The sequence below is a fragment of the Olea europaea genome, chromosome 9 (assembly GCF_002742605.1).
Source record: "Olea europaea var. sylvestris chromosome 9, O_europaea_v1, whole genome shotgun sequence".
Classification (NCBI taxonomy): Eukaryota; Viridiplantae; Streptophyta; class Magnoliopsida; order Lamiales; family Oleaceae; genus Olea; species Olea europaea.
The window spans coordinates 11297938-11370026 of record NC_036245.1 but is presented as its reverse complement, the minus strand read 5'-3'; the positions used below and the strand labels follow the sequence as shown (position 1 = coordinate 11370026).

Genomic DNA, 72089 nt, shown 5'->3' with positions numbered 1-72089 from the left:
ACTAAAGTATACTTCAGATTTTTAGTCTCATTTGAGACCCATTTTCGACATAGGAAACATTCGATTTGGAAAATTATATCTAAATAAAATTGTAGATCTTTGAGTTAGCTTTCCAACGTACTTTGAATTACCTCAATCGGATATCGGGAGAAAAAGTTATGATAGAAATACTGAAAACTATGCAGTGTCAATCGGATTACAACCGGTCGACCGAAACTACCTTAAATCAAAATTCTCGTTTTTCTCTAGAATTTAAATATTTATTTTCATCAATTATTTTCTCAAAGGGCCACCCACGTTTTTGGCAATAAAAAAACCCCACTAAATTGAAGCATTTAACCTCAAACTTAAATGGCACCCATGTTTTCTATCTTAAATGAAATTTGACTCTTTATTTGCTTTAAGTTATGGAATATTTACCTATAAATAGAGACCTCATTTCACTCTTTTTTCTCACACCAAAAGCGAGAGCTTTTACATACTAAAGAAAGAGTTTCCAAGAGAGAAAAAGAGAGGGAGGAAAACTATTTTTCCTAGAAGTTTAAGAAGTATTTCCAAGCATCAATTCTCAACGGTTTTCAAACATCCAAGGAGTGCATTTCTTTCAACGTCCAAGCTTCATCGAAGTTTTCAATTCAAGTTTTCAAAGTTTCAAAAGCATCAATCAAGGTAGGTAGAGATGCAATGTGTTTAATCGTATTAAGTTATAAGTTTCGATTCATGTTAATGTTTGTATGTCAAATGGTACTCCGGTACGGCATATCCCTCTATGTTAATGGTTGTATGTCAAATGGTACTCCGGTACGGCATACCCCTCTATGTTGAAGAAATGTTCGTATGTCAAATGGTGCCCTCGGGTATGATATACCCCTTTATGTCAAATGGCGCCTCCGGATACGGCATGTATGAAAAGTTATAAAGTTAATATTTTGAAATGTATAGCTTGATCACGAATGCACCTATAGCACCTATTGAGTTTTTCAACTCATAGGTTTAATCCCATCTTTATAGATTGAAGGAATTCTACCTCGGGCATGGATGGAGGAGAAGATGGAGAGTGAAGCAACGAGCCCATGAAAATCCGGTGAATAAGTGATTTGGATTTATTTTTATGAAATGTTTTCCAATGTTATTTCTTTAAAGTTTTGAATAACGCAAAATGCGAGAACAAGTTATGTTTTCTTCAAATAAATTACAGTTTGTTGTTTTGAAAAATGATTCAGTGTTTTCGTTTAAAGTATTTGAAGTATTGTTATTTAAATTATTATCCGAAGATGTAAGCTTCCGCTAAAATGTATACACTTGTTACTAAACCACCGGTTAAGCTAAGTAAAGTAAGTAGTGTTCCGGTCCACTAGGGGTCGGGGCGTTTCAGCGTGGTATCAGAGCAAGGTTGAGCCGGTTCTGTAGACCAAGTATTTTTTTTAAAAAAATAAAAAGGAAAATAAAAAGTTTAAGGTATTCCATGGCATTGTGCATCCATCCATCAACCTCATCCTATGGCCCAGGTATATTTATGTTTAAAGTTAATGATTATGTTTATGTTATGATACTTTGATATAATTTAGAGATGTGTTATTTAAAGATATGTAATGGACTTGGGCAAAAGCTAAGGGCTTAAAGGGAATTGCATGATATGAAAGTTTAAATATTTGCATGTTTTCTTTAAGTAAAGAAAAAGTATGATGTATGTGAAAATGCAACAGATATGGCTCGTAGAACGGCTAGGGCATATAGAGAAGCATTGAACCGTAGAATTGCAATTCATTCCTATGAAAACTATGTAACTGATCCGCCCCGACCGCTTAGCGAACATGTGTATGACATCTATGAGAGATGCATGACGGCGGTTAATGCTGGTATGGAGATCACGCATATTGAGGCCATAAATAACCTCATACACTCCCTCCCACCTCAATGGGGAGATATGGGAGTCACGGTTAGGGATGAAATGTTAGAAGGCAACCCAAACTTGTTCGAGTTTGAGAGGTATTGCCATGCCCTGATTGATTTGTGGGATGATGTAGTCCATGAGGAGCCTGAGGAGGAACCTTTGGCTGAGGAAGAAGATCGCGAAGAAGAACCCAAGGATGATTTAGAGAATGATCCTGAGCCTAAGCCACAGGTTGAGATGGACATAGAATCCAGACTTGAGACGGAAGACTCCTCCGAAGATGAAGCTCCACCAAAGAGGATCCGTAGAACTTATAGGGATTAGATTTAAATTCTTTTAATAGCTTCCCTTATGTCAAGAAATAAAATACTATCTTTTTTGTTTTAGTATTCGAAGAATGAAACTAATAAGAACCATATGTTTTGTCTAAAGGAAATGGCTCGCGCAAACCAAAACTTGATAAGAGATCTCCTTTGAGCGGTTCAAGACCTAGGCAGGCAAAACCCGAACCAAGCTCAACCGTACCACTAGCTCCTAATGTTCTAAACCATGCTTCAGTGATCGAGCAATTTCGAAGGCACAAGCCCCCTACCTTCAACGGAGCAGCTGATCCACTTGCAGCCGAGGAGTGGCTTCGCAAGTTGAAGCATATATTTCGATTGATAGGGTGCACGGACGCTCAGAAAGTCCAGTATGCTGAGTTCATGTTCTACGGTGATGCAAGTCACTGGTGGGACTCAATGTCAAGGACAAGGACCCCTGAGCAACAAGCAGAATTGACTTGGGAGCAATTCAAAGGGGAAGTAATGGACAAGTACTTTCCCCAGTCCTTGAGGGATCACAAAGAAAGTGAATTCTTCCAACTCAAGCAAAAGACTATGTCCCTGACTGAGTATGAGAGGAAGTTTGATCAACTTTCAAGGTATGCTCCACATCTGGTAGATACAGAAGATAAGAAGGTACAAAGGTTTGAACAATGGCTGAACTTGGATATAAGCATGATACTTATGTCCAATTGTTCACCACATACCGTGAAATGCTGGAAAGAGCTCATGCTATTTGGTACCAGAACACTAGCGCCGAACAACATGGTCAACTGTTCAATTAACCGGACAATGGTAACATGGGAAAGAGGAAATGAAATGGTCAGGACAAGGGAAAAGGCAAGTGGCAGAACAAGAAAGCTAATGGCAGAGCCAATGCCAGTAAAAGCATTGTTCCTGTTATTGCGCCCTGTTCTAAGTGTGGAAGGACACGTCATGGCGAGTGCTTACAAGGGAAAAATGTCTATTTCCGATGTGGTAAGCCAGGACATATCATTAGGGATTGTCCCACACATACCCAGAAGAAGGATGATAACAGCGACCATAACCAGAAAAGGAAAGCACGAGTTTTTGCATTGACTCAACAGGATGCAGAGGAAAACTCTAATGTCATAGCAGGTACTCTACTGATAGCCAATACACCTGCTTATGTATTGTTTGATTCAGGAGCTACACACTCCTTTGCTTCAACAACTTTTATGGCTAAATCTAGTATTACCTGTGATAAGTGGGAAGGTATAATAGAAGTTAGTATTCCTTCGGGCAACCCTTTGAATGCTGATAGAATAGCCAAGTCAGTAAGTATCGAAGTTGAGGAAAAACCAATGGAAGCGAAACTATACATGATAGAAATGAAAGATTTTGATGTAATACTAGGCATGGATTGGTTAGGTTGTAATTACGCCACCATCCGATGTAAGGAAATGGAAGTAGCATTTCAAAAACTAGGAGAGGAACCACTTTTCGTTCCTTGGAATGAAGACGAAACCCCTTATTCGACTAGTATCGGCTTTACAAGTTGAGAAGATGTTGAGAAAAGAAATATGTACAGGATATCTAGTAGGTATCTCATGAGGGAAACAAGAGACGATAAGGGTTGAAGATGTACTAGTAGTACGGGAATTCGTAGATATGTTTTCAGAAGATCTATCTGGTATTCCACCTGATAGACAAGTAGAATTCACCATAGACCTAATTCTCGGGGCAGGACCAGTATCTAAGGCCCCATACCGAATGGCTCCAAAGGAACTACAAGAATTAAAGAAACAGTTGCAAGAATTCCTTGATATGGGCTTTGTACGACCAAGCGTATCTCCATGGGGTGCGCCGGTGTTGTTTGTAAAGAAGAAAGATGGAAGCATGAGGATGTGCGTCGATTATAGGGAGATAAATCGATTAACCATCAAGAATAAGTACCCACTCCCGAGGATCGAGGATCTGTTAGATCAACTGAAAGGAGCTAAGGTATTTTCCAAGATCGACTTACGATCGGGACACTATCAACTGAAAGTAGAGACACAGGATATACCTAAGACAACTTTTAGAACTCGATATGGACACTACGAGTTTACGGTGATGCCGTTTGGGCTAACCAATGCACTTGCAGTGTTCATGGACCTGATGAATCGAGTGTTTCATCAATACTTGGATAAGTTTGTCATAGTTTTCATCGATGACATTCTGATATATTTCAAGAGTAAGGAGCAACATGAAGAGCACTTGAGAATAGCCTTAGAGGTATTACGCAAGGAGAAGCTATATGCCAAATTCAAGAAGTGCGAGTTTTAGCTTGAACGAGTTGGATTTCTTGGACATGTAGTTACTGCCCAAGGGATTGAAGTGGATCTAGCAAAAGTAGAAGCAGTAACCAACTGGAAAGCACCAACAAATGCTGGCGAAATACGGAATTTTCTAGGATTGACTGGATATTATAGGAGATTCATAGAAGGATTCTCGAAAATAGCTGGACCAATGACGCAGCTTACAAGGAAGGGAGTAAAATTCCAATGGACGGAAAAATGCGAACAAAGTTTCCAGAAACTTAAGCAGAAGTTGATATCAGCACCTGTATTAACAATACGTGAAGGTACGGAAGGGTTTGTTAGATACAGCGATGCATCCAAGCGAGGATTGGGATGTATACTAATGCAGAATGCTTCAAGACAATTGAAGAAACATGAGCAGAATTACCTGATGCATGATTTAGAACTTGCAGTGGTAGTACACGCTTTGAAAATATGGCGACATTACTTATATGGACGGAAGTGTGATATCTACACAGATCACAAAAGTCTCAAGTATTTCTTCATACAGAAGGAATTGAATATACGACAAAGACGATGGTTGGAATTGGTGAACGATTACGACTGCACTATTCACTACCATCTGGGTAAGGCTAATGTTGTGGCCGACGCTCTAAGTAGAAAATCAATGGGACAATTGACGTCACTACCCACCTCTCAAGTGAAGTTAGTCAAGGACTTGGAAAAGTTGCAAATCAAAGTGGTTACCACACCAAGACAAGTCACTACTCGTCCAACAGCTTTAATAATTCGACCTACTCTTAGAGATCGAATTATAAAAGCACAAAATAAAGACTTATTTTCACAGAAGATTAAGAATGAAGTTGGTACTGATAAGAAAAATGACTTTGAAATAGCTGAGGATTAGACACTGATATTTAGAGGAAGAATTTACGTGCCTAAGGATGAAGTCTTGAGAAACGAGATATTGAAAGAAGCTCATTCCACCACATACACCGCACATCCCGGTGGTAGAAAATGTATCAAGATCTTCGAGATACATTTTGGTGGAGAAATATGAAAAGAAGTATAGGGCTGTACGTGCAGAAGTGCATGGTATGTCAACAGGTTAAGGCAGAACACCAAAAACCAGCTGGATTGTTAAATCCACTAGATATAGCTGAATGGAAATGAGAAAATATCACGATGGACTTTGTGGTTGGATTCCCGAAGTCAACAAGAGGAAATAATGCTATATGGGTAATAGTGGATCGACTAACGAAGTCAGCTCATTTTCTTCCAGTGAAAATGACATTCAGTTTAGACCAATTGGCACAGTTGTACATTAAAGAGATTGTGAGATTACACGGTGTACCTGTATCCATTGTGTCTGACAGAGACCCAAGGTTTACATCTAAATTTTGGAAAAGTCTACAAGGAGCTATGGGAACGAAGCTGAACTTTAGTACAATATATCACCCTCAGTCAGATGGTCAGTCTGAAAGGACCATCCAAACTTTGGAAGACATGCTGAGAACATGTGATTTGGATCTAAGAGGTAATTGGGAGTCATACTTACCTCTAGTAGAGTTCGCTTATAATAACAGTTTCCAAGCAACTGTTGGAATGGCACCATACGAAACTCTCTATGGTAGAAGATGTAGATCCCCTGTTCATTGGGATGAAGTCGGAAAGAAGAGAGATTTAGGACCAGAAATAGTTGAAAGGACGGTCGAGGTAATCGATAAGATCCGTGCAAGAATAAAGGCAGCACAGGATGGACAAAAGAGCTATGCAGATACAAGGAGGAAGGATTTAGAATTCCAAGTTGGGGATAAAGTGTTTCTGAAAGTAGCACCGATGAAAGGTGTACTTAGATTTGGAAAGAAAGGCAAGCTATGACCCCGGTATATCGGACCTTTCGAGATACTTGATAGAGTCGAAAATGTGGCTTACCGACTAGCTTTGCCACCTGAATTATCGGCAGTGCACAATGTGTTCCATATATCGATGATAAAGAAGTATGTACATGATTCTAATCATGTAATGAGTTATCAAACCTTGGAAGTACAGAAAGATTTGTCGTACGAGGAACTACCAATCAAGATATTGGATCGAAAAGTGCATAAACTAAGGAATAAAGAGATTCAGCTGGTTAAGATACAGTGGAATCATCACGGCGTAGAAGAAGCCACTTGGGAAAAAGAAGAAGAAGCTAAAGATAAGTATCCAACACTATTCGCCCAATTAGAAGGTAAATTTCTAGGACGAAATTTTAATTAAAGTGTGGGGGATGTAGAACCCCAAATAATTCTAGACACCTTAGTGGCACTAAGACATGAATATTGGATGACTAAAGTATACTTCAAATTTTTAGTCTCATTTGAGACCCATTTTTGACATAAGAAACATTCGATTTGAAAAATGATATCTAAATAAAAGTTGTAGCTCTTTGAGTTAGCTTTCCAACGCACTTTGAATTATCTCAATCGGATATCGGGAAAAGAAGTTATGATAGAAACATTAAAAGATGTATAGTGTCTACCGGACTACAACCGATCGACCGAAACTGCCTTAAATGAAAATTCTCGTTTTTTTCTAAAATTTAAATATTTATTTTCATCAATTATTTTCTCAAAGGGCCACCCACGTTTTTGGCAATAAAAAACCCCACTAAATTGAAGTATTTAACCTCAAACTTAAATGACACCAATGTTTTCTTTCTTAAATGAAATTTGACCCTTCGTTTGCTTTAAGTTATAGATTATTTACCTATAAATAGAGACCTCATTTCACTCATTTTTTCTCACACCAAAAGCAAGAGCTTTTACATACTAAAGAAAGAGTTTCCAAGAGAGAAAAAGAGAGGGAGAAAAACTATTTTTCCTAGAAATTTAAGAAGTGTTTACAAGCATCAATTCTCAACGGTTTTCAAACATCCAAGGAGTGCATTTCTTTCAACATCCAAGTTTCATCAAAGTTCTCAATCCAAGTTTTCAAAGTTTCAAAAGCATCAATCAAGGTAGGTAGAGGTGCAATGTGTTTAATCGTGTTAAGTTATAAGTTTCGATTCATGTTAATGTTTGTATATCAAATGGTACTCCGTTACGACATACCCCTCTATGTTGAAAAAATGTTCGTATATCAAATGGTGCTCTCGGGTACGGCATACCCGTTCATGTCAAATGGTACCTCCGGGTATGACATGTATGAAAAGTTATAAAGTTAATGTTTTGAAATGTATAGCTTGATCATGAATGCACCTATGACACCTATTGAATATTTCAACTCATGGGTCTAATCCTATCTCTACAGATTGAAGGAATTCTATCTCGGGCATGGATGGAAGAGAAGATGGAGAGTGATGCAACGAGCCTATGGAAATCCGGTGAATAAGTGATTTGGATTTATTTTTATGAAATGTTTTCTAATTTTATTTCTTTAAAGTTTTGAATAACGCAGAATGCGAGAACAAGTTATGTTTTCTTCAAATAAATTACATTTTGTTGTTTTGAAAAATGATTCAGTGTTTTGGTTTAAAGTATTTGAAGTATTGTTATTTAAATTATTATGCGAAGATGTAAGCTTCCGCTAAAACGTATACACTTGTTACTAAACCATCGGTTAAGCTAAGTAATGAAAATAGCGTTTCGGTCCATTAGGGGTCGGGGCATTACACGTCGACTTCTCCCTCTCATTTCCTTTTCTGTATTTGCATTAGATCCCTTTGTGAATCTGTGATGGCGATTTTGTGTTAGCGGCTGTAGTGATGGATCTAACAGTTTAGGTGGGTGTGAATTTGCGATGGTGACGGTGCTATGGTGGCAGAGATGTTTCACGTAGTGAATGGGGGTGCCGGTTGTTAACAATGGTGGTGGATCTAATGGTGATGGTGGATCTGGCAGTGGAAGTGAGTTTTGTGATGGTGGTCGCTGGCGATGGTCACTGTAGCTATATGTGATGGTTGCATTGCTATGGTCACAAATATTATATGTGTGATCTTTTAAATTTTAAACTTGTTTTATTTATTTTGAAATATGTCATACTTAATCTCTTACTTATGAATTTTTTTCTATTTTTAAATGGCCGATATCAGGCCTCTTTAAGGGCAACCAAATTTATTTTCACAACCTTGGGTCTGTATTGACGAGAAAAACTTGTTCGATTACATTTGCATGTCCTTGTAAGGAGGCAAAAACTACATATCCACTAGAAAGTTAAAAAATATATCATGATGAACCTTTTAAAGAAAATAATTCAATCAAAATTACACCGAATAATTCAAATCATTGAAGGAGAATACATAAACCCTATAGTTGAAATTAAAAATTACCAATAGCTCATATAAAGCGAAAAAGTTTAGAGAAAAGATCATAATCATTAAACTTCAACCATTCTGATAGGATTTGAGAGATACTAATCTCAAATTCATATCTCCTCATTTCTAGGGGAGTTGTGAGGTCGCAAGAAATCATCCAACCAATCAGAATAAACTCCCTTAACCAGTCTGTCAGGCTTCCATTTCTTTCTTTCTGCATGTTCTTTTGTAGGAGCAACAATAACTACATTTGTAAGAGATGAACCAATTACTGGCACCAGGAGAGACTCTTCTGGAATTTTGTCGCCTAAATTCATTACCAGCTCTCCCTCAACACGAGCACCAAATAACTGCAAATCGATAGAAACAAAAGTATATATATTGGAAAATGACACGTTTCTCAGAAAGGGCATTGGTCGATCTCTCGTTTGCAACCTAGTTTCTTTTTCAAAAATGTTGCCTTTACTTGGAAAGTATCGGAACTACTGCTGACGTTCTTACCATAATCAGGCTGAGCCGCCTGAGCATAATCACTTTTATGTATCAAATCAGGCCATGGAGTTCCAATACTTTTTAAAAATATTCTCTCTCTTTTGCCTTGAAATGTCAGTCATAAATTTCATTGAACATTCATGAAGAAAGTTGCATCTCGCTCCATATCGACACTCATGTCCGTTGTAAAACAAATTGCAGATTTTCATCTTATGTATCATTCTTTGGTCATCACTAAAATTCCCGATACTTTTCTTCTTTCCTCGAACAAGTTCTTTCTAATTTGGAGTGTGTTTCCATACATTTTCAACACCATGAGCATATATGCAAAACCTATCAACATCTCCACCGGCAAAAGGTAGAGGAAGAAATGGAGGAAGATGTTAGGTTTGGTGACTCAAATGATTATTGTTGATTTAGAATTTAATCAAGTGGAATCCTAGAAGTTTGTTTGGAGTCTTTTGAAAATGTGTGTTATACTTTTATTTGGAAAGGGAATCTAATTGCATCCAACAAAAAAGAAACAAAATCCTATTGAAATTGGGTTTCCTAATTGTAATATATTTTCTTATCTTTTAGGACTCTTCTAGGGTTGGCCTATAAATACAATGCTCCTCTATCAGTTTTATTAGGTATAACAGATAGAAGTCAATTGCTAGATTGCTTTGTATTCTTCATATTGTTGATACAATGAACATCGTTTTCATGCGTTAATCTTTTTGTTTCTCTTTATAATTTAAACCTTGTTTCGTGGTGTGATCTTGTTTACTTCAATATTGTCATTACAATTTCGTTTTCTACAATCTGGTTTGGAATCAATGTATGTTATTGGAGCTTCCATTCTCAACAAGTATCAGAGCTAGGTTGTTGATTTTCTATGGATTGTTTGAGATTCTTTTGGGATGGATGGGTTGAAGTATGATATCCTGCAATTAGATCACAATACAAAGTTCTCATTGTGGCAAGTAAAGATGAGGGTTGTTTTGGCGTAGTTGGATTTGGAAAATACGTTGCTGGGTTTTGAGAGGATGCCAGTTGAATAGACAATGGAAGAGAATGAACGGAAGTATTTAAAGTCTACGTCATTGATTCATCTTCATCTGTCCAACAACATTCTACAGGATGTCTTGAAGGAGAAAACGACGACTGCTTTATGGTTGAGGTTACAGCAGTTATGTATGACTAAGAGTCTTACAAGTAACTGGCTTTTAAGTAGAAGCTGTATTCACATTGCATGACGGAAGGAGAGTCATTGGAAGATCATGTTACCATGTTCAAGGAAATAGTCACAGATCTAAAAACGTTAGAGAGTAAGTACGATGAAGAGGATCTTGCCTTGATCCTGTTATGTTCCCTGCCTGGGTCTTATGCGTCGTTTCGAGATACTATCTTGTATAGTCAAAATACTTTGACTATAGAAGATGTCTATGATGCTTTGCAGACAAAAAAGAGAAAATGAAACATTTGGTTAGAGCTACATCAAGGGATGGGGAAGCTCTTGTGTCTCAAGGTGGTTGACGAAGAGGCAGATTGAGAGTCAAATTTATCAATGTAATTTGTTACTACTGTAAAACGAAATGACATATTTGGAAGGATTGCGATATGTTAGAGGCTAAAGGTGATTTAGCTACAATCGTGGGATGCAACCTTCGAATTAAGACGAAACCAACGTAGTTTAGAATTATTCATATGGTAAAGAGGTGATGTTGACCATGGTATCTAATGTATAATCTAGGCTTGATGAGGAGTGGATTCTTGATTTGACATGTTCGAATCATATGTGTTCCGATAGAAATTTATTTCAAACATATAAGGCTGTTCAGGAAGGTGGAGTTTTAATGAGAAACAAACAATCTTACCATATTACTAGGATCGGTCGAGTCTGATTGAGGCTGCGGGATGGAACATTTAGAACAATTGATTAGGTTCGACATGTTCTTGACCTGAAAGGGAATCTCATTTCGCTAAGTACCCTAGAAGCAAAAATGGTATCAATTCTCTGGAAGAGATGGAGTTTTGAAGGTTCGAAAGGGAGTCCGGGTTGTACTGGAGGGATGAAGAAGATCCTAGTTGTACATTTTGTGGGGAAATGCAGAACCAGTTAAGAGGAGACATTTGGACAAGTTTAGTACCGTGGTGAAAGTTTAGTTTAGTACAACACCTCTTGTTTTAGGCTCTAAGTCAGTTCTAAACACTATTAGGAAGAGTATTGGTGATCCCACTTTGCCACCAATTTCAGCGGGTACACTGCTCATCAAGTGTAGGTACCGTGGTGTCAGAAATGTCTGGGATGCTTCTAGGGATGTTGACGGCAATAGTTCCAACAAAGGGGCCTTCTGATCAAGCATCTGGTTTGGTTCTTGCTATAGGGTGTGATTAGGCCCTGTGTGATCAACATTAATCCCTTGGTGGAATTGAGAGCCCTAGGTTTAGGTTTGGGTGTCTGTTGTGGATGTTTGGTAGATGACGAGTGTTTAGTTTATATGGAGTGATCACTGTGTTAGGGAGATTCAGTCAATTAATTTCGATGTAGATGTATTTGATATTTAGGAGTTTTGTTCATAGCACCGGAATTTGAGTCAAGGTGGATATTGTTAGATTTGGTGACTCAAATGTGTCAAGATTATTGTTGATTTAGAATTTGATAAAGTGCTAGAAATTGGTTAGGAGTCTTTGGAAGATGCGTGTTAGATTTTTACTTGAAAAATGAATCTAACTGCATCCAACCAAAAGGAAACAAAATCTTGTTAAAATTTGGTCTCTTAATTGTAATATATTTTCTTGCCTTTTAGGACTCTTCTAGGGTTGGCCTATAAATAAAATGCTCCTCTGTCAATTTTATTAGATGTAACAGATAGAAATCAATTGTTAGATTGCTTTATATTCTTCATATTGTTGATTCAATAGACATCGTTTCTCTGCGTTAATCCTTATGTTTCTCTTTACAATTTAAACCTTGTTTTGTGGTGTGATCTTATTAACTTCAATATTGTCATTACAATTTCATTCTCTACAATCTGGTTTCGAATCAATGTGTGTTATTAGAGCTTCCGCGCCCAACAGAAGAGGTGGTTGTTGTGCAGGAAAATTCATCCTTTTTTGGTATTGAAAGGAATTTCCTGATTCTTCTCACCTAAAAGCATACTATGATTAAATTCTTGGCCCAAAAAAAAAAAGGGCAGATTCCTTTTGAAATTAAGAATTAAAAAACCAAAATGACTGGGATTGAAATTGTTGATCATAAATTGTTCAGAATAATCAACAACATCCACATAAAAAATTAATCAAAAACAACACAGAGAAATAAAGCACTGAAAAATCAGCAATCCGAAAATTTGAATAAAAAGATAAGCCACTTCTAAACTACAAAATCAATAATAATGTACTGATGTCATGAGCTTGGGGTTTCAAGTTCCCTCTAAATATAAATCTAAAATATTGAAAATAAAAGATGAGAAATTTATTTTTTATTTTTATTACAATCAAACCGTTTAGTCTCTTGATCTAACATTAATCGTAAATTGTAACAGGATCATTCTATCACAATCAACCAAGCTCAGAAAGGAAAGATACCTAAGGACTCCCCAGGATTTATGCTTTCGGTTCTTTTTGCAGCACGATGGTGGTTGAAGTTTATGGGACCAGTATATTTGAATTCAGATTTTACAAAAACAAGAGAACGTTCCAAATTGTACTCCTACATATTGACATTGGGCAGTCACTATTGTGGTCTCTTCATTACCTTTGACAATGAACTGATCAAGGGGCCATTTTAAAGAAAGATCTCATGGTTAAGGATCGGATTCAGTACACGATGCAACGGAGTTTTCACAGTCCTATTGCTTAAAATTATACCTGATTTCATATAAGTGAACGGTCTATGAATTCTTTTTTTTTTTTTTTTTCCTTTTTAAAACCGTTCACACTACAAGAAAAAAAAAAGATATTTTATGACTAATGTTTCAACTACCAAATCAATTTGGTTGTTAAAAGTTATTTTCAACGACTAAATATTAAATTTGATCGTACAAAATGGATGATGAAGAATCAAATTTCAAATTAGTTGGAAATATTTCATAACAGCCCAAAATAGTTGTTAATTCTATGTCTTTTACGACCAAATCAAATTGGTTGCTCTGAGTGAACGTCAAATCAAAAATTCCCGCTAAATGTTTATTTATATTCAATGACAACGTAATTGGTTGTTCAAAATACAAGAAATATATTAAACATTCAACGACCATAATATGTGGCCGTTAATAGACTAAAACAACATCTGATTCTATCTTGTTATTGAAACTAAAGAACAATTCGACATTCAACGACTACTTTAGTAGTTGTTGACGGTGATTTAAATTTCCCCTCTTAAAATTTCTTTCTGCCTAAAAATTCTCCTAGCTCTTCGATTCAAGGAGACCAGTGATTTTGGGCATTTTCTTCAAAGAATAATGCTATGATTTAGGGATTTTGGCAATAAAATCGGGAGTGATGTGCCATGTTTGAAGGAGAGATTATAGCCATTGAATAAATTAATGATGAGAGGTGTAATTTTTTAGTTACCATTTTTACTATATAAAATGCATTAGTTTTGTTATAAAAAATATTTTATAGTAAAATATGAATATGTATTAAAAAGAATGTATTGGGTGTAAATTCCACTAACTAATTACTTAATTAATTAATCGACAAATTTATTTAGAAAAAAAATAATTTAGCATATTCAATATAAAAAAAATTAGGAAAATTCGGTTATTCGATTATTGATATAGAATCGTGAATCAAATCAAATCCATCGATTCTCAATTCTAGTATCCATTCGGGTATTTATCCTAAGAAAAATCGAATTGAATCTAACTGCTTTATTTGGTTCGGGAATTTTTTTCAACCATAATTTAATTTTGTCATATTATTTTTAATCATCAACATATATGATTTGTAGTACGTTACAGTTGTAGAAACTCGTGCATATTAGAAGTAATTTGTGTATACTTTTGGACTTTTAGTATAGAAAATATATCACATGAGCCATCAATAGTGTTGTCACCTTTCGTAGCAGCTGGTCTTCGGTTAATAGTTACCACCCAATGTGCTCATAAATCATGCTGCAAATAGTAGGCAGCACACCTTTAAATTAATTTATTCTGTACAATTGAGACGCAAGAAAAAATTATTTAATTAAAAATTAAAATCAAAATAAAGCACATTAAACTATCAGTTTTGTCAACGAGAACACTTCGCAATGTATGACTCACGTGGGATTGCCTGTCTCAATCACGTCCTCAATCTAACCAATCATCATATAAAAACAAAAGAAAAATAATTAATTATTAATAAATTTAAAAAAATCTCGCAAACACGTCATTATTCATGCTATGAGTCCTAATATTCAAATTTAAAGTGGGGCCAGTTAATTTTATAGAGTTTTTATTTTTTACTCATGGATCCTATAAAGAATTTAGATGGGTGGACATGGTCAGCTATACAGAGTTTTCACATATTCCTCGCATGATGTGAGACCCACCTTATTAAAAAATTATCCGAAAAATTCCTACCCCATGTTTGTGTGTATTTTGGTAGGCAGTTACCCAGCATGGTCTTTTTATGAAAGTTAGGTGGAGTATAAGGGCTCCCGGAACATAATCCAATGGTGCAATAGATATAAATGAGGTAGTCTCAATCTTACTGGCAGTCGCAGTTTGAGGGTCCGATTCCTCAGATATGGAATTGGTCTCTTTGTGGGTACCAATGTAAGGGAAAACTTTCGTTCCTTGGTCTGCTGGGGCACATCCAGTGATTTACTTCCCTCATGATGCTCCAGAGACGGAGTAATGGGAGTTTTCAAGGTTGGGGTTCAACCTTTTAGGTGGAGTATATGGACTAGAATATTCTCCGAATAAAAAATTATTTCAAATTAGACTTCTAATTGCAAAGCCTCCCAAAATGGTCAACGATAGCTAAAGGCTTGTTTGGTGGCAACTATTAATTTTATTTTCCATTTTCAACTTAAATTCCAAAAACCTTTTTCAAAACACTAAACACACCATCAATGGCAACAATTGATACATAGATCAATGTTATCAAAACCAACCGGGCCCAAAATCAAGCCAATCATACCCAGTTAACTGCTTAAAAATGCACCAAACCGGCCAATTTAATGTGAACCTGTTGCAGTTTTGTGGTTTTCCTTTTTTTTTTTTTTTAATTTTAGTTTAAAAGTTTTCAACTTCATAAATGGGCCTCATAAACAAAAATTCAAAAGCATATAGAGAAATATTGGATGACATGCTCCTTTTATGGATGCATTTTTTCTCAAATGATTTTATAAACTTCTAATGTGGAATAGTGCAATTTATAGATGTACTTATTTCCAATGATTTTATAGCTTCCAATGTGGCATAGTGGTATAACAAAAATGTTAGCAAATTGTAGAATAATGAATCTAATTAACAAGTTATTAATATGAAATTTTTTTAAAAAAATTATTGTTTTCCCAGTATTTTATTATTTTTGTATGTATTTATTGCATCCGATTTGACCCATGTTCAACCCCAGTTGAATGAACATTTTGATCTTTTCCGGATCGATGATTTGGTCGGTTTTCAAAACATTGACATAGAACTTGATTCTCAAAAACTTTTAATTAAGGGTAGGTGAAAATTGAGTAAAGTATGAATTTCCCTTGAGTTTTGATGAAGATAAAATTTTTAATCAAGTTTCCTATGTTTATAAGTACTATAATAATTAAAAAAATAACTAAGCATTATTGAAAGACAAACAGGCCCTTGGATAATGTGGCTCTATAAATAAGTGAAAGGCCGAATCAAAATGCTTAACAAAAAAGCTCTATACTCTCAAATAACTCATTTCTATACATCCATGGCTGGACTTCAGTACAAATTCTTCCCCACCGATTTCTTCTTTCTTCCTCAAAAGTTTGCCGGTTGGGACGTCGCTACTCAACAGCAAATTCCTCTGGTGAAATCCTGAAATACCGACGAATCGGACGAGCCAAAACAGCCCAAAACCACCACCATTAACACCAAAGCAATTCCTTCCTCTGCCGCAAGCTTGGTTCCTATTAAGAAATCAAATTAAATCAAGGTACAGTTTGATGAACTAGTTATTTGATAAAGACTGTTATACGGAAAATTAAATCTCATTATCAATAAATTTAGTATCAATTTGTTAGATCGAGTCGTTCAAAGTGGGATGAGCATTTGAGGGGCCTAATTAACATTTTTAAAGGCTTCTCAAATAATAACATCAAAGATTGTTGTGCAATGTATCAAATTACTTTATGTGATGTTGTTTACAGCAGTTATGAATTATTTTTTATGATTTGGTTGGATTATTATTTTCCGGGAAATTATTAGAGGCAAGTAGCCAAAATTGGGTCAGCAAATTGAATAAAATAATACTACAATTTAATTAGATTCAAAGTTTTGTTTGCCTGATTTTTCTATATTTTCAAGCATGTTTTTCAATTAGATAATAATTTCATAATAAACATTATATTTTGTTATTTTTTTTCCTAATAAATAGTTTTGAGTGTTCATCAGAGCAAAAACCTTGTGAGTTAAACCTTTAAGCCCGCAATTTGATAGCCGTTTATCATATAAAAAAAAAAAAAATCCAATGGACAAGTATCAAATAAAATATCATAGATCATATAAGGATCATGTCAATTAAAACCCTTACATAGATCGAGCTACCTACCTACCTAATCAATACGGCTGGTTTTGACGTCCTTAATTGAAAGTATCGACCCATTCCATGTTTTCGATTTGGAATTTTATGAATAAAAAAAGTTTCCCTAAATAAATTGCATCTTGCTAGTCTACAAAAGTTGGCTACAAGTTTTTAACAAATGAAAAGCCTTTACACTTCAAGGTCGAAAATTTAAATATTCAGAGACTTATAAGTTTTGTTAGTTGCACATGCAAATCCCATCATATGTTGACTAATATGTATGTGTTGAGTGTAAAAATTTAGGGGATCACTTCTTCAACAAAAATATAAGTAAAAAACCGAAAATAATAATTACGCGTAAAAAGTGTTGAACGTAGACTTTTTGAAATTATATAAGATGACATTTACAAGAAATACATATTTCATTGTCGTGATTGCTTCAACCAGTTTTCCTTACAAAAGAGTCATTCGGTGGTTTCACACCAATATGTTAACAACTTTGACCAACAAATAAAACTATTCATTCAAATTCCTTGCAATCAAGCACACCCCTACAAATTTTTATGGTGTAAAATGAAATGAAGAAAAACAGTGAGCCCTTTAGGAAAACCCCAGGAATTGCGACGTCGAACCAAACAAGGCAGGGATATTAATGTAATTGCTGCGCTTTCTTAGCGGCTGGTATAAGAATTAACCGTTGCCTAGTGCCAAAGCCATTTGACAAGGCCTCGACAAAGATTGTTTTTTTGTCAAGATTGTTTAGGAAAATGAATATGGGAACTCCCAAGTTTCTCTCACTGTGTGTGTGTGTACAACGTATGCATGTATGTATGTAGTTATAAGTTTGTTGGATTTATCGATTGGACTTTACTGTTGTGTTACACAAAGTGACTTACTCTTTGGGTAGTCTACTTCGGAGTCTTGTGTGTTGGAAATAATATTGTGATTGAGGATATTACTCCTCAATCACAATCTTCCCATGGCATGTCAATGCCAATCACGTAATTGAAGGAGGCTAATTTACATGGTTTCCATTTCATTTACACGGTTTCCATTTCATTGTAAATTATTGATTTGTATTCCATTTATACTATCTTGTAAAGCTCTATATAATGCAATACGATACACCACTGAAATTAAGGTAGATTTTTAATCATTCTTATGGTATAAGAGCCAGTGGTTTAACATACATACCACATATCCTGTTCTTCTTCTTCCCTTCATGGCTTCTGAAACTTCTGCCACCCTTCTTCCTTTCAATACCTTAATCCACATGATCACCATTGAACTTTCCTCCTCAAATTATCTTCTCTGGAAAGCCCAACTCCTCCCTCTTCTTGAAAGTCAAGAATTATTAGGACATGTTGATGGCACCCTTGTGTAGCCCCCAAAACTTGACGCTACCACTTCTCTCACGTTAAGTGACAAATACCTAGCATGGAAAGCTATTGATCAGCGTCTCCTCAGTTTGTTACTTTCCTCCCTCACAGAGGAAGCCATGGCTGAGGTAGTTGGCCTCTCCACCGCATGAGACGTGTGGCTGGCACTAGAAAATGCATTTAGCCATCGTTCTAAAGCTCGAGAACTACGCCTTAAGGATGACTTGCAATTAATGAAACGCGGCAATAGATCGGTTGTTGAGTATGCCCGTTCCTTCAAAGCAATTTGTGATCAACTGCATGCAATTGGTTGTCCAGTTGATGGTACTGACAAGGTGCACTGGTTTCCCTGCGAGCTCGGTACTGATTTCTCTAGTTTCTCCACAGCACAAATGGCCCAAACTTCTCTGCCCTCATTTACAGATTTAGTCTCAAAGGCCGAAAGTTTTGAAATTTTTCAGAAATCCCTTGACTCATCTTCTCTAGCAGCGACAGCCTTTACTGTCACAAAAAATTCCACCCATCATGGTGGCTCTTCTCGTAGTCATCGGGGTCGCTTCGGTGGGCGTGGCAACAGTTCATCTGATCGTGGACAATGACACTCCAACTACAGTCAATGGCGTCGTCTACCAAGATGCCAGATTTGCAGGATGGATGGCCACTTTGCCGATCGGTGCCTTCAACACTATGATCGGAATGAGACACCAACTTACCTTGCTGAAGCCTTCATGAGATCTTGTTCTCTAAATGAAGATGTGGGCTCTGACTGGTATTTGGATACAGGGGCTTCAGCCCATATGACCATGGATCACTCTAAATTGGATCAGGCCACAAATTACATGGGTAAGGATTGTGTGGTTGTTGGGAATGGTCCCTCACTACTCATTACCCATACTGGTAAAATTTTCCCTACCCCAAATCTACATCTTCTTGATGTCCTAGCTGTACCTCGCCTTACCAAGAATTTACTTTCCATAAGTAATTAACATTAGATTTTCCTTTATCCGTTACCTTTACTAATAACATATTCACTGTACAGAATCGCAAAACAGGAAGGGTGGTGGCAACCGGCAAGCGTGATGGAGGCTTATATGTGCTTGAGCGAAGTCATTCTATTTTTATTTCTGTTCTTAAAAATAAATCGCTTCGTGCGTCCTATGATTTATGGCATGCACGACTTGGACATGTCAATCATTCTGTTATTTCTCTATTGAATAAAAAAGGCCAGCTTTATCTTACATCTTTGTTGCCTTCTCCAACTTTATGTGGCACATGTCAAATTGCTAAAAGTCATTGCTTGCCTTATTCTCGAAATGAACATAGGTTATCGAAAACACTTGATCTTATCCATTGCAACATTTGGGGTCCGTCTCCAGTCAAATCTAATTTAGGATTCGTCTATTATGTTATTTTTATTGATGACTATTCTCGTTTCACGTGGCTCTATCCTTTAAAATTGAAATCTGACTTTTACAATGTTTTTATTCGATTTCAAAAATTTGTGGAAAATCAATCCTCCACTCGAATTAAAATTTTCCAAAGTGACGGCGGTGGTGAATTTACCAGTAATTTCTTCCAAGATCATCTCCGCTCTAGTGGCATTCACCATCAGCTCTCATGTCCATACACACTCGCCCAAAATGGTCGTGCTAAAAGAAAACATCGCCATGTAACTGAGATGGGATTAGCACTCCTTTTTCACTCCCACATTTCTCCTCGTTTTTGGGTTGACGCGTTCAGCACTGCAGCTTACATTATCAACCGCTTGGCTACACCACTCCTTGGAGGTAAATCACCTTTTGAGATTTTGTATGGTAACCCTCCGAACTATGAAAACTTTCACCCTTTTGGTTGTCACGTGTATCCTTGCTTACGAGATTATATGCCTAACAAATTTTCTCCTCGCAGCATCCCATGTATTTTCTTAGGTTATAGTCCCTCTCACAAAGGGTTTCGTTGCCTCGAGCCTTCCACCTCTGGGCTCTATATTACTCGCCATGCTCAATTTGATGAAACTCATTTTCCTTCCATTGCTACCTCTCAAGCTCAACCCATATCCTCCCTTAACTTTTCCAATTTTCTGGAACCTTGCCTCACCCATGCAGACCCACCTCCCCCACTCCCTGACACTCGTTCTTCACAACTCACTCAATCAAGTTCTACCATGTATTATGTGTACTGATCCAGTGATTGAGCCTTTGCAGGATCCTCATTCTCTTGCAGGTGCCTCTTTACAGACCTCGATTCCAAGTTCATCTCCTCTTGAACCTGGTGCAGATCCTACACCTATTGCAGTGGTCCCGTTGGCCACTCATCCTATGCTTACAAGAGTTAAAGCTGGCATTTTCAAGACTCGATATCCAGCCAATCTTAGTTTCTTGGGCTTGTCTGGTCTTCTTTCTGCTCTTTTTGCATCGACTGAGCCCAAAGGTTTCAAATCTGCTGTTAAAAATCCTGCTTGGCTTGCTGCCATGGGTGAAGAAATTCATGCATTAGAAAATAATCGCACCTGGGTTTTGGTACCTCGCCCTGCCAACACCAACATTGTGGGCTCCAAATGGGTATTCCGAACCAAATACTTACCTGATGAATCTGTTGAGCGCCTTAAAGCCCGCCTTGTTGCCAAAGGTTATGCACAGGTCCCTGGTCTTGACTATACTGATACTTTTAGTCCTATAATCAAGGCTACTACTGTTCGGGTTGTACTCTCTCTCGCTGTTACACAAAAATGGCCCCTTCATCAACTTGATGTCAAAAATGCATTCCTCAATAGTACTCTTACTGATCAAGTTTATATGGAATAGCCTCCAGGATATATTGATCCTCGCTTTCCAGACCATGTTTGCCAGTTGAAGAAAGCTCTTTATGGTCTCAAACAAGCCCTTCGTGCTTGGTTTCAGCGCTTTAGCTCCTTTATTATTCGCCTTGGATTTTCTTGCAGCCATGCGGACACATCTCTATTTGTCTTTCATCAGAAGTCCGATATTATCTATTTACTTCTTTATGTTGATGATATCATTATTACAGACAACAATTCTTCACTTCTTGCTCGCTTCACTCGTACACTTAACTCTGAGTTTGCCACTAAAGACTTAGGCTCTCTCAGCTATTTTCTTGGTCTTGAAGCCACTCCAACTTTTGATGGTCTCTTCATCAGTCAGCTCAAATATGCACGGGACATTCTTACTCGAGCTCAATTACTTGATAGTAAACCTGTTCACACGCCCATGGTTGTTTCTCAACATCTTTCTGCTGATGGTTCTTTGTTTTCAGACCCTACTCTCTATAGATCCCTCATCGGTGCACTACAGTACTTGACTATCACAAGGCCCGACATTACTCATGCTGTCAACTCTATCAGTCAATTCTTACACACTCCCACTGATGACCACTTTCTGGCTACTAAACGCAGCCTCTGCTATGTTAAAGGCACCATTCACTATGGCCTACATTTTCGCCCTTCCACTTCTCCTGGTGCTCTTGTAGCTTATTCTGATGCTGATTGGGCCGGCTGCCCGGATACTCGTTGTTCGACCTCTGGTTATTCTATCTATCTTGGCGACAATTTAGTTTCCTAGAGTGCCAAGAAACAGCCGACTGTCTCTCGTTCCAGCTGTGAATCTGAGTATCGTGCCCTTGCCTCCACTGCCGCTGAACTCATCTAGCTCACACATCTCCTGCATGACCTCAAGGTATCCATGCCTCAGCAGCCCACTCTCTTATGTGACAACAAAAGTGCCATTTTTTAACGCTCCAATCCGATTTCACACAAGCGGGCCAAGCATGTTGAATTGGACTTCCACTTTCTTCGTGAGCTTGTTGTCGCGGGAAAACTTCATACACAATATGTCCCATCTCATCTACAAGTTGCTGATATTTTTACGAAGAGTGTTCCTCAACCTCTATTTGAGCTCTTTCGTTCCAAGCTCCGTGTTCGATCAAATCCGACGTTGAGCTTGCGGGGGGGGGGGGTGTTGGAAATAATACTGTGATTGAGGATATTACTCCTCAATCACAATCTTCCCATAGCATGCCAATGCCAATCACGTAATTGAAGGAGGCTAATTTACACGGTTTTCATTTCATTTACACGGTTTCCATTTCATTGTAAATTATTGATTTGTATTCCATTTATATTATCTTGTAAAGCTCTATATAATGCAATACGTTACACCACTGACATTAAGGTGGATTTTTAATCATTCTTATTGTGGATGAGAATTAAAGTCATGGCATCACAGGTAATTTTACGCCATGTTTGCACATAATTGTGTGCTTAGTCACAGCACAAGTTTCTATCCTTTTCAGGTGGTCTGATCGATTCAAATTTTTCTTTATTTATTTATTTTAAACAAAAAAAGAAAGAATTAAAAATCTGCTGCACTTGAACAGCTGAGTATCATTTTTAAAGGGCCCATATCAGGCCCCTTTAAGGGCAGCTAAAATATTGTAGGCACCTTTGGTGAATTTTTCGCACAAATATGAGTCTTGTAAAATAAATGGCTCGTTCCTTTAGTCTCTGAGGATTTAGTAATTTCATACTGGGATTTCATCTGTGCAAAGGATGTAGAATTTGAAGCATTGTTTTCGAAATTCATTGGTCTCTTGAATGCTCAAATTGAGAAACAGCATCATTCATAGGTGCTGTAGCCCAAAACCTATCAACATCTCCACCGGCAAAAGGTAGAGGAAGAAGAGGTGGTGGTTGTGCAGCATCAGGAAAACTCATCCTTTTTTGGTATTGAAATGAATTTCCTGATTCTTCTCACCTAAAAGCATACTAAGATTAAATTCTTGGCCAAAAAAAAAAAAAACCAGACACAAACCTGAAAAAAATCATAAGAATTAAAAAACCAAAATGACTGGGATTGAAATTGGAAGTGATCTCAATGCGAATGATCAGAAATTGTTCAGAATAATCAACAACAACCACATAAAAAATTAATCCAAAACAACACAGAAATAAAGCACCAAAAAATCAGTAATTGGAAAATTTGAATAAAAAGATAAGCCACTTCTAAACTACAAAATCAATAATAATATACTGATTTTATGTCATGAGCTTGGGGTTTCAAGTTCCCTCCAAATATAAATCTAAAATATTAAAAAAAAAAAAAAAAAAAAAAAGGATGAGAAACTCATTTTATCAAGACCATTTTTTATTTTTATTTTTTCCTAAATCAAACCCTTTAGTCTCTTGATCTAATTTAAATCTTAAATTGTAACTGGATCTTTCTATCATAATCAACCAAGATCAGAAATTTGGAAAGACGCCCAAAGACTCCCCAGGATTTATGCTCTTGGTTCTTTCCCTTTTTTCTTTTGGCAGCACGATGGTGGTTGAAGTTTGTGGTACTAGGATATTTGAATTCAGATTTTACAAGAACAAGAGGGCGTTCAAAATTGTACTCCTACATATTGACATTTGGCAAGCACTGTTGTGGTCTCTTCATTACCTTTGACAATGAGCTGATCAAGGGATCGTTTTGAAGAAAGATGTCGTGGTTAAGGATCAGATTCATGTACACCATGCAAAGAAGTTCTCGCAGTACTACTGCTTAAAATTAGACTTGATTTCATATCAGTGAACGGCCTATGATCATTTTAACTGCTTCCACTACAAGAAAAATGATATTTTATGACTAATATTTCAACGATCAAATCAATTTGATTGTTAAAAATTATTGTCAAAGACTAAATTAAGTTTGGTCATACAAAATGGATAATGAACAATCAAATTTTAAATTAGTTGAAACATTTTATAAAGACCCAAAAATTATTGTTAATTCTATATCTTTTATGAACAAATTAAATTGGTTGTTGTGAGTGGATGCCAAATCAAAAATTCCCGCCAAAATGTCTGTTCATATTCAACGACAACGAATTGGTTGTTAGATATACAAGAAATATACTAAAACATTCAACAACCATAATGTCTGCTCGTTATTAGACTAGAACAACAATTGATTCTGTCTTCTTGTTGAAACTAAAAAAAAAATTGACACACAACTACTTTAGTAGTTAACGACGATTTCAATTTTTCCTCTTAAAATTTCTCTTTCTGCCTAAATATTCTCTTGGCTCTTAAAATTTCATTTCACAGGCAAACATTTTTTGCTCATCCATGCCGGCATTTCATTTCATTCCAAAACCCTAACCTCAAACCCATAACTTCATCTCTTCTCATGGATGTACACTGCCTCTCTTCCTCTTCCTCACCCTTTCTCTTTGATCATATATAGTGAAAAAGAAACCGTAAATTTCAATCTCCACGATTGTTGATACAATCACAGTCCATTTGTGGGCCCATTTGTATATCCATAATCACTCTTAATTAACTATCCCCTCCTACCTTTTCAAGAAATTATACAGATGTCATGGCTAATTTGTGGTTTTACTTCTATGGCTCTCTAATAGTTTATAATAGATTTTATGGCAAATGGAAGTAAAAATTATGAGGTTTACCTATTATCAGGAGGGATGCTTGCCGGTAGTAACAGTAGGTTGAGTATTTGTGAATAGAGAGTAGTCATAGATGCCATGCACCACATACTTGGCTGCCTCGACTCCATTTTTTCCAAGGAGCTCTTGATTGGGTAGAAAGTGGTGGTGGTTAGATGTGATAAATATGCCTTTGCAGTGGGCTTGCCTTTTATAACATGAACACCATGAAATCGATCCATTATTCAAGTTTCTTCAACAAGCAATTGATGGTTCACCTTCATGGTTTCAATTTTCAACATTTACATACAGGATTATGGGGTTTCTTTTCTTCATTGATTCAAAGGTAAAAGTAGCCATAACTTGATGAAGGTTTTGGCTATATATATAGATAAGTTTGGTCCCTAAGTTCGACCATCAAAAATACATTATAAAACATCAATTTTAGAGTGTTGAGAATTTATAAGTGCCATTACTTGAAACAACATCAATAGCCTGAAGTATGAACTCGATCCATGAGTTTGCGAATTTTTCGATTCAACTTGTTTGTGCATAATTGTTTTGGATCGAATTTTAGTTTAACATTTGGCATTAAAGCAGCATATTAATTACCTTTGTCTTGGTGTTTCACTGCAATCTACAAAACTCTATCTTATGGCCGAATTTTTTCTGAAAATAAATTCAGATTTCTCCTTAAATCACATGTCTAGACTGTGTGGGGTTTTAAACTTCGAATTTTCATCGAGGAAGGTTGAATTTGAATTGGTCATAACCGGGCTGATTTTGCCCGCTAGAAGAAGAAAATGAGTGTGATTTTTCAAAATGGAGCACTCTATAATGTTTTCTTGTTTGCTTTTGAAGTCAGTTATTGTACTTGTTTTCAAATGATAAGAATTTTTATTGGGCCATTAATCACGACTGATTTCCCTACAAAGTTTGGGTATATAATAAGTAAGGGAAAAATTCATAATTCAGGTGCATTGTTTATACCAATTCACAAACCAGGTACAAAGTTTAAAAAATTCAAGATTCATGTATCTGTATAATTAATTGAAAATATTTATTAATTAAATATAATAAAATCACAGTTACACGATTAATGTTCACGAATTTATAATTATTGGTCATAAATTTATTTACTATTCACATATCATCAAATTAATTGATCACAGTTTATTTCGAGGTCACAAATAAAAAATTTACAAGTCACAGATTATTTCAAGATCAAATTGCTTGGTCACAGATTGTTAAATTTTTATGTCACACTGAATAGTTGGTCAAAGAAGATTAAATGGTTGGTCACATACTCCAATTTCTTGGTCACAAACAATCAAGGTTTTGGATTTAATCCAAGAATCACGAATCAAACAACAAATAGTATATTAAACTATTGCCTCTTGATCACACAATTATTGAACCTCACCCGGATTTGTGGATTTGACCCAAAGAATTAATGAATCAAATAATCCAACAATAACGGCGACGTGAAGGACCTTTTGATTACACAACCCAATGAATCTCACTCGATTATTTGAACGCCACAAGATTATTAGTCTTAATAAGTTTGGTTTTCCCCCATTCAAGAACAAGATTTTGAAGCAAGAGCTTCGAAAGGAAAAATCTCCATTAATTCATAATTCAGCGTTCTAATGTTGCAATGAAAGAAATTTGCTATTCATACTAAATACCTAAAAATAATTAAAAAGGAATAAAATTATTAAAATCCTAGTTTAAAAGGGATAAAATACATCCCCAAATAACCTAAAGATAGCAAAAGATAAGAATTCTAGTTAAACTAGGAAACTAGCCCAAATTTGCGAAATTCGGTCCTCGAAGTAACGTCACGACCGCATAGTGAAAAGTGGTGCGGTCTCATGGTTGATGCAAACTGAGGTACCCAGATTTTCACTCCATCATATGCGGCCGCAATTCGGGTTATGCCTTGCGGTCGTAAGGCTTGAATTCTTGGCTCCAAATCCAGCTGCTTCAGTTGCCCACTTCCATTGGTTGAGAAAATCTGGTCAACAACTTTTGTCACCATTCCCAGCATGTAAACTGATTCCAAGTTTGTTAACTTCAACAATTTATATTTCTTTACTTCAAACAAATAAATTTGGCCGGTTTTATTGATTCCAATTACGCTCAAAACTCGGCTCGATCTCTCTTCAACAATCGTCAATTCATTGCAATTTTGAGATGTTCCCATGATCACATCAACCTGTGTCCACCATCCATCACACAGCATCGATCTCCAGTACCACCACACAAATCACAGAAATCAACACACATACCACCAGCTCTACCACCTGCATCAACGACCATCACCACCCACATCGCACCTACTACCACCACCACAGCCAAGATATGAAAATACAACAAACAAACCCCTAAAATCATTACCTACTGACTAGAAAAAGAAAGAGATAACACCCAAAAAGTCCCAAACCCCTTGCAACATAGGCTCTAGCCTTGGTTTTGAACCTGCAAGCATCGCAAACCCCTTCCAACACTAGCTCCAGTCGCCGTCCCACTACCATCGTACCGAAACTCCGGCACCACAATAGCCTTTACCCACACAAAATATACCCATAGCAGCCCTAATCTACAACTTGCAACTTGGCGCTACCATCAATCGATTGAATTACGTGGCACCACCACACTACACGGTGGGTGGTAACAATTGTCGGATTAGTACAACCGTGCAGAGAGAATGGATGGAGGCAGAGCTTACAATGGGGAGAGAGAACCAGAGAGATGAAATGAATTAGTGTTCTAATACATAGGGACCTGAATTATGAATGATAAAACTTCAACTCGGATTTTTTAAACACCTGGATTTATGTAATTTCCACTAATAAGTAATCATTCATTGTGCCATAATTGTTGGGCCACTATGGAATGGACTCTAGTTATGTTTAAGTGGGCCAATTAATATTATTAAATGATTTGCAAGTTTTAATTTGAGCCATGACCTATAGTTTGTATTGGGCCAACTTTACAGTAGTCTTATTTGGCACTTCTGGTTATAATTGGGCCGATTTTATAGAATTAAGGGGAAACATCATATATACCCATTATTCAAAAAATATTTCATAAAATACTATAATTGTAAGCAAAAACATAAAGGAAAATGCCAAATGAACATCATGGTTGACACAATGGGCGACCGTACCCTCACATGTCGAGGTGGGTCCCAAGTGATTAAAAAAACATAGGCCTCCGTGTATGAGTGTGTGCGGTCATCCGTGTGGGTCATGTAGCTCGGTTCAAACATAAAATACTACGTTGCTATGGTTTTTATGCCAGAAGTACTGACCTATAATTTCCATATTTTTCATTTGTAACCGAAATTTAAAATGGCAAACATTAAACATTTCATTAATTGCGTGTGCAAAAACAAAGCTTAATTCAAGTCCATGGATAACATAAAGTGCCCAAAAAATTGAAATTCTTCTCTCCGTTCTATTAGTTTTCGTGAACATGATATGAATCTTCTTCTCCGTTCTATCAAGTATGCAATAACCTATTCTGTGTCGATTACTGCACAGAAACCATTTTTTGATATACAAATACAGACATATGGTATATGATGTTTTCGATCAATGAAATATGGTGGGTATTAACTGATGAATATACCAGTAACTTTCATCTATTGTTCATATGTTAAATCTTTATTTTTAGATTCCTTGCCATAATCTGAATAATTGAGTGTTTTTATTAATTAATTCCGTACATTGAATATATTATTACGAATCTTTGAATCAATTGCATAATTCTTGTCTATCAAGATTTTGCTTTAAATTATGTTAGATGATAGCACTTTTTTGCATAAACAAGTCCTCTGATTCCCCCGGAGGTTGATGTCGACAACTCAATGAATCTCCTGGTCGTAGCTCACTCCATACCATTTATGACAACAGTTAGTACCAGTCCATGAGTCAGAAATTCTAAAGTAGGGCTCATGCAAGGTAGCTTTGAACTTGAAGGCCAGTAAAGTTGCCCGGTTCGACGGCGAACAGGCATTAGATACAGAACTTAGTGTAAGAAACACAACTGATATTTACGAAGGATTGTAAATGCCATTGTTTATCTATAGTTTTCTCTCTCTAGAACACATTACTTTTCTTTTTAGAACTCAATTTTGCATATGGAGTTCTAGCCTTGCAGGTATGTGTAACAATATGAGTTTATCGGATTATTTTATTAAACAAAAAACTTGCAAATAATAGTTAATTCAATCATTCAAGCTTATTTTTTACTTTTCATTTGAGTACCTCTATATCCAGATTATTTTTCATTTATTAGATATCGGCGTCAAATGATTTATTGTACGAAGATTCGAACAAAAACATACAATGTATTGTTGATTTGATGGAAATGAAATGCACTTGCCACAGGTTCCAGTACAATGTGTTTCTTGAATTGTTCTCATATTTTTCATTCTGCGAGAAATATGTTCTGGGTAAACAATAGATGTTTAAGATAAGACAAAAGGTAAATCTTGATCTTTCCGATGGGTAACTCTTTTTGGTCCCAAACTTGTAGTGTTAACTGTCAAGGGACTCAAAAATCATCATACAATAAAGATTATCAATCCGTTATTGGTGTAATAAAAAACAACAATTGAACTATCTGATGGAAAATTTTGATCACCAACTATATTAGTTTCTTTCCTATTCTTGTCATATGGCATTGCCCTCAACCCCATTAAATTATTGCATGTTATGAATTCTTTCTCCGAAAGTCTTTTGCTCATTTCAAATTCAGCATTAACCTTTCACTTATCCCGGCCCCAGACAAACAGTACCATGATGCACTAGCCATGATGCAGTCAAAGACAGACATCACTTACTTCAGATCTCACATTTGCTCTGCTAATAAAGGCAGACTGCAATTCAACTTGCAAAACAGAATACATTCAAACTTTAACACATATCGCCAAACTTATATCACTTCAGCAACATAAACTTAGCAAATTAACTTAGATTAACATATACTTCACCATGCATCCACAAAATTATAATATTGTTTACATGACACCAAACTGAGTATGAAGCACATAACTTCTATTGTAATGCAAATTTGTGATTCAATTAGTTAGGTGTATCATTGCATAATATGTAACATCTAAGTGTGCAATTCGACCAAGATGATAAAGTCATGAGCTATATGTGTATATTGTAAATGGGAGAGACAAGTTATCTAATTTTTGGAGGGCTAACTTATTAGTGGCAATGCATTAATGAAAAATTGGCACACATAACCATTACCATGGCACAACCCTTACTGTACTTATTTTCACTCTCTAATTTTTTTTCCCTAGCTATGTCTTTCATATTACATTAGATGAAATGTCTTTGAGTATTATATATCTTGCATCATATTGTATGTATTTTTCATTGACACACATTCTTGGTTTGGGGTCATGCTGATACATTTTAACTATATATTCATTTGTGTAGTGTGTAGGTTGTGTTTGACATGACTTGACATGAGACATGAATGGTTTGAAACATATAGCATCAAATGAAATGTAACACATTAGCAAATTCCAAGTCTCAACAAAATAGTCTCACTTCACATTTTAATAAGCAAGAACCAAATTTGACAAGCTTTAACCAAATTCAGAGCATTGGACTCTTGCTAGTTAGTACCCACTTAACAATTAAAAAAGCCCAGCATATATAAGCAAAAAATTTTTTTTTATCAAAGTCCGTCTCATAACCTTCTATCTGCTTCTCGTACCATGCTTGAATAGTTGGGTAGCCAAGTACGATCATGAGATGTTCACGTTGAAGTTTTCTGCCATCACATCAATCCTTTGGTAGGAAGTTGATTAAGAATTTTTTTCTTATTGGAACTAGGGTTTAGAACAACCACTTCAATATGCCTCTTGAAGGAGTTGTTTTTCTTTCTTTTTTTTTGGATCGTTGCGTCTCCTGGATGTGAATGGCTAGAATCAGATGACCTATGAACATTGTCCCTTGCATCCATCAAATTGCTTATTGAACAAGTGATGCATCTTGAAAGAGTTTCCAGATTTTCATTCTTGGTGTCCAATAACTCCATTGACGGTGTAGTACAGAACCACAGCTTGTTCTTGTCGAATCCCATAGTTGAAATGTGTTTTGGAGTTTCCATCTAATAGGTCAGAAGCTTGATACCTGGTGTGTAATCTCTCAAATAGGATTTTAATATATTATTTGATGCACAGATTGAAAATAATGAAGTTTTATAGAGTTTGGAGTCGTTAACTCTCTCTACGCATATCTTCACTAGATTTACATGGATCATGAGGTTGATGGAAAATGCAACGAATTGGTGTGTGTGTGTGTGTCTCGAAAACAAAGAATTTTTGGATGAAAAATATGGTGGAATTATAGGTTGAGATATGATTTGCAGAGTTCTTGGAGTGTATTGAATATCTTTTTGTTTTGATTTACCAATTTCTTAGTTCAATTGTTTAATGGTAAAGGTGGGAGATTTGAGAAATAGGACGTGAATTCGGGGTGGTTTATGAGGCGTGTCTGGTGGCATGATTTCAGCTTTTAGTATATAAAATACGGGATGGAGGATATTTTTCATTTTTCTTTTATACTACATATATTGTAGTATATTTGGTGGAAAAAGTTTGGAAAGGTACGTGGTGACATTTCCTCTATTATATGCCCAAACTTTGTAACGAAATCAGTCATGATTAATGGACTAATAAAAATTCTTATCATTTGAAAACATCAAAAGTGAACAAGAAAACATCACAGAGTCCTTTGTTTTGAAAAATCACCGTCGTCATCTTCCTATAGCAAATTGAAATCGACCTGGTTATGACCCCTTCAAATTCAACCTTCCTCAATGAAAATCTAAAGTTCAAAAACAAACAAAGTCTAGAAATGTGATTTTATGGAGAAATCTGAATTTATTTTCAGAAAAAATTCAGAGACAGAGTTTTGTAGATTACAGGTGAAATACCAAGACAGAGGTAATATGGTGCTTTGATATCAAATGTCAGACTAAAAATCGATCCAAAACAATTATGCGAAAACAAGTTAATAAAAAAAATCGCAAACTCATGGATTGAGTTCATACCTCAGTCTATTGATTTTGATTCAAGTAATGGCACCTGTAAGCTCTCAACACTCTGAAATTGATGGTGCTTATGTATTTTTGATGGTCGAGCTTAGAGACCAAACTCATCTATATATAGAGTCAAAACCTTCATCAAATTATGGCTACTGTTACCTTCCAATCAATGATGAAATGAAACCCCATAATGTTGTATGTAAATGTTGAAAACTAAAACTATGAAGGTGGACCATCAATTGTCGGTTGAAGAAACTTGAATAATGGATCGATCATATGATGTTCATCTTGTAGAGGACAAGGCCACTGCAAAGGCATATTTATTACGTCTGACCACCACGACTTTTTACCCAATCAAGAGCTCCTTGGCAAAAATGGAGTCAAGGCAGCCATGTATGTGTTGCTTGGCATCTACGACTACTCTCTATGCACAAATGTTCAACCTACTGTCACTATCGGCCAAGCATCCTTTTTGAGAATAGATGAAACTCATAATTCTTACTTCCATTTGCCATAAAATCTATTATAGAAGTAAAACAAAAAATTAGCAATGACATCTGTATACTTTCTTGAGATTGTAGAGGGGATAGTTAATTGAAAGTAATTATGGATGTACAAATGGGCCCACAAATGGAATATGCTTGTATCAACGATTGTGGAGATTGAAATTTAAGGTTCCTTTTTATCTCTATGTGCTCAAAGAGAAAGAGTTAGAGAGAGTGAGGAAGAGGAAGAGGGAGGCGATGTACATCAATGAGAAGTGATGAAGTTATGGATTTGAGCTTAGGATTTTGGAGTGAAATGAAATGCCTGCATGGATGAGTGAAATTGTTTGACCGTGATATGAAATTTTGAGAGCCAAAAGAATATTTTGGCAGGAAGTGAAATTTTAAGAGGGAAAATTGAAATCACCGTTAACATCGACTAAAGTAGTCGTTGAATGTCGAATTTTTCTCTAGTTTCAATAGCAAGACAAATGGGTTGTTGTTTTAGTATATTAACTACTAGACATTATTGTAATCGAATGTTTACTACCAATTGCGCTGTCGTTGAATATGAACGGACATTTTGGCAGGAATTTTTGATTTGGCGTCCACTCACAACGGCCAATTTAATTTGGTCATAAGAGATATAGAATTAACAATTATTTATGGGTCGTTATAAAATATTTCCGACTAATTTAACCATTTTGTACGACTAAACTTATGTTTAATCGTCGAAAATAATTTTTAACCACCAAATTGATTTTGTCCTTGAAACATTAGTCATAAAATATCATTTTTCTTGTAGTGTAAGCAATAAAAATAATCATAGGTGGTTCGCTTATATAAAATCAAGTATAATCTTAAGCAGTAGTACTGTGAAAATTTCTTTGCATTGTGTACCCGAATCCGATCCTCAATGGCGAGATCTTTCTTCAAAACGTCTTCTTGACCATTTCATTGTCAAAGGTAATGAAGAGACCAAAATAGTGCTTGCCAAATGTTAATATGTGGAGTACAATTTTGAACATCCTCTTGTATTTGTAAAATCTGAATTCAAATATACCGGTCTTACAAACTTCAACCACCATTTTGAAGATAATCTCATATTTATTTTGTCATTAAGAGGTGTGAGGCACTGCTTGGGTTTAGCTATTCCTTAGGTTTCCTTTTGGACTAGACCTTGATTTCTATTTGAAATCTGTTTAATCTATGTAATATTTGGCCTAGTTTTAAGCTTTTTAGAGGGGGGGGGGGGAACCCAAAAAAATTAAAAACCTGGGGGGGGGGGGGGGGAACCTAAAAACTTTAAAAACTCACTCAATGCCAATTTCATCCCCTTGTTTAGTTCCTTCCAGAAGGAGTGATTTTCATTGTTCAGCATGAGCTTGTTGAGTAGTAAACTTAATTTTTGAACTAATTAATAAGGGCTTAAGGATTTTTCTTATAGACCCAAATCAATTAAAAGGCCCAACATGCCTAGTATTTCTAGAAACATTGTCTAGAAAAATCTATATAAATATCTAAGTAAGATATGTGGTCTTATGAAGAATATCTATAGAATTCTAGAAAAATATCTTGATGTGTGGTCTAGGTGTCTCTAGAAAATTGTGTGGACTAGAAGTTTCATGTAAACACTATATAAAGGGGTAATGCTCTCCATTTTGTAATAAGCCAAAAAGTGTGTAAAGTCTTGAAATTGAGAAATACAAGTTTCCTTTTTTTCACTTTATTCTTCCTATTAGTGTTGTCCTCTCAAAAGCTTTAGCCAATCTAAGTTAGTAAACCCCTATTTCCTCCAACAAACTAGTATCAGAGCCCTAAGGTTCTTGTGAAAAATGGCAAGTGAGATGATTCATTTTCAAGTTTCCCAACTCAACAAGGATAACTACGACAATTGGAGCATAAGGATGAAAGCGTTGCTCGGGTCCCAAGATGCATGGAAGATCGTAGAGAAAGGCTACACGGTGCTACAAGACGAGGTTGCTCTATCCCAAGCACAAAGGGATAGTTTGAAGGATGCAAGGAAGAAGGACAAGAAGATGCTCACCCTCATCTATCAAGCCTTAGATGAAGGCATGTTTGAGAAAGTAGCTTGTGCTACTACAAGTAAGGAAGCATGGGAGATTTTCCAAAACTCCCACAAAGGAGTTGAGAAGGTGAAAAATGTTATACTCCAAACACTTCGAGGTGAGTTTGAAGCTTTACATATGAAAGAATCGGAATCAATTTCTAATTGCTTCTCTAGAGTATTGGCTATTATGAATCAATTAAAGAGGAATGTAGAAAAGTTGAACGACACTCAAGTAATTGAGAAGATACTTAGGTCTTTAGATTCTAAAATTGACTACATAGTTGTAGCTATTGAGGAATTTAAAGATCTAGGCAGTATGAGTGTTGATCAACTCATGGGATCTTTACAAGCCCATGAGGAAAGACTAAAGAAGAAGGTGAAAGAAGAGCCATTAGAGCAAGCTCTTCAAACAAAGCTCACTTTGAACGAGGGTGAAGAAAGGTTGGCAGTAACAGAAGCCAAAGAGGAAGAGGATGAGGACGAGGCCAATAGCGAGAAAGAAGTGCATTCTACAAGGAGGAAAGAAGACAAAGCTCATTTTCCACCAGAGGTCCTGGAAGAGTAAAAGGTACGAGGCAAAATGAAGGGCCAACTATGAAAAATCTCAAATTAAATGTTACACTTGTCAAAAACTTAGTCCTTTAGAATGTAAAAATAGTACTAACTAAGTTAAGGACAAAGCTAACTATGCTTGTCGGGAAATTGAAGTGGATCGTGCACTACTATTGGCTTACAAAGGTAAAGAGAGCAGAGAAAAGAACACTTGGTATTTGGATACAGGAGCACGCAACCATATGTGTGGAAGAAAAAACATATTTCTGGAACTTGATGAATCAGTAAGCGGCAACATTACCTTTGGAGATGAATCCAAGATCCCAGTGAAAGAAAAAGGTAAAATCTTGATCCGCTTGAAAAATGATACGCATCAATTTATCTCAAATGTCTATTATGTGCCCAATATGAAGAATAACATTTTAAGTTTAGGACAACTCTTAGAGAAGGTCTATGATATTCATTTGAAAGATCATAGTCTTTCAATAAGAGATCAATGAGAAAATTTGATTGCCAAAGTACCTATGACAAGAAATAAAATGTTTGTGTTAAGCATTCAAATTGATGTTGCCAAATGCTTAAAATCTTGCTTTAAAGATTCATCTTGACTTTGACACTTGAGATTTGGGCATCTTAATTTTGGAGGCTTAAAGTTGTTGAGTATGATTGATGGTGAAAGGTTTGCCTCCAATAAATCATACGAATCAATTATGTGAAGGATGCTTACTTGGAATGTATTCGAGGAAAAGTTTTCCAAAAGAAACATCTACAAGAGCTAAGAAGCCGCCAGAACTTGTATACTCCGATGTTCGTGGGCCAATTAATCTAAGCTCTCTCAGTAAAAGCAATTACTTTGTTCTTTTTATTGATAATTTTAGTAGAAAGACTTGGTTCTATTTTCTCAAACAAAAATTGGAAGTTTTTGAAACTTTTAAGAAGTTTAAAGCTCTTATTGAAAAAGAAAGCGGATATAGTATAAAAGCCTTAAGATCGGATAGAGGAGGAGAGTTCACCTCCAAAAAGTTTGAGAAATATTGTGAGGAGAATTGAATTCATCGCCCATTGACGGTTCCATACTCTCTACAACAAAATGGAGTAGCTGAAAGAAAGAATATATCAATTTTTAATATGGCCCGCTGCATGCTCAAAAGTAAGAGATTGCCCAAAGAACTTTGGTCCGAAGCTGTTAATTGCACCGTGTATCTGTCTAATCAATAGCATTCTAGAAAAGTGTGGAATAAGACACCACAAGAAGTATGGAGTGGAAGAAAGCGTAGCATCTCTCACTTACGAGTATTTGGGAGCATTGCATATGCTCATGTACCAGATCAAAAATAGTCCAAGCTAGATGACAAGAGTGAAAGGTATGTTTTTATCGGTTATGACTCTCGCTCTAAAGGCTACAAGTTGTATAATCCAAATAAGAAGAAGATCATCATAAGTAGAGATGTCGAGTTTGATGAAGAAGGAGCTTGGAATTGGGGTGTCCAAGAAGAAGACTACGACTTTTCACCAATCTTTGAAGAAGAAGAATAAGAGAATGAAGAGCAGCAAGAGCTTATCAGTCCACCTCTATCGCCTACTCGTGGAGATGCTTCTCCATCATCTTCACAAGGAGAAATCTCAAGCGAAAGGACACCATGGATGAGGAGCCTACAAGAGCTATGTGAGGTAATAGAAAATCAAAATGATCTCACACTCTTTTATCTTTTTGCAGATTGTGATCCAATAGGGTATGAAGAAACAGTGCAAAATAAATGATGGAGAGATGCCATGGATGAAGAGATTAAGGCTATTGAGAAAAATGACATGTGGTAGCTGACAACCCTTCCTAAAGGAAAGAGAGCAATCGGAGTTAAGTGGGTGTACAAGGCAAAGAAGTACGCTAAAGGAGAAGTAGAAAGATGTAAAGCAAGATTGGTTGCCAAAGGCTACAATCAACAGTCGGGAATCGATTATGAAGAGGTATTTGCTCTTGTTGATCGTTTAGAAACCATAAGATTAATTATCTCTCTTGCAGCGCAAAATAAGTGGAAGATATTTCAAATGGACGTGAAAACGACTTTTCTAAATGGTTATCTTGAAGAAGAAATCTATGTGGAGCAACCAATTGGCTATAAAATAAAAGGACATGAACGTAAAGTCTTAAAACTAAAAAAAACTTTATATGGGTTAAAACAGGCTCTAAGGGCATGTAATAGTAGAATCGACAAGTACTTCCTAGAATATAATTTCACAAAATGCCCTCACGAGTATGCCCTTTATATGAAGGTAAATGAGAAAGGAGATTTTTTGCTTGTTTGTTTGTATGTAGATGATCTTATATTCATAGGAAATAATCAAAGTATGATCACTGAGTTTAAGAAGACCATGGCTTAAGAATCCAAGATGACGAATATTGGCCTCATAGCCTACTATCTTGGGATTGAGGTAAAGCAAATCGAGGATTGCATCTTTATCTCACAAGTAGGATATGCGAAAGAAATTCAATATGGAGAATTACAAGCGTGTATGCACTCCCATCGAATGCGGAACTAAGTTGTCAAAGAATGATGAAGGTGAAAAAGTAAACCCAATACTTTTTAAGAGTCTTGTTGGAAGTCTAAGATACTTGAAGTGCACAAGACCTGATATCCTTTTTGAAGTTGGGTTCATCAGTCGCTATATGGAGACACCTACCATGACACATATGAAAGTTGCAAAGAGAATTCTTCGCTACATCAAAGGTACGCTTGATTATGGCTTAGTCTATTCATCATATACTGAATTCAAACTTGTTGGATGTAGTGATAGCGATTGGGACGGAGACAATGATGATAAAAAAGAGTACGACTAAGTATGTGTTTTACTTGGGCGATATAGCTTTCACTTGGAGCTTAAAGAAGCAATCGATCGTAGCACTATCTACCTGTGAAGCTGAATATATTGTAGCTACATCAAGTATTTGCCATGCAATTTGGCTTAAAAACTTGTTGAAGATACTTGGAGTATCACAAGAAGAACCGACCGAAATCCATGTTGATAACAAATCGGCATTGACAAAGAACCTAGTAATCCAATATAGAAGCAAGCACATTCATACAAGATATCACTTCATAAGAGAAAGTATTGCAAATAATGAAGTGCATCTGAAATATGTAATCTCCCAAGAGCAGATTGCCGACATTCTCACTAAGCCACTCAAACATGATGTGTTTCGCAAGTTAAGAACTCTACTTGGAGTAGCAAAATCAAGTTTAAGGGGGCATGTTGAGTAATAAACTTGATTTTTAGACTAAATAATATGGGCTTAAAGATTTTGCTTATGGATCCAAATCAATTAAAAGACCCAACATGCCTAGAATTTCTAGAAACATTATCTAGAAAAATCTATATAAATATCTAAGTAAGATATGTGGTCTTATGAAGAATATCTAAAGAATTCTAGAAAAATATCTTGATGTGTGGTCTAGATGTCTCTAGAAAATTGTGTGGACTAGAAGTTTCATGTAAACACTATATAAAGGGGTGGTGCCATCCATTTTGTAATAGCCAAAAAGTGTGTAAAGTCTTGAAGTTGAGAAATACAAGTTTTCTTTTTTCACTTCCTTCTTCCAGTTAGTGTTGTTCTCTTAAAAGCCTTAGCCAATCCAAGTTAGTAAACCCCTCTTTTCTCCAACAGAGCTCTCCTGTTAGAATTTCTAGTATTCTTGAAAATCAAATTAATTCAAATTAAATTCATGCTTGGTAATTCTGCTTTGTCTAATTTTTTGTTTGTAAATGATGAATATAAACAGTTATTTTTAAAATTTTCAAGAATTAAAAAAATTATTTCTTGTTTTTTGTGAAAATATTCTTGAGGAATCCATTATGGAACAATATAAATTCAGTTGTCTTGTTAAATTAGTAAGATTGTTTGCAAATTTAATTTTGGTCAAGAATTGAATTCTTGTTCTTCTAAAATACAGTATCGCTTTCTAGGTTCTTATGATTTTACATTTTAGATCACTATTAAATGAAATTCTTGGAGAAAACTTGTAAGTTGTAAAAGTGAATCCCGAAAGGAGGCAAGCACTTCTGTTCTAACATGTCCTTGTGAAGAACAAGATGAAGACCTGAGGTTTTTATTTCAATTGCTTCCTCCCAGACTTTTGAGTTACTGCTGGTGAACTGATTTAGTTTCAAGCCCTTATGGCATGAGGAATCCATTATGGAACAATATAAATTCAGTTGTCTTGTTAAATTAGTAAGATTGTTTGCAAATTTAATTTTGGTCAAGAATTGAATTCTTGTTCTTCTAAAATACAGTATCGCTTTCTAGTTTCTTATGATTTTACATTTTAGATCACTATTAAATGAAATTCTTGGAGAAAACTTGTAAGTTGTAAAAGTGAATCCCGAAAGGAGGCAAGCACTTTTGTTCTAACATATCCTTGTGAAGAACAAGATGAAGACCTGAGGTTTTTATTTCAATTGCTTCCTCCCAGACTTTTGAGTTACTGCTGGTGAACTGATTTAGTTTCAAGCCCTTATGGCGATTTATATTTAGATGGAATTTGAAACCCCAAACTCATGACTTAACAATGATACATCACTATTGATTTTGTAATTTAGAAGTGGCTTATCTTTCTATTCAAATTTTCTGATACTTGATTTTTCGGTGCTGTATTTCTATGTGTTGTTTTGCACAAAATTTTTATGTGGCTGTTGTTGATTATTCTGAACAACTTATGATCATTTTCATTGACATCACTTCCACTTTCAATCCATCATTTTGGTTTTTTAATTTTATGATTTATTTCAGGTTGGTATCAGATTTTTTTTATTTTTTTATTTTTTTTTATCTTAGTATAGTTATAGGTGAGAAGAATCCGGAAATTCCTTTCAATACCAAAACACAATGTGTTTTCCTGATCCTGCACAGCAACCACCACTTCCTCCATTACTTCCTCTACCTTTTGCCAGTGAAGATGTAGATAGGTTTTGGTCTACACCTCCTATGAATGGTGCTGTTTCTCTATTTGAGGATCCCCCTCAGTTCAAGAGACTAATGAATTTTGAAAACAACCCATCAAATTTTGCACCCTTTGCACAAATAAAATTCTGCAATGATATTAATAAAACTTGGACACTAAAGGGACGGGCTATACATTTTACAAGACTCGTATTTGTGCAAAATTCACCAAATGTACCTGCAAGAATGGCGAGCATTGCACATATGCTCATGATGTTGAAGAATTATGAAATCCCCCTCCAAATCGGCAAGAGCTTGTTTGAGGAAAGAAGAGAGGCACCAGGAATTAGACTGATATACAAGATGAAAATTTGCAATTTATTTTATAATGGACATGAGTGTCGATATGGAGAGAAACGCAAATTTCTACATGAACGTCCAATGAAATTTATGACTGACATTTCAAGGCAAAATAGAGCAAGAGTTGTTGAAAGTATTGGAGCTACATGGCCTGATTTGATAAATAAAAATGATTATGCTCAGCCTGATTATAGTAAGAACATCAGCAGCAGTTCCGATACTTTCCAAGCAAAGACAGCATTTTGGAAAACGAAAATATGTTGCAAATGGGAGATTGGCCGATACCCTTTCGGAGAAACATATCATTTTGCTCAAGACCAGTCAAGTATATTTAGTCACGCGTAGTACAATTTAAATCTTTCTTTTCTGGCTTAGTTCAACACAATTAATGTTTTTGCTATGAACTGATCTTGCTGATTTACCTTGCTTAGCAATATCCTTTTATGGCATTAACAAGAAAAAGAAGGTTCTCATTAAATGGCAGCAGATAACATATTTTGTCCTTTTTCACTAACAAAAAATTTTGTAGTCCAGATGTTACGAATAATGATATTTGTTTTAAAATCAAACGTGTACGTGGTTATACTGTAATATTTGAATCAAAATGAAAGCAAAGGAATATCGTGAAAAGTATGTTATCAAGTTCCTAATATTTCTCTTTTGCTCAATTCGATGCCCTTCTTATAATAAATTTCAGTAGAACATTTCCTACATGAACATCGCTTTCAATCAGTGGCATGTTTATTTCCTATCGAAAATACTTTATATGTGAAACTTCAAACACATATGCTTCCTTTTCTGCAGATTTGCAGTCACCTGGTGCTCGTGTTGAGACAGAGCTGATAATGAATACAGGCCTCAAAATTCCAGAAGAGCCTCTCCCCATACCTGTAATTGGTTCATCTCATGCAACTGCAGTTATCGTTGCTCCAGCAAATAAAGATGCAGAAAGAAAGAAATGGAAGCTCGACAGGCAGGTTAAGGGAATTTATGCTGATTGGTTGGATGTCTTCTTGCCTCATCACTACTCCCCTAGCGAGGAATTTATTTCAGTGGGGGCATAGCTTAAAAAAAAAAAAATGAAACACGAGAATAAACAATAATATTAAATATTCATTTACAGATTTTCATATTTCGAAAATGACAATTCTTGAAATACTTAATCAACGTACTTAAAATAAATTATTCCAAACTAAAAATGAAACTAGTTAAAACCAATTATCAAAAAAAAGAAGGGGGAAAAAAAACCACATTTATTCATTCACTAATGTCCGTACACATAAAAAAGATATGGAATTCTTGAAGTTTTGAATAACATCGAAGAATACTTGGAGTTACGGGGCTCCATTGATTATCAGAGGTTTAAATCACATATCAAGGATAACTTACTAAGCATCTATATGTTTAATTCGATTAAATACATATTATAGAATTTTAGTTTCTACCCATTGACCATCAACCCAGTTTTTTACTCTTTAGTATCCCACAATAATATATGGTGGTGCTTTTGAATTGAATTCCAATCACAATGATCAAGGCTATGAAACAATTTTTCATTTCTTATGTATGATGATGTAACCAGTATCGATCTGAGATGCGCAGACATGGAGTTGACATCGGTGCGTTGATCTTCCCCACAACTCCGACATGCTTTTAACACGTGTCAAAACTGTCAAGTGGCGGTGTTCATCTTCTTTATTTTTTTGTTTTTCAGGCGCTAAACATTCATTGACTCGCCGTGACACGGTGTGTTGTAATGTTTGACATGCCAAAAAATTTAAATATAACCAAGAAGAAAATGAAAATAGAGAAGTAGCAAGTAGCAAGTAGCGTAACCTTGAACTCTATTTTTGCAGATTCAGTGTTATTGCCACACAGACATGTTTCTTTTCAAGTGGCAAAAAAATACAACCACCCAATAAGAACGATGTATTTTATGTAGAAGTTCTAAAAGCCCAACCATAGCTACCCTCTAAACATTTTTTACTACATCAATCGTCTCAATTGGGGAGGGGAAATTACTCTCAATTTCTTTTTCTCAATTCTTAATAAAAAAGGGCTAACTACATTAAATTTCTTTAAAAAATATTGATAGGCTTACATTTGAATAGCAAAGATTATTTCAAAACTTAAAAATATCTTTTTACCTTCTATTTGATTATGCTTTTAATAGTAAGGGAAAATCATAAATAATATTAAACTAAAATAAATTATGATTTTAAAAAAAGTAATTACAACATATCGTATTGGTACTTTTTAAATTCAGTGTCAGACACGTTTAAGAAAATTGACACCTTAGCAATGAGTATTCCTTTGAAATTTATTGTAAGAGGATTCGGGTTTGTTTTTCCTTTCAAAAATCAGCTCTTATAGTGAAGCTTCAGATTATGGGTACTGTTCTTAAGCAGTTGAAATAATCATAGGCCATTCACTTATATGAAATCAAGACAAAAAAAAAAAAAAAAAAAAAACAAAAAAAAAAAGATAATAATAAATAAATCTAATAGCTTTTAACTTTCACTCAATGCCAATTTCCTTCCCCTTTTTTAGTTGCTTCCAGAAGGAGTGATTTTCATTGTTCAGCATGTCCTGTTAGAATTTCTAATATACTCAGAAATCACATTTGCTCAGATTAAATTCAGGTTTGTTATTCTGCTTTGTCTAATTTTTTGTTTGTAACTGATGTTTATGAAAAGTTATTATAAAAATTTTCAAGAATTAAAAAATTATTTCTTGTTTTTAGTTGTGATGTTAAATTAGTAATGTTGTTCGTAAATTTAATTTTGGTCTAGAATTTAGTTCTTGTTCTTCCAAAATTGAGTATTGCTTTCCTGGTTAATATGATTTTACATTTTAGATCACTACCAAATTAAATTCGTGGAGGAAATTTGTAAGTTGTAAAAGAGAAAATTACTGAAAGGGGGCAAGCACTTTTGTTCTAATAAATCATTGTGAAGAACAAGATGAAGACTTGAGGTTTTTATTTCAATTGCTCCATCTTCCTCTCAGATTTCAAGTTACAGCTGGAGAACTAATTTAATTTCCAACGCTTATGGTGACCCTAGAAATCAATTTCTTAATTATCAATAAGAAATCTTTTTATATCTCCATTAACCCTAACCCTAGTAAAAATTGTGCTGCCAAAAGACCAAAAAAAAAAAAAAAAAAATTGTCATTCTCTGCAGCCAAAAAAAAAAAAAAAAAAAAAAAAAAGAAAAGAAAAGAAAAAAAAAAGAAAAGGGGAAGATCCAAGAGCATAAAATCGGGGGAGTCTTTAGGTGTCTCAGCAAATTTCTTAGCCTGGTTAATTGTGATAGAAAGATCTAGTTAAAATTTAAGATTCAAGTTAGATTAAGAGACTAAAGGGCTTGATTCTAATAAAATAAAAAACAAAAAATAAACGTAAAAATAAAAATTGTTCTAAATAAAATATGACTTTCTCATCTCTTAAATCTAATATTTTAAATTTATATTTAGAGGGAATTTAAAACCCCAGCCTCGTGACTAAACATTGGTACATGATTATTGATTTTGTAGTTCAGATGTGGCTTATCTTTCTATTCAAATTTTCCTATTCTTGATTTTTTTGATGCTTTTAATTCTATGTGCTATTTTGGACTAATATTTTATGTGGCTGTTGATTATTTTGAACAATTTATGATCGTTTGCATTGACATCACATAAAATTTCAATCCCCGTCGTTTTTGTTTTTTAATTCTTATGATTTATTTCAGGTTGGTATCAGTTTTTTCTTTTTCTTTTTTATTGCCAAGATTTTAAACTTAGCATAGTTATAGGTGAGAAGAATTCGGAGATTTCTTTAAATACCAAAACACGATGAGTTTTCCTGATCCTGCACAACAACCACCACTTCCTCCATTTCTTCCTCTACCTTTTGCCGGTGGAGATGTTGATAGGTTTTGGCCTACACCTCCTATGAATGGAGCTGTTTCTCAATTTGAGCATCCCCCTCCCTTCAAGAGACCAATGAGCCTTGAAAACAATCCATCAAGTTTTGCACCCTTTGCACAAATGAAATCCCATGATGACATTTCTAAATCCTCGGAGACTAAAGGAACGGGCCATATATTTTACAAGACTCGTATTTGTGCGAAATTCTCCGAAGGCACCTGCAAGAATGGGGAGCATTGCACATATGCTCATGGTGTTGAAGATTTACGGAATCCCCCTCCAAATTGGCAAGAACTTGTTCGAGGAAAGAAGAGAGGCACCGAGAATTTTAGTGATGATCAAAGAATGACACACAGGACGAAAATTTGCTATTTGTTTTACAATGGGCTTGAGTGTCGATATGGAAAGAAATGCAAATTTCTTCATGAACGTCCAATGAAATTTTTGACTGACATTTCAAAGCAAAAGAGAGAGAGTGTTGTTGTAAGTATTGGAACTACGAGGCCTGATTTGATAAATAAAAGTGATTATGCTCAGCCTGATTATGGTAAGAATGTTAGCAACAGTTCTGATAATTTCCAAGCAAAGACAGCATTTCGGAAAATGAAACTAGGTTGCAAATGGGAGATCGGCCAATGCCCTTCTGGAGAAACATGTCATTTTGCTCATGACAAGTCAGGTATATTTAGTCTCTCGTATTCCAATTTAAAGCTTTCTTTTTGGGTTTAGTTCAATACAATTAATGTTTCCTTTGAACTGATCTTGCTGATTTACCTTGTTTAGGAAGACCCTTTCATGACATTAACAAGAAAAAGAAGGTTCTCATTAAATGGCAACAGATAACACATTTTATGCTTTTTCGCTAACGACAAATTTTGGAAGTCCAGATAACTCATTCAAAATATCAGAATAATGATATTTGTTTTAAAATGACATGTATATGTAGTTATACTGTAACAATTGAATAAAAATGAAAGAAAAAGAATATCATAAAAAATATCTTATCAAGATCCTAATATTTCTTTTTTGTCTATTTCGAAGCCCTTCTTATAATCAATTTCAATAAAACATTTCCTACTTGAACGTTAATTTCAATTAGTAGCCTGTTTGTTTCCTATTGAAAATACTTTACATTCATGTAAAACTTCCAACACATATGCTTTCGTTTTTGCAGATTTCCAGTTACATCGTGCTCGAGTTAAGACGGAGCCAGTAATGAATTCAGGCAGCAAAATTCCAGAAGAGCCTTTCCTTGTGCCTGTAATTGGTTCATCTCAGGCAACTGCTGTTATTGTTGCTCCAGCAAATGAAGATGCAGAAAGAAAGAAATGGAAGCTCGGCAGGCAGGTTAAGGGAATTTATGCTGATTGGTTAGATGATTTCTTGCCTCCTAACTACTCCACTAGCAATGAGGAGATATGACAATTACTGCCAGAATTGTTGATGATTAATGATTATTAACTGTTGACTAAACTGTTCTGCTTTATATTGCTCGTTGGTAATTTCTAATTTCAACTCCAGGTACCAAGTACACTCCTTCAATGATTTGAATAATTCAGAGTAACTTTGATTGAATTATTTTCTGTAGATGGTTCAAATACATTATTCAGCTTTCTATGGTTGTGTTTCTAAGTTTTAAAGGCTCTTGCTGTCTTCTTTAAATCATCATGATACATTTTATAAATCTCTACATGGATATGTACTTTTTCCCTCCTTATAAGGACATGTGTAGGGTTGATTTTCACCGAACTCCAAGTACAAAACTGGGCTCAGTTTACCAATTTCATCGACACCACAAAGGTTGAGACAACTCCAAGAACCACCACTGCCGCCGCCCCACTCCGGTTGCTAAAGGTTGGAAAGTGAAGTCCAATGATGTGCCCACAAAGGATTAACCACAAAGGTCACAGTGAAGTATATCAAGAAGCCGAGAAGAGAGTCTCACAAAAAGAAGAGAAAAATAGGCACACTCCATGGAGGCCGAGAGGAAGGTGGGATTATATGCCAAGTAAATGTCCAAAATAGGTAAGTTAGGTTAGGGTTAAATTGTGGACCAAAATAAGGCTCGACTCAATTAAAGTGGGCTTCAAAATAATAATATAGCCTTCCAAGGAATTGGGGTGAACCGTGAGCAACACTATTTAAAATAGGTTGCTTCGAACGGTCCATAAAAATGTGGATTGTTTTGTCTCGATAATTGTGTCGATGTACTAGTCAATCATATGGCCAAGGCCGATTGATAATAAAAACCGAGGTTACATCATCGTCCGGGGAGGTCGTTTGACAACAAGTTGCCTAACAACATGAATATGTACTAAGCATCTATGTGTTAATCAGATTAAGTACATATTGTAGAACTTTAATTTCTACCCATTGGCCTTCAATCTAGTTTTTTATTCTTTAGTATCCCATAATAATATATGGTGGTGCTGTTTAATTGAATTCCCATCACAAGGATTGAGGCTCTGAAACATTTTTTCATTTGCTCACGTATAATGAATGTAAACACCTATGATGCACAGACACGAAGTTGACATCGTTGAGTCAATCTTCCACACAACTCTGACACAGAAAATTTCAAGTGGCATGTCCATCTTCTTTTTTGTTTTTCAGTCACCAAACAGGTGTCGACTCGCAGTAGGACGGCATGGTGTAATGTTTGACCTGCCCAAAAAATGAAAAATAACCAAGAAGAAAAACGAAAATAGAGGTAAAGCATGTAGCATAATCTTTGAACTCCATTTTTACACTTTCAGCGTCATTGCCACTGACATGAAGTTTCGCTTCAAGTGGCGAAAAATTGCAACAAACTAATAGGAACAATGTCTTTTGTATAAAAGTTCTAAAAGCCCAACCATAGTTACCAACTAAGCATTTTTCACTCTGTCAATCGACTCAATTGGGGAGGTAAAATTACTCATAATTGCATGTTTCTCAATTCTTAAAAGAAAAAAAAGGGACCCACTACATTAAATTTCTTTAAACAATATTGACAGGCTTACATTTGAATAACAAAGATTATTTCGAAATTAAAAATATCACTGTACCTTCTATTTGATTATGAATTTAATAATAACAGAAAAACATAAATAATATTAAACTAAAACAAAGTAAATATTTTTTAAATAACATAATAACGACGTATCGTGTTGGTACTCTTTTTAAATTACGTGTCGAACACGTGTTAGAAAATTGACACCTCAGCAATGAGCATTTGTCTGAAATTCATTGCAAGAGGAATTGGATAATTAATATTAGAAGTCTAGTATGTTCAAAAATCAACATTGCCATATAAGATATTACTGTTCTTCTTTTCATAAATCTGCTCTTATAGAGAAGCTTCAAATCATAGGTACTGTTCTTAAGCAGTGAAAATAATCATAGTCGATTCACTTATATGAAACCAAGTATAATTTTAAGTAGTGGTACTGTGAAACTTCTTTGTTTCTTTTACTTGAATCTGATACTGAAGTACGAGATTTTTTTAAAAACGATCCCTTGACCAGTTCATTGTCAAAGATAATGAAGAGACACAACACTGCATGCCAAATGTCGATATGTAAGAGTACAATTTTGAATGTCCACTTGGTTTTGTAAAATCTGAATTCAAATATACTTGTCCCACAAATTACAACCACCATTTTGAAGATAATCTCATATTTATTTCATCATTAAGAGGTCTAAGGCATTGTTTGGGTTTAGCCATTTCTAGGGTTTTCCTTTTGGACTCGACCTTGATTTCCATTTGAAATTTGCTTAATCTATGTAATATTTGGCATAGATTTTAAGCTCTTTAGAGAGAGAGAGAGAGAGAAACTTTAAACACTCATTGCCAATTTCATTCACCATTTTTAGTTGCTTCCTGAAGGAGTTGGTTTAGAGAGAGAGAGAGAGAGAGAGAGAGAGAGAGAGAGAGGGGGGGGCTAACTTTAAACACTCATTGCCAATTTCATTCAGCTTTTTTAGTTGCTTCCTGAAGGAGTGGTTTTCATTGTTCAGCATGAGTTCTTATGTTAGAATTCTCTAATATAATCGGAAATCACATTAATTTAATTTAAATTCTGGTTTGTTAATTCTGCTTTGTGTTCGGTAAAATTTTGCAAATGTACGGGATAGTTAACAAGTAATAGACTTGATTAGTTAAGAGTTATTGTCCTACAGGGAATAAATTCAATTTAATTTTACTAGTTATGTATTGGATTCGAAATATGTAACACAAAAGAGAGTTTGATTTGATCTGTACTAAATTAATCTAAGAAAGCTGTAAAAGTGTTGTTTTCAACAATTTATGGATGACTGTATTGGAATTCGAATCCACTTGTTGCTAACTATTTCAATTCTCAATTATGTAGTTTAATCATATTCATGCACTCTTGACAATTGATAAATTTAATGTATTCAACTTTCTTTTCAAGATAAATTAACTCTATTCTAGTCATGATCCGAGTCTATTTCAAACCTAAATTCGAATAATTAGAATGCATTAAATTTTAGATTATCAATATGATTGCATACGTAATAGATATTATTCCTAACATCTATTGCATATAAGTTAATTTTGTAGCATTCCAAATTTATTGTGAGTCTCTCAACACTATAAAAAGCATCTAATTATCTAATTGGTGGTCAAGCATTTTAATAGTGCAACAGGAATGCAAAATTAATCAAGAAATACAAAAAAAAATACTAAACTAATAATTTTGAATTAAAATAAATAACAATATGGCTCATCTTCATCCAATACAAAAGCAAATCTAGGCTGTCATAAAAAAGAATTACGGAAAAGTATCGCTTGGATCATGAAATAATACCAAAGGAATTGATCTTCAAGTCCAAGGTTGAAATATTTAATTTGTAGATGTATGATCTTCTCTTTCAAAAGTGATGAATTGACATGATGTTCTTTATGAATTTGATGATATTATTGTGTGTGAAGATGTAAGAGAGTTTTCTTGTGTTTTCCTGCTTTTCTGTTTACAAGAATTGAATCTAAGTCAAGAAATCTTTCCGAAGTTGATAACAATAAGAGTTTGAATCAAAAAGGAAAAGTGGTATGTCTGTAGAGAGTTTAGCTGGGGCACCAAAGGATTCACTGAGCGTGTGTGGTAGAGTAGTTTTATTCTTGATAAATAATACATAAGGTTTTGTGCGTGTAGCGGTTCACATATGTTCATTCCTAAATAGCCTTTGATATTTTGATCATAATATTTTCACCCGATATCAGATTGAGGTAATTCAACGTGCGTTGAAAATAGAACATAAAGGACTACCATGAATTCATTTGAGTTCATGGTAAAGCATCAATGGTCCACTAATTTTAACTTATTTAAATTTTAAATCAAACTAATCCTAAATGATCCAAAACATAAATTTTGTGCTCAAAATTATCAATTTTCACATGAATAAGCAAAAATCAACTTAACATACAACTTTTCTACAATTTATCATATAACACATAGTTTCAAATATATCCATCATAGTAGACAAAATCATAAAATCCACACAAGCACATAAAAGAAAAAATAAGGTTGAAAACAAAATAATTTTTTCAAATTTATGAAGTTTTTTTTACACGCGAGCAAACATATAAAATAGTAAAAATAGATAAGACTCAATGTATTTCAGCCCCAAACTTATAACAAACATTTTTCTTGATGTCCAAAAATATAACAAGCAATATATAAAAATTAAGGATAAAGAAGGGAACTAAGTATTCCTCTGGTATAAATCTATAGGTGGTGAATGAACTGGCATGAAAGTATTGGATCACTTACTATGTATTTTCCCTTATTTAATGTGTTCAGGTATCATGCCCTTTTATAGTAGTAAAAATTCAATCATAACATGGAACAATTTATAGTAAGCTCATACACACTGTAAAGAAAAATATGGGAATGAAAGTGTTTAACTTGAATCTGATGTTCCGACTATTTATGATGGCTTAAGAATATAGTTTTTAGGCTTGTACCAGCTGCATTGGCAGTTGTTCCTTTCACATCTATTGCTTCTAGATTACGAGATTTTCATTATTGTCTCATTCAACGACTCCACCTTCTTCCTCCTTTTCTTGCTTCTTCTTTAATAGTCTATCCTTTTGCACTCATTAATGTCATGTAGTTGCTTGAGTTGAGTATTCATTGTGAAGATTTGTTGCTTTTCTTTCATCCTCAAGATTAATTAACTTTTTTCAAAATCCATTAATGCTCGTTTAGTTGCTAAAAATGGTCTTCCTGGTATTAACGGCATGTGTTGAGCATCCATATCAAGGCTAATGAAATCAACTAGAAATAAGTTATCTCCAACTTCGATGTGCATATCATTTACCACTCCATAAGGATACTTGAGTGTCATGTCGCAACTATAGGATTATTGATGCTTTTTTTGGATCATCCAATCCTAATTTTGAATTTTCTATAGCTAAACCGTGGCTTCAGATTAATATTTGCTTTAGAATCAATTAAAGCATTTAGATCATGTAAATTTCCTAAAGAGGATACTATGAAATGCCCTGAATTTTTTAGTTTTGGAGGGACCTTATGTTGTACGATTGCACATAATTCTTCTATCAAAGCCACTTTTTCATCCACTAGCAACTTTTTCTTTTTAGTCAACATTTTTTTCCAAAACTTTGTGTGATTTGAAATTTGTAGAATGGCATCGATGAAAGGTATGTTGATGTGAGGTTGTCTAAGGCATCCAAGAACTTCTTAAATTGTTTCTTCAGCTTATTATCCTGCAACCTTTGAGAGAATAGGTCTGAAGGTGTGTGTTTATTGATAGGAATGGTTACTTCAACCTATAGATTGTCTGGCTTCTCCTTTGATTCCTTTCTTCTTCACAGTAATTTCTAGAAACTAAACTCCACTTCTTGTTGTGATGGCCTTAACTTGTTCCTCTATTGGACGATATAGCTGCTAGCTACCCCATTCGAGTCTCCAAATTTGTTATTGCAACCTACTGATTTTGGAGTGCAGTCTTACTCTTAGTGATGTAGCACATCAATAAATCTTCCAACAGTGAATTTTTCTTCTAATGTGGCTGAAATCCTTGTAGGTTGTCCTGAATCTGATATTCCTAATTATGAGGCCATGAGAAGTTCAAATGTTAGCTCCAACCTGAATTATATGCGTTGGGTTAAAAATTGTTCTGTTATCTCAGAAAGTTCAATACAAAAATGACCTCATCTGGCTGATAACTAAAGGACAGCTTATAGTTATATGATCTACCCTACAGTCCCAAAAGATTGGTGCTGGTTGGTATACTACGCTCACATTTTGAGTTAGTTTGTCAAATTTCTATATTAGTATTTCTGGCTTGGCTTCCATTATTGTCACTACATCAATATTGTGAATCTCCACTATTTTCTTAGAGTTTTCCTTTTGGGTGACCACATAAACTGATTTTCTGCAATTCTCTAAAAAAAGGACTAAGTCATTGTCCAAGGACATATCTAAGATTGACCCCCTCCTGCTAATGCATTAGCTATGTTGCATAATTCAAGTCTCATGCCTGAATAAAATATTCAGATCTTAAAGTCTTTAGGAATGCTCAGATTAGGACACTTTTTGAAGTAATCTTTAAATATTTTCCATTCTTCTAGGCAATTCTCAAGGCCTCTTTGCTAGAAAGTATGAACTTCATTTCTGATCTGATAGATTCTAGAAGGCAGGAAGAATTTCAAAGTGAATTTTTGCATCACGTCATTTCATATAACGATACTCGCAGGATTAGGCGTAATCAAAAAGCATCAACAAACATATCTTCTTCACTAATCATATCTCAAAGCGTTGAGAAGGCCTGAATAAGTTCATGAGAACTTTTAGGTGATCTTCCATAGAACCTAATGTCTTGATGATTTTAAAACATGTTGATGACATCTAGTCGAATGTAGAAGTTAGCTTGCCCAAAAAGTGGATGTATAATAGCCAACTGCATAGGAGTTGGGATGGAATTCACATAATCCCTTACTAAAACTTTGCTATCATTGGCCATTGCTCTTGGTGAAAATGGCTGTACTGGCGAATTTGGTGGTAATTGAATTCGGTTTTGATTTTGATCTTTATCTTCTGTCATTTTTCTCACTTCTCTCTTTACTCTTCTTCATTGTCTAAAGGTTCCTTCAATCTCGAGATCCAATTAGATGAGCTTCACCTATTCAGAATTTTGCAGAAACTATCAAAAAAATAAACAAGAGATGTTAGATGTATAATTAATTGCCTAAAACAAAATTAAAAAAAAAATCAAATACTATATAAACTAACAAACTTCAAATTAAATATTTTATTCCTCGACAATGCTGTTAAAAACTTGTTCAGTAAAATTCAACAAGTGTAAGGGATCATTGACAAGTAACAGATTTGAAGTCTTAAGAGTTATCGTCCCACTGTGAATAAATTTAATTGAAGTTTACTACTCCAAAATTACATTTTGGAAATAAAAAAGGGAGCATAAAAGCTAGGGAGTCTTTAGGCATCTTCCAAATTTCTGAGCTTGGTTGATTGTGAGAGAAAGATCTAGCTGATATTTAAGAATTAAGTAAGATCAAGAGACTATAGGGCATAATTCTAATAAAAAGTAAAAAATAAAAACTGGCCTATATAAAATATGAGTTTCCTATCATTTAGATATATATTTAGAGGGAATTTGAATCCCTTGGCTCATGACTTAAAACCGGTACATTATTATTGATTTTGTAGTTTAGAAGTGGCATATCTTTCTATTCAAAATTTCCAATTCTCGATTTTTTGGTGCTTTATTTCTCTGTGTTTTTCTGGTCTCATTTTTTTATGTGGCTGTTGTTTATTACTATCAACAATATATGATCACTTGTATTGAGATCACTTCCAATTTCAATGGTTGTCATTTTGCTTTTTTATTTCTTATGATCTTTTTTGGTTGGTATCAGGTTTTCTTTTTTACCATGAATTTAATGTTAGTATAGTTCTTGGTGCGAAGGATCAGAAAATTCCTTTCAATACCAAAACATGATGAGTTTTTTTGATCGTGCACAGCAACCACCACTTCATCCATTTCTTTCTCTACCTTTCTCTGGTAGAGATGTCGATAGATTTTGGCTTACACCTCCTATGAATGATGTAGTGTCTCAATTTGAGCACCCGTATCTTCAAGAGACCACAGAATTTTGAAAATAACCAATCCAATTCTACACCATTTGCACAAATGATATCCCACAATGATACAAGTAAATCCACAGGGACTAAAGGGATGAACCGTATATTTTACAAGAATCGTATTTGTGCATTGTTAGGATTTTATGTATTGATAGTTCTTTAGACAAAAGGACTTAAATTAAAGAGTTGTAAAAGCTAAGGAGTTGGTAGAAATATTCTATAGTTGAAGTAGGTAACCTAGGGTTCGAGTTTGAAATAAGTAAAGAAGAGTCATCAAATTTTCGCTAGTCTATCGCCTATCCATTCCTCGTAGAAAAAACAGAATCACCGTCACACATCTGTAGCTTGACTCTCACTTGAGCAAAGACCTTTCACTCGCCTCTTGCTACCCTATCGTTTGAGCGACAATGCTACATGAAAAATCCTACTTCATATTTTTCAAGAGTTTTACACGGCCCATATTACCGAATTGTCTTCCACTATAAATACCCAATGCATTACATGAAATAGTGGGTGGTTGTTCATTATAATACTTCTCCATATCATTATTTGAAGATCCAAAAACACATCCATACATTGATTTCTATCCTTTGATTCTTGAAACTATACAACCACTTGTTGGGAAAAACATCAAAGTTCATAATCCAAAACACCCACTTTCATAACACATTAAGGAAGGTACTTTCTCAATAGCTTTCAGCTATTGCTGAAGATTGAGGAAGGTTGGACTACAAGCATAGGAAAATTACAAGAACTAATTGTTCTTGGTAAGCCACGTAAGATAGACAATTTTAGACGATCGCGGAGCAAGTGTGAGTGAAGTACAATCCAGCTGGTCTTAGAAATTGGAGGAATTAGATCAGTGAGTCTAGTGGAATTTGTTAGGTTGGATCTACTTTAAGTTCACATTTTCTGTAGTGAAGGTTACTGGTTTGGTCCCAAAGTTTTACCTAGCTGGGTTTCTCTCTCAACAATATTGGTGTTCTTTATTGCTTTTAGATTTATTGCTTATGGCATTTAAATCAAAGAATAAATTGAACTGTTTGATTAACCATATACAAAGAATTAAAAAGTAACATGTTACTTTTAATTATATAATTTCATATGCAAGGCCAAACATAATTGATAATCAGATCTTTTCAAGTGGTTTCAAAGCTTTTCAAGTGGTATTAGAGCCTAAGTTTGTGTCCTAACCATAATTGTCTAGACAACTCATTATTTGTTCAACTATATCTTGATGGTAGCAATTATGCTTATTGGAAGGTTAGAATGATAGAATTCTTAAAATCTATATATGAGCACATCTGGTTGAGCATGAATAGTGGTTGGGCTGTCCTTAGTGTAATGGTTGATAATGTAGTGATCCCCACTCCATGGCTAATTGGACTAAACCAAACTTAGATGAATGCAATTGGAATAGTAAAGCCTTACATGCTTTATCTATGGCAGTGTTCCCTGAAGAGTTTAGACATATGTTGGTGTGTGAGGTAGCTAAAGAAGTTCGAGATATTTTATAGACTGTAAATGAGGGAACTCAGGCTGTTAAGAGTTCTAAGTTGTAGATGCTGACCACTAGGTTTGAAGAGATTAGTATGAAAATGGATGAGACATTTGATAATTTCTCTACGAGCCTAAATAATTTAGTTAATTCCAGTTTCAACCTTGGTGGGAGAACCCTTGAGCCTAAGATTATTAGAAAAATCCTTAGATCCTTACCTGGGCAATTTAGGCGTAAAATCACGAGAATTGAAGAGGGTAAGGACATAGAGTTTATTAAGGTAGAAGAGTTGGTTGGATCTCTTAAGACTTATGAACTGATACTAGCTAAACCTACAAAAGATAAGTCCGCGGCCTTGAACATTGTGAGGAATAACTATATTGAGTCTTCTGATTTAGAGTCACAGAATAAGGAGGAGGTTAGCTTATTTTGCTCAGAAATTTCAAAAATATTTAGAAATAAAAAGAAGACTCAAGAGAGACATAGAGATGCCTCCAATGTGTCTAGAAAGAGATCTCAATTAGTAAGATGTCATAAGTGTCTAGGCTTTCACCATTATAGGAGTGAATTTCCTAATAGTAAGAGAAATCAAATTAAAGCTATGAATGCTTTTTTCACTAATGTCGAGTCTAGCTCGGATAATCATAGTGAGAGATCCACTCATGATGAGAATAGAAAACACATTGCCTTTACTACCAGGATTAGGATTGGATCTGATAAGGTGAGTAAGAAGGCTGAGGAGGTAGATAGTGGCTAGCAATCTGAGGAAGATTTTGACTGTGAGGAAGATATTCATGAGGCTTACGAAAAAAATATAAAAGGAGAGTTGTAGGATTCTAACTACGAATAATGCCCTAGGTACGAAAGTTAAAGAACTTGAGCTGGAAAGAAGAAACTTATAGCTAACTTTCAGAAACTACATCATCACTGAATAAGTTGAAATCTATAAATGAATCTTTAGAAAGTTAGTGAGCTGGTCATTGAGAATGAAAAATTAGAAATCTAGGTTAAGAAACTTCTGAACGAACATGAATATTCCAAGTCTCAATTTCTTGCCTTCTCTAGTGGTTTATTGAAACTTGATAACAACTTAGGAATGAACAAGCCTATTGGTAATGATCACAATGTTGCTAGTACTTCCAAGACCATCTTCATCCCTAACACTAACAAGCCGAATTATGTTCCTAATCCTAAACCCAAGAAAAAGTGATTCATAGGATAGAGGCATACTAGATAGTATAGGACCTGTCAACCTAGGGATATATATTAGTGATCTCATAACTTTGGTCCTAGGTTTATCCCTACGTGTTTTCATTATGGTGAGTTAGAACATATAAGGCCTAGGTGTCATAAACTTATGAACAAAAATAGAAACAAGAATTTTAATAAATATAAAAATCAGGTTTTGTTAGTAAGATTGACTTTCTTACTAATCAGGTGAGTCGGCCTACTAAGTTAATAACACAGATGACTAGGAATATTCCTCTCTCTAGACAAGTTTGGGTAAAGATGAGTGATATAAAAAAATCTTGAAATAGATCACGGTGCTCTTAAGGGTATGAACACTTATGTACCTAATTGATTAGGTATTTCTAGTACATGCTTGTATTATTCATTATTATCCATTCATGATTGCATGCTCTTATTTATTTTTGTTCGCTTTCTAGGTGGTAGTTTCATGCATGTGCATATTCATCAAATTTGCATTGGCACATGCATATTTTTTTTTGGTTTATGTGTTAGATTTTTATATCTTGTGTGATTAGTTCATTCATGTTTTAAAATAAAAAAAAGGAAAGGGAAAATTATTTTAACTATAGCATTATATATATGATGAACTTGAAGATGCATATAATGACCAAGTATGAGTTTAATTGATGTGTTGTAGTATATTTTTCATTACTTTGTTTAGGTTTTTATGGAGTTCTTAGTATAGGTTTCTTTACGTACCATTTGCACTGTACATTCTATGATATTGTTAGTCGGACTTGATCACATGTGTGAGATTTAGGATGACAGTCACATGTTGGTAAGATGACTTTGAGCATGAATTGACCTTATTTTAGTAGACCAAAGCTCAAATATATTCCCTTGAAAAAAAAGGCTCAATGTCTTATGCTCTTCTTCGGAGTCTTGCTTATAAAGGATTGTGAGACTTTACACACATAAGTCACTTATACTATTTACTCCATATTAGCATGAACTCAGTATGTGGAAAAGTTTACTAATTATTCATTATCCTTGTGCATGCTATCAATGGTATCTTTGAATTATTGTATATCGATGATCAAATTATTTTTGGTATTGTTCCCTTCCCCATCTGTGATAAAAGGGGGAAAGGGAGCTGCATTTTAGGAGGAGAGAAATATGTATTTTAGGGGGAGAGATATGAATTCTTGATGAGATGAGAGTTTGCGGTAATGGGGAGATTGATTGTGTTTATTACATTCCATATCATAATGCATAGCTTTTCGAGTTTTCGTGTTTTGTGGTATTAATGTTTTAGTTGGTATTTTGATTATCGTTAATATTACATCTCAATCAAGCTAGCATATTTATGATTGTGTGTTTCAATTGTTATATTTTTTGTATCACGTGTTTTACATTTGGTATTTGAGCCGTTGATCTAAGGAAACAAGTTTAACAAGGAATGCAAAAAACAGACATTCAGTTTGAGCTTGAGAAGAATAGTTTAGTTTTTACTTTTTTGACTTGTATTGTATAGTTTTGTCATATAATGTCATATTTAAACAAAAAGGATTTAAGTTAAAGAGTTGTAAAAGTCAATGAGTTGGTAAAAATATTGTACAGTTGAAGTAGGTAACCTCGGCTTTGAGGTTGGAATAAGGAAAGAAAAGTCGTTGGGTTTTTGCTAGTCTATTGCCTAAATATTGCTCGAGCAAAAAAAAAAAAAAAAAAAAAAAAAAAAAAAAAAAACACCCCAGTCACTCACCTGTTACCCGGCTTACCCTTAAACGAAGACCTGTTGCTTGCCTCTTACTACCCTATCGCTCGAGTGACAATGTTACATGGAAAATCCTATGTCACTTTTTTCATGAGTTTTACATGAACCATACTACCTAATTGTCTTCCATTATAAATACCTAATGCATTATACGAAATTATGGGTAGTTGTTCATTATAATACTTCTCCATTTCATTATTTGAAGATCCATCCATACACTGATTTTTATCCTTTGATTCTTGAGATCATATAACCACTTGTTGGGAAAATATCAAAATTTCATAATCCAAAACACTTACTTCCGTAACACATCAAGGAAGGTACTTTCTCAATAGCTTTTAGAGATTGCTGAAGATTAAGGGAAGGATGGACTACAAGCATAGGAAGAGTACAAAAATTGGTTGTTCTCGACGATCTATAGGAGATAGAAAATTCTAGAAGATCAGAAGCAAGTATGAGTTAAACACGTTCCATTGGGTCTTGGAGATTGTTGGAATTAGATCAGCAAATCTAGTAGAATTTGCTAGGCTTGATCCTGCTGTAAGTTGACATTGTCTATAGTAGAGGTTACTGACTTAGTCTTGGAGTTTGTACCAATTGGGTTTCTCCGTCAACAATATTGGTGCTTTTTATTGCTTTTAGATTTATTGTTTGTGGCATTCAAATTGTAGGATAAATTGAACTGTTTGATATAGCATTTAAAAACAATTAAAAAGTGACTTATTGCTTTTTATTGTATAATTCCGCACATAAGGTCAAACTCAATTGGTAATTGAAGCTTTTCAAATGGTATCAGAGCTTTTCATGAATTATTCACCAAAGGTACCTGCAAGAATGGAGAGCATTGCACATGTGCTCATAGTGTTGAGGATTTATGGAATCCCCTCCAAATTGGCAAGAACTTGTTCGAGGAAGGAAGAGAGGCATCAGGAATTTTAGCGATAACCAAAGAATGACACATAGGATAAAAATTTTCAATTTGTTTTTTACAATGGGCTTGAGTGTCAATATGGAGAGAAATGCTACTTTCTTCATAAACGTCCAATGAAATTTATGACTCACATTTCAAGGCAGAAGAAGTATTTTTGAAAGTATTGGAACTATATAGGGTTTACTTCATCCAATACAAAAGTGGATCTAGCCTAACATATTAGTATATAAATTACAAAAAGAATTATGGAAAAATATCACCCGAATCATGAAATAATCCCCAAGCAATTGATCTTCAAGTTCAAGGTTTAAATCTTCAATTTGTAGATATAATTGGTCTTGAATTCCTTGCTAGGGTTTTCGATGATTTATTCTACATAAAGACACAATAGAGAGTTTTCTTTTGTATTTTTCCTGTTATCTGTTTATAAGGATTGACTTTGAGTTAAGAAATTGTCCCGAAGTTGTTACCGACAAGAGTTTGAATCAAAAAAGGAAATTGGGCCATCAGTAGAGAATTTGGCTTGAGTGCCATAAAATTCATTAAGCATGCATGGTGGAGTAGTTTTGTTCTTGGTAAATAATACATAAAGTTGTGTGCGCATGCCAGAATAACCTGTGCGCATCGGTTCACATCTATTCGTCCCTATGCAGCTTTCGGTATTTTGATCATAACTTTTCCACCTGTTATCGAATTGAGATTCAAAATACACTTGAAAGATAACTCAAAGAACTACAATTCTTTTGGAAGTCAAAAAGTATTTCAGTTCGAACTTTTGCTACCTGAAAATGGGTTTCAATCTAAGGCTGAAAATCTAAAGCATAACTTTTTTGGCTGAAAATTGAATTGTGAAAATATTTGACTCTATTTCACACTTTTGACCTCTAGTTACATCCAATTGATCATATGTGATCTTTAATAATCATTTTATGGTCCGAATTGAGGATTATATGTTTACATTTTGGTCCCAGAACTTCAGATTTCTTTCGCATTGCCCATTTTTGGTTCAATTTTTTTTAATTCCACCAATTTGCCTCAAGTTTTACCTAGCGAACAAAATTAATATCTAATTAATCCATAAGTCATCAAAATTAATTACAATTTATCTCATTTAATATCCAAAATAAGTGTACAAAATACACTTGTTGAGCACCCCAAACTAGAACGTTTGTTTGTTCTCAAACAAAATAAATTTTGAGTTAAATAACTTTTTCTTAATATACATGGTTAGAATAATTTGTATTTGATCTAAGGATTGGAATTCATATATCAAAACTATAAGCTGCTTCAACATCACATCGTTAAAATTTATTTCTACGTATTCAATGTAAAAGTGATGTGTGTTCGTGAATGAAAATTTATATCAAGCGTCATAAATTCATAAAGTGATTCAAGTTCCAACCCTTAATTGTCAAATATTTCATTTCTTCTCTCTTAAGATTCACACAGCATACTTATTCTTTTTTATTCTATTCACAATGTTTGATTAAGGTAGAATTTTTTTATACTAGCACTCACCCCTCTCTAATATGATTAGATCAAACTAATTGTTGCTCAACACTTCAACAAATGAGGACACTCTTTATTTTTTACTGCTTCAACTTCAAAAAAATCAACTATGATAATAATTCCTTGTCAAAGGACACTCTTTACTTTTTCACATCTTATGTGTGGACTTCCATCTATTAAACTTTCTAAATAACTCACGTAACGAGCTTTTGACCGTTGCTTCCAAGTCAAATGACTATAGGACACCAAGTTTTAGATACACTTGCAAACCTAATAACTCAAGTCATAAAGGCTATGAAGAAACATTGCACAATAAGAAATTTACTATTCTTTTTTCATACGATTAGTGCAATGCATTTAGCATTTATTCCAAAAAATTGAGACCTAGTATCTAATTTTCATTTTATTGGCATTAGACAATTTGCACAAAATTTAGCACTCATGAAATTCACATTTATCTTAATGTCTCCTTACAACAAATCAAAATTTACAAACTATTCTAGAATTGGTTTAAAGATGTATAATTTAGTGGCTATTTAGATTTAGCATCTATGGTCCACTAATTTCAATCTACTCAAATTTTGAATCAGACTAATCTTTCATGATGCAAAACATAAATCTTAAGCTCAAAATTATAAAGTTTCACATGAATAAGCAAAAAATGACGAAACATGCAACTTTTCTATAATTTATCATATAACACTTAGTTCCAAATATATCCATCATAGTAAACAAAATCATCTAACCCATACAAGCACATAAAAGAAAAAATAAGGTGGAAAATAAAATATATATTTTTTTGTTGAATTTTTGAAGTTTCTTTCTTTCTTTTTTTTTTTTTTCACGAACAAGCAAACAAAATAGTAGAATAGATAAAACTCGATCTTTTTCCACCCCCAAACTTATGAAAGGCATTTTCCTCAAAGTCTAAAAATTTAATAAACCATATATAAAAATTAAGTGTAAAGAATAGAACTAAATATTCTCCTGGTTCAAATCTGCAAGTGGTGGATGGACTGGCATGAAAGTGTTGGATTATTTGCTATATATTTTTTTGTCCAATATGTTCAGGTGTCATGCTCCTTCTAAATAGTAAAAATCAATCATAACATGGAAAAATTTATAGTAAGCTTATTCCCACCCTAAAGGAAAATATGGGAATGAAATACGCTATACTACAAAAAAGAATAAAGTCTACTAATCCTACAGTCTAGAAAGCAAAATGAACAAAAGGAAAGAAATTTATGTTGCCTCCCAATAATAGTAAGCTTATTCCCACCCTAAAGGAAAATATGGGAATGAAATACGCTATACTACAAAAAAGAATAAAGTCTACTAATCCTACAGTCTAGAAAGCAAAATGAACAAAAGGAAAGAAATTTATGTTGCCTCCCAATAAGTGCTTGTTTAAGTCTTTAGCATGACTTTGTTTTTTGGTAAATATGGTAGCTTGAGAAGAGAGTTTTTAGCCTTACATCAGTTGCATTGGCAGTTGTTCCTTAAGTCATCTTTAAGCCTGGATTACAATAATTCCATTATTGTCCATTCCTACAATTCTGCCTTCTTCCTTGTTATTATTGCTTCCCCAAAGGTCCATCCTTTTGCACTATTCAATAACACGTGGTTGCTTGAGTAGAACATTCGGTGTAAAGATTTATTTTTTTTCTTCTAACCTCAAGATTAATTAACATTTTTCAAAATCTATTAATGTTCATGCAATTACTAAAAATGCTCTTCCCAATAATAACGGCATGTGTTGAGCATCTATATCAAGGATGATGAAACCAGCTAGAAAGAAGTTATCTCCAACTTTGATGAGCAATTATCTACTACTCCATGAAGATACTTGAGTATCGTGTCAGCCAGCCAGCCATAATATTATTACTATTTCTTTTGGATTATTGAATCCTAATTTTCTATAGCAACATAGTGGCATCAGATTAGTACTTGCTCTTGAATCAGTTAAAGCATTTAAATCTTGTAAATTTTCTTTAGAGCAAGGCACATTGAAACTCCCTGGATCTTTTAGTTTAGAATGGAGCTTATGTTGTGTGATTGCACTACATTCTTATGTCAAAATCACTGCTTCATCTATTAGCAACTGTCTATTCTTGATCAACATCACCTTTAAAAATTTTGTGTAATTCAAAATTTGTAGAATGGAATCAATGAAACGAATGTTGATGTTAAATTGTTTGAGGCATCCAAGAACTTCTTGAATTATTTATATAGCTTATTACTTTGCTATCTTTGAGAGAATAGGATTAAAGGTATGTGTTTATTGACAGGAACAATTGTCTTAACCTGTATATTGTGTGACTGTTGTTTTTTATTAACCTTTGATGATTCTTTAGGTTGACCCACATCGCTCGTGGCTCGTACCTAATTCTCCTTAATCCCTTTCTTCTTCACAGTAATTTCTAGCAGCTGAACTCCAATTCTTCTTGTTATGGCCTAGACTTGTTCCTCTTTAGCCTGTCTTCAAAGCCTTTGAGAAAATGGAATAGGTGGTACATAAGCTTGGATAGAGGTAGCATGCTTGATTAATGGTGCCTCAATAATTACATAATTCACAGCTTCAACTTCTCATGCATGTTCCCGTGGTTTCTTTTTTGTATCGCTTGCACGATACCCAATGCTCAATTGGATAATGCAGCTTCTAGCAGCCCCATCTGAGTTTTCAATTTTTTTATTGCAGCCTATTGATTTTGGAGTGTGATCTCACTCTTAGTGATGTATTACCTCAATAAATCTTCCAACGATGGCTTCCTTTTCCATTGTTGCTAAAATCCTTATGGGTTGTCTCGAATCTAATATCCTTGATTATTAGCCAATGAGAAGTTCGAATGCAAGCACCAACCTGGATTATATGCATTAGGATAAAAATTGTTCATGTCTTTTGAAAGTTATTTGCATAAATGACCTCCTCAGGCCGATAAACATGCATTGAGGCTGGAGGATAGCTTGTAGTTATATGATCTGTCCTACAGCCCCCACAGATTAGTGTTGGTATACTATACTCACTTTTTGGGTTAGTTTGTCCAACTTCTTTGTTAATATTTCTAGTAGGGCTGCCTTTGCTGTAGCAATCGAAAATTTTTATATTTAAATGATAGCTTTCTCAAAATTTTTATAAGAAAGAAATTCGGGTCACTGCATGTTGTTCCCAATTTATATGCTTTAAGTGGCTATGCATTTAACACACTAACTTTGTCTAGTCCATGTTAGTTACTTGTTGCCTTGAAAATATTGTGGGATAAATTATAGCAAGTTTAAGTTAGGTTTTTCTCACTTAATTTTGATAGAGTTAGTATTCACATGAGTCATGATTTAGTTAAGATATTTATTTTCTAACTAATGCTCAATATAGCGAGATTGATTATTAAATTATTGATGTTATGAAAATTTCTACAGCAATATTGGACTCGTTTGATAGATCGTAATTAATAATTTATATTAGGCTTGAGAAGAATTTAATTTGTATAAGGACAACCAAGTTAGAGCAGATAAAAGTGAAACTAGGATTATTGAATTTTGGTAGAATTCTATACCTTGATTTTGGAATTTTTGGTCAGTGCACGCTGATATATATGGATGATCAATAATCACCTGATTTAGTTTTAAATTATCCTAATCCTAACAAAATTGTTATTGAAGAAATTAAATTAATAGTTATTTATTGATATTTTAATCTCTATTAAGGATAAAACGTTCAATTCTTAGAAGTCCAATGCCACAAGGATTCATGCAAAAGATATTTACCATCACAACAACTAGTCTCGAGTTCTGCCTTCATATTACTTAATTATCCCACCTCTTTTCCTTTGATAACATAGCAAAAAAGATTTATACACATAGATCAAGTGGTCAACAAATTAAAATCCAAGTAAAATGGCACAGTGCTCAAACCTTGATATTGTTTCAAAAGTTCCACTTCATGTTATATTTCAGCATGTATAAAGGTGATTATATGTATATGTGGCTCCTTATGGGGTTTAAATATGAGCTGGTAGCATAGTAGTGGACCAGACATATGAACTTGCTGGCGTAGTAGTGCACCAAATGTTGGTATGTCATCTGATCATTGATGTGCTACTTATTAAAGTTTGAATGCTATGAATATGTGCTTAAAGTATGATATGTTTATATTTACATGTGTATGAGTCTATTAAGTGCTTCTAAGAAACACATAACCCCCCTAACAATTACAGATTAAGGCGATCAATAGAAGCATGGAGGATAGTGGTGGTGCCTTGTGTGAACTCAAAAAGACATCATTTGATTCATGTTTCGTTCGAATAATTATTTAAATTTGGAATAATTTAAATTAGTATTTCTTGAAAGCTTGAAGATTGAATTGATTATGAAATTGTTTCATGGTTGATATAATATTTTTATGGTGGTTTATTTAATTCATTTGAGTTATTACACTAGGATTTAAATATTTTCAGTTTCTGGCCTAAGTTTAAAAATTCACCTGAACCTAAATACTTGGAATTTTGAGGTGATTCCAAGAAGATAGTCATACGAGTTATCTATCTCTTGGACTTAGAATCATGAATTTTGGATCTGTAAAACTCAAGTTATGATTGTTAACTCAAGAACAAATGGATCCGGTTTTGAAAATTTTTTGGCCAATCTATCGATTGAATTTGTATACGAAAATTTTAACATGTAATTGTCCTATGTGTATCTACAGTTAAAATTTTGTAAATTTTAGATTTAATTTAGTCATTGAACGAGATTTATTTCAGAAAGTCGTACAAGCCAAAAATCTAAACTTTTCGAAAGAAAATTTCTTAAATTTTGTAACAGGTTCTCTATAGCCTTATTGTTTTCAATACAATTTAAATTTCTACATTCTATGAACTATTTATATAGAAGTTTACAAATTTAAGGTTTTGTAATGTCACGAGCCCCTAGAGCTCGGGGCGTTACATTTGCAATTACTATATTGATAATGTCAATCTTCACTATTTTTCTCAGAGTTTTCCTTTTAGGTGGTCACATAGACTGATTTTCTACGATTCTCTAAAAGAGGACCAAGGCATTGTCTAAGAAAATACCCAAGATTGACCCTCATGCTGAAAAATCAACTATGTTGTAAAATTTATATCTCGTGCCTCAATAGAATATACAGATCTTAGAGTATTTAGGAATGCTTAGATTAGGACACTTCTAAAGTAATCTTTGAATTCTTTTCGATGCTTTTAGGTAGTTCTCAATGTCTCTTTGCTTGAAAGTATATACTCCATTTCCGATTTGATGAACTCTAGAAGGCGGGAAGAATTTCATAGTAAATTTTTGCATTATGCAGTTCCATTAAATGATACTCCCAAGAATTAATGAATTTAGCCATTCTTGTACACCTTCCTTTAAAGTTTGAAGGAGTAGGCACAATCGAAGAGCGTCAACAAAAATGCATTCGTGACTAATCATATTGCAGAGCATCAAGAACGCTTAAATATGTTCATGAGAATTTTTAGTTGATCTTCCAAAGAACTTGATGTCCTAATGATTTTGAAATAAGTTGATGACATCTAGTCAAATGTAGAAGCTGGCTTGCCCAAAAAGTTGATATATAATAGCCAGTTGTATAAGAGCTGGGATAGGATTCACATAATCCCATACTAAAACTTTAGTATCATTAGCCAATGCTCTTGGAAGAAATGGCTATACCGGCGAATTTGGTGCTAATTGAATTTGATCTTGATTTTCAGCTGGTAATTCAATTTGGTTTTGATTTTGATCTTGATTTTCTACAATTTTCTCGCATTTCTTTGTTGTCATTGTCTGAAAGTTCTTTCAATCTCAAGATCCACTTATATGAGCTCATTTATTTAGAATCTTGCTTAAATTGTAAAAAAGAAAAAAATAAATAAATAAGTAAGAGAGATTAGATATCTAATTAATAGCCTAAAACAAAATAAAAGAAAAAATTGAATATTATATAGACTAATAAACTCAGATTAAATATTTTATTCCTTGGCAATGAAACCAAAAACTTGTTCGATAATCTCGCAAGCATACATGATCATTGACAAGAAATAGATTTAATGAGTTAAGAGTTATCGACCCACATAAAATAAATTCAATCCAAGTTTGCTAGTTATACATGGCATTCGAAATATGTCACACACAATAGAGTCTGATTCAATTTACGTTAAATTAATCTAAGAAAGCTGTAAAAGTGTGATTGTTATCAATTTATGGATGATTGTATTGAAAATCAAATCCACCTAGTAATATCTATTTCAATTCTCAATTAATTAGTTTAATCTTATTCATATATCCTTAACAGTCGATAATGCTATTGTATTTAACTTTCTTTTTAAAGATAAATTAACTTCATTCTAATCATAATCCTAGTCTGTTCCTAGCCCAAATATGAATAATTAGAACACACTAAATTTCATATTATCAATATGATTACACACATGATAATTATTATTCCTAATATTTATTAGTCATATGTTAATTTTGTTGCATTCTAAACTTATTATGAGTCTTTCAACACTACAAAACATCTAAATTATCTAATTAGTAATAAAGCAATTAAATAATGCTTAAATATGCAAAATTAATCAAGAAAAACAAAACGACTAGTTATGAATTAAAATAAATAACAATAGGATTCACTTCACCCAATACAAAAGCAGATCTAGACTAGCATGTTAATATGTAAATTACAAATGAAATTATGGAAAAATATCACCCAAATCATGAAATAATCTCCAAGGAATTGATCTTCAAGTCCAAGGTTGAAATCTTTAATTTGTAGATGTGATTGGCCTTCAATTCCTTGCTAGAGTTTGATCTTATCCCTCAAAAGTGATGAATTGACCTCTTGTTCTTGATGATAGTATTGTGTATGAAGAGATAAGAGAGTGTGTTTTACCCTATTCTCTATTTGGGTCGGGCGATGTGCCATAAGGTTCACTAAGCACGTTTTGTGGACTAGTTTTGTTCACTGTAAATTATATATAAGGTTGTGAGTGCCCGTTCTATTTCACATAAGTTCATTCTTGAGTAGCATTCGATATTTTGATAATAACTTTTCACCTGATATCAAAATGATTGCTACCTAAAAAATGCTTCTCAATCTAAGACTGAGAATCCGAAACATAATTTTTTGGTTGAAAATTGAAATGCGAAAATACTTATATTTCAATCCTTTGAACTCCAATTTCATCCAATTGCTCATATGTGATTTTCAATCATCATTTTATGATTCGAATAAACTATTAGATGTTTACGTTTTGGTCTCGAACTTTGGATTGGTTTTGCCCCTTTTCATTCATTTCTTTCAATTCCACTAATTTGCCTTGAGTTTTCCCTACAAACCATATTACCATCTATTAAGCCATAAGTCTTCTAAATTAATGACAATTTATCTCATTTAACGACTCAGATAAGTGAACAAAATATACTTATCACTTTGTCTAATTTCTTGTTTGTAAATGAGGTATATAAAAATTTATTATAATAATTTTCAAGAATTAGAAAATTATTCCTTGTTGTTCGTGAATGCCAAATGTCTATATGTAGGAGTACAATTTGAACGTTCTATTGTTTTTGTAAAATCTGAATTCAAATGTACTAGTCCCACAAATTACGACCACCATTTTGAAGATAATCTCTTATTTAATTCGTAATTAAGAGGTGTAAGGCACTTTTGGATTAAGTCATTTCTATGGTTCCCTTTTGGAATGGACCTTGATCTCGATTTGAATTCTACTTAATCTATGTAATTTTTGGCTCAGTTTTTACGTTTTTAGAAGGAAAAAAAAAAACACTAAGAACTTTAAACACTCGTGCAAACTAAATATGAGTATAATTGTAACTTTTCATAATTTGGTTTCATCATAAAATTGCATTTATTATTCTAAATATAAATAACTAACACATGCAAAAAAATTTAAGTACACATAGGTATAGAATGAATGTTCAAGAATTAAACTGTATAAAATTGAATCAACAAATTTATTCTAGAGGAAATGGCACCACGTACTTCAAATTTATTAAAAATTCATTCTTTACCTTTCCAAACTTTTATCACCAAATATGCTACAATATATGTAGTATAAATGAAAAATGGAAAATATCCTCAATCCCATATTTAATATACTAAAAGCTGAAATCATGCCACCAGACACGCCTCATAAACCATCTCCAATTCACGTCCTATTTCCCAAATCTCCAGCCTTTACCAGTAAACCATTGAACTAAGATATTGGTAAATCAAAACAAAAAGATCTTCAATACACTCCAAGAACTCTACAAATCATATCTCAACCTGTGATTTCACCATATTTTTCATCTAAAAAATCTTCATTTCTGATACACACACACACCGATTCTTTTCATTTTCCATCAGCCTCACGATCCATGTAAATCTATTGAAGATATGGATGGAGAGAGTTAATGATATTATTCTCTATAAAACTTCATTATTTGCAATCTCTGCATTAAACAATGTATTAAAATCCTGTTTGAGAGATTACACACCAGGCATCAAGCTTCTGACCTATTAGATGGAAACTCCAAAATGCATTTCAACTATAGGATTCGACAAGAACAACCATCAGTTCTATACTGCACTGTCAATAGAGTTATTGGATACCAAGAATGAAAATCTGGAAACTCCTTCAAGACGCATCACTTGTTCAATAAGCAATTTGATGGATGCAAGGGACAATGTTCATGGGTCGCCTGATTCTAACCATTCACATCTAGGAGATGCAACGATCCAAAAAAATAAGTCTTCCAAGAGTGATGCCATGTAGGATAGTGATTATTCTATTGACTTGTTGTAGCAGATGATTCGCAAGAAAGAAACAAAAGAAAACGCCCCAAAAACCATAGAAAATACTCTGAAATCCCATAAACTCCTCCAGAAATGACTCATAAACTTAGTGTTATGGTCAGAAGTCGACGATTATCAGTTACCTCCCGAATTATCTTCCCAAATGAAGGATCTGCAGCATACATATCAAGAAATGCCTTAAATCCGACAATCTTGGTGCTCATGGTGGGAGGAGTAATGTACGATGGCTCAATGCATCTGCTACTCGATTCAAACTCCCTGCTTGATGCCTTAGTGTAAAAGTAAACTCCTGCAAGTATGCCAACCACTTTGCATGTCGCCTACTCAGCTTGTGCTGACCATTGATGTACTTCAAGGCCTCATGATCAGTAAGAAGGATGAACTCCCTCTGTACCAGGTAATGACGCCAATGCTTCAGAGTCTGAACTATGGCATAGAACTCCAGGTTATAAGTGGAATAATTTTTCTTCGATCCTGATAGCTTCTCACTGAAAAAGGCTACTAGACGCGCCTCCTGACTCAAAACACCAACAATACCAACTCCAGACACATCACAATTTACCTCAAACACCTTCTCAAAGTCCAGAAGTGCCAAGATTAGGGCCTCCGTCATCTTCTGCTTAACCAACTGAAAGCTAGCCTCTATCTCCTCGGTCCATTGAAAATCACGCCCTTTAAGGCACTCTGTGATAGGAGCAATCAAGGTACTGAAGTTTCTGATAAACCGGCGATAGAAGGATGCGAATCTATGGAAACTCCTGACATCGTGCAAAGTTTTTGGCTTGGGGCAATTCAAAACTGCTTCAATTTTGGATTGACCTACATGAACACCATCAGTAGACACAACAAAACCCCAAAAAACTTACAAAAGTTGTGAAGAAAGAACACTTATTCTGATTGATGAATAAGCTCTCCGTCCTCATTACATCAAAGACAGCACGAAGATGATTAAAATGTGACTCCCATGTTAGACTATAAATAAGTATGTCATCAAAATAGACTACCATAAACTTCCCTATGAAAGACCGTAAAACCTGATGCATAAACCTCATAAAAGTTCTGGGTGCGTTGGATAGTCCAAAGGGCATGACCATCCACTCTTACAATCCATGCTATGTCTTGAACATGATCTTCCACTCATCTCCAGGCTTGATTCTGATTTGGGGTATCCGCTTTTAAGGTCAATTGGTATGTTGCACGCTGAAGGATTTATTGATTGGCTAAATGAAGTGGAGCGGATTTTTGAATATAAGGAGGTTATAGATCGTGTCAAAGTGAAACTGGTTGCCATCAAACCCAAAGGTAGAGCATCTGCATGGTGGGAATAGTTGAATCATTCACGGAAGCGACAAGGAAAATCCAAAATTACTGACCGGGAGAAGATGAAGAAGAAGATGAAATGGCACTTCCTCCCTTTGAACAACACTTAAACCTTGTTTCAGAGGCTCCATTCATTGAGGCAAGGCACAAGATTCGTCAATGATTATAATAAGGAATTCTATTAGCTGGTGGCTCGAAATGATTTATCTGAGACAGAGGAGCAGATGGTAGCACGATATTTGGGGGGATTAAGGCAGCCCCTGCGGGATGTTCTCAGCCTTCATTCATTGTAGACGGTTTCTGAGGTATATCAACGGGCACTTGCAGTGGAGAAACAGCAGAGTAGGAGGCCAATGGTCAGAGGTGAAAGTAGTCAGCCAGTTCGCCCTCAAGAATCTCGTCCTGCTTATCAGCCACAACGGGACAATTCCAACTCAAGTATTAAGTGTTTCAGGTATGGTGAACAGGGGCATAGGGCAATTGATTGCAGGAAGCCTGCTGGTCAGAAGAATAAAAATCTTCTGATTGAGGAGGATATGATAGAGGAGTTCGAGGAAGTTGGGAAGCCTGTTTATGATAATGGTGAAGATGAGAACATGCTATATGGAGATGGCCAGGAGACCCTGGTCGTTCGAAAGAGCCTGCTGACTCCCAAGGCGATTCAAGGGATGACTGGTTGAAGACCAACGTTTTCCACACAGCCTGCACAGTTGCTTATAAAGTTTGTAAGCTGATAATTGATAGTTGCAGTTGTGAGAATGTAGTGTCTAAGGGGGCTATCGAAAAACTGCAACTGAAGACGGATCATCATCCCAAAGCATACAAATTGTCTTAGCTGAATAAAGGCAGTGAGGTAACGGTAGAAAAATGGTGCTTAGTGTCTTTTTCGATTGGAAAAAAATATGTTGATAATGCTTGGTGTGATGTAGTATCAATGGATGCATGTCATGTTTTGTTGGGACGACCTTGACAGTATGATGACAGCGTTATCCATGATGGGTGGAAGAATACTTATTCTCTTGGCATCAAAGGGAAGAAAATTGTTTGGCGCCTCCCAGGGAAGAAAACATCCCTGCCTCGGTAGTTAGTAACACCAATCTACTTTCTATGTCCAAGTTCTTGGTTGAGGTTGGGCGTGAAAAAATAGTTTAAGCTTTAATGCCTCGTGAAAATAGTGCAGCGAATGTGGATTGGGAATTACCAGCAGAAGTACAGCAACTACTGATGGAGCTTTCTGACTTGATATCGGAGGATCTTCCTCCAGGATTACCACCTATGAGGGACATTCAACATCGATCTTATTTTGGAGTCGAGTCTACCAAACCGACCAGCATATCACCTCAGTCTCAAAGAAGCTGAAGAGTTGCAGCGACAAGTGGTAGAATTATTGGAAAGGGACTACATTCGTGAGAGTATGAGTCCTTGTGCAGTTCCTGCTCTACTAGTGCCGAAGAAAGATGGGTCGTGGCGTATGTGTGTTGACAGTAGGGCAATTAGCGAATCATCTGTTATAACAAGCCAATAGGATAATCACTATCCTATACAACGTCAGTTGGTATCAGAGTGTCAGCATCTTCTTGGGAGATAAATTCCATTAGTTATAATGGTTGGTGGATGTGGTCGTGGTTGTCAAGGGTAGGTTCTGATTGAGGAAGTCCCACACCATAATCATAATATTCAGGGTGTGACGATTGAAGATGAAATAAATCGTAAAAACACAGTTATTTAATCCACAT

General features: G+C 34.8%; 3 protein-coding genes across 3 annotated transcripts; all 3 read left to right on the top strand.

Annotated features, from left to right (window-relative positions):
* The first annotated feature begins 34179 nt into the window (after nucleotides 1–34179).
* LOC111399953 lies at nucleotides 34180–34980 on the top strand. The gene has a single exon (XM_023027431.1). It carries the CDS (start codon nucleotides 34180–34182, stop codon nucleotides 34978–34980), a length of 801 nt encoding a protein of 266 aa, XP_022883199.1.
* Nucleotides 34981–39846: 4866 nt separating this feature from the next.
* Nucleotides 39847–41324, top strand: LOC111399952 (zinc finger CCCH domain-containing protein 39-like). The gene is made up of 2 exons (XM_023027429.1): nucleotides 39847–40585; nucleotides 41065–41324. Exons 1-2 carry the CDS (start codon nucleotides 39847–39849, stop codon nucleotides 41322–41324), a joined length of 999 nt encoding a protein of 332 aa, XP_022883197.1.
* Nucleotides 41325–44097: 2773 nt separating this feature from the next.
* On the top strand, nucleotides 44098–44913 carry LOC111399951 (zinc finger CCCH domain-containing protein 39-like). The gene has a single exon (XM_023027428.1). The coding sequence runs from the start codon at nucleotides 44098–44100 to the stop codon at nucleotides 44899–44901; it is 804 nt and encodes a 267-aa protein (XP_022883196.1). The 3' UTR covers nucleotides 44902–44913.
* The last annotated feature ends 27176 nt before the right edge of the window (nucleotides 44914–72089 follow it).

Coding starts and splice junctions, on each gene's coding strand:
- LOC111399953 (XM_023027431.1), top strand. CDS start 34,180: ATGGCAAGTGAGATGATTCATTTTCAAGTTTCCCAACTCAACAAGGAT.
- LOC111399952 (XM_023027429.1), top strand. CDS start 39,847: ATGTGTTTTCCTGATCCTGCACAGCAACCACCACTTCCTCCATTACTT. Junction 40,586..41,064: donor TTTTGCTCAAGACCAGTCAA/GTATATTTAGTC, acceptor CCTTTTCTGCAG/ATTTGCAGTCACCTGGTGCT.
- LOC111399951 (XM_023027428.1), top strand. CDS start 44,098: ATGAGTTTTCCTGATCCTGCACAACAACCACCACTTCCTCCATTTCTT.